This window comes from Emydura macquarii, unplaced genomic scaffold (genome assembly GCF_026122565.2).
Source record: "Emydura macquarii macquarii isolate MOO-44397 ecotype Brisbane River unplaced genomic scaffold, CSIRO-AGI_Emac_v2 contig_573, whole genome shotgun sequence".
NCBI lineage: Eukaryota > Metazoa > Chordata > Testudines > Chelidae > Emydura > Emydura macquarii.
In genome coordinates this window covers 316533-378249 of record NW_027130710.1, presented here as the reverse complement: position 1 = coordinate 378249, position 61717 = coordinate 316533, and the positions used below count along the sequence as shown (strand labels likewise).

The following is a 61717-nucleotide window of genomic DNA, read 5'->3' as shown; positions in this document are numbered from 1 at the left end:
GGATGCAAGTTTTCTGGACCTGCTGATTTAAAAATGTCTGACTTTAGTAGCTTCTGTTTAACAACTTCCAGAGATACTGGTGGAATGGAAATTGTATTATCATCACCATGTGATGAGACTGCATCATCTGTTTTCCCCTCAAATATAGAGAAATATTTATTGAACACTTCTGCCTTTTCTGCATTATTCTTAATAATTCTACCATTGCCATCATTGTCATGGATCAATACTATTATCAGGTTTCTTTTTGTTCCTTCTATTTTTTAAAAACTCCTTTTTATTGTCCTTACCTCCGCTGGCCATAGGAGTGTCCTTGTGTAGGTTGGCTTCCCTTATCCATTTTTCTACAATTCCTAATTTCCGATTTATATTCAATGCTAGCAACTCCCCCTTTCTTCCATTTGTTAGATAATTAAAAAAAAAAAATTTACAGCTGCCTTCACTTCCCCTCTAAATCAAGTTGTTTTTTTTAATCAGCAAAGCCTTCTTCCTCGATTGTGGTTTTTAGGACATCTAGTAAGACATTCTTAAATTATCATTCACATTTTTTCTGATTAAATTCTTCCTCTCCGCTGATTTGGCTCATAATTGTTTTCAGCTTTGTGAATTGGCTCTATTGACGCACCAAGTATATGTCTTACTTGTCTGGAGTTGATGATTGCACTCTATAAATGTGATCACTTGTATGTAAGGTACCATTAACTTTTAGTTTTGTGGTCCTCATCTGTTACGACAAGATCTAATCTAGGAAAGGAAGACGTATTGAGGGTGGAGTGGAGATTAAAGATAATCTAGGTATGACCCAACACCTAAACAAATACTTTGCCTCAGTTTTTAATGATGCAATGAGGCGCTTGGAGGCAGTGGCAGTGTGGTTAATGGGAACATGTCTATGGAGGTAGAAATTACCACATCCGAAGTGGAAGCGAAACTCAGACAGCTTAATGAGGCCAAGATGGAGGGCCTGGATAACCTCCAGGCAAGAATATTAAAGCAATTGGCCCATGAATTTGCAAGCCCAATAGCAAGGATTTTTAATGAATCCATAAACTCAGGGGTCATGCCCTATGACTGGAGAATATGGTACCTATATATAAGAAAAGAAAAAAATGTCATCCGAGAAAGTACAGGCTCATTAGTTTGATCTCAGTCGCATGCAAGGTCTTTGAACAAATTTTGAAAGAGGGAGTAGTTAAGGACATAGTGACAAACGGTAATTGGGATAAAATATAACAGGGTTTTACAAAACCCAGAGGCAGATCGGGATATCACACACGATTTGGACGACCTTGAAAACTGGAGTAATAGAAATGGGAAGAAATGGAATAGTGCAGGGTCATGCACTGAGGGACTAACAACTCGCCTTTTAGCTGTAAGCTGGGGCCATATCAGTTGCGAGAGGAGGAGGAAGATGTGGGTGTATTGGTCAATCGCAGGATGACTCTAAACTGCAGATGTGATGTGGTCATGAAAAAGACCAATGCATTCCTAGTGCGTCAGGCGAGGTATTTCCAGCAGAGATAGGGAGGTGTTAGCAGCGTTATACAAGGCGCTGGGGAGACCCCATCTGGAATAGTGTGTGCAGTTCTGGTCTCCCGTGTTTAAGAAAGGTGAATTCAAACTGGAAGAGGTGCAGAGAAGGGCTGCTAGGATGATCCGAGGAATGGAAAACCTGCCTTAAGAGAGGAGACTCACAGAGCTTGGCTTGTTTAGCCTAACCGAGGGACGGCTGAGGGGAGATCTGATTGCTCTGTGGAAATCCATCAGAGGGATAAATACCAGGGAGGGAGAGGAGTTATTTAAGTTAAGGGCCAATATGGCCACAAAAACTAATGGACATAAACCGGCCATCAACAAGTTTAGACTCGAAATTAGATGCAGGTTTCTAACCAACAGGGCAGTGAAGTTCTGGGACAGCCTCCCAAGGGGAGCCGTGGGGGCAAGAAACTAACTTGTTTTAAGATTGTGCTTGATAAATGTATGGAAGGAAATGCATGATGAGATTCCTACAATGGCATATGGCCCATCTGCTGCTGCTATTAGCAAACATCTCCAGCGGCCGGTGATGGGACACTAGCTGGGGCGGGCTCTGGGCTACCACAGAGAATTCTCTCCCCGGTGTCTGGCTGGTGAGTCTTGCCCACATGCTCAGGGTCTAACCGATCGCCAGATTTGGGGTCAGGAAGGAATTTTCACCCAGGGCAGATTGGCAGAGGCCCTGGGGGGTTTTCTCCTTCCTCCGCAGCGTGGGGCCCGGGTCACTTGCTGGTTTGAACTACTGTAAATGGTGGATTCTCTGTAACTTGAGGTCTTTAAATCAAGATTCGAGGACCTCAGTAACTCAGCCAGAGGTTATTGACCTATTACAGGAGTGGGTGGGTGAGGTTCTGTGGCCTGCGATGGGCAGGAAGTCGGAGGAGATGATCACGTTGATCCCTTCTGGCCTCAGAGTCTGAGTCTATGAGTGATGGAGAACCCGCCGGGTGTTGGATGCAGCTCTTTTTGAGTTAGGAAATTTGTCATCTGTCACGTTTAGAAAGGCAAAGGGTGTTTTAGTGCTGGCAGCATGAGACATCCGGCATGTCACTCAGACAGACGTCCACCAGGATAACATAACTTTTTCCCCCTCCTACACATTGTAGATAGGTGCATGAGGACACGATCTGGCGGTGGGTAGCAGACACCAACTAATAGCCCAGCTTGTGCTTCACCAGTTAGGACATTGATCCATACGCATCCAAGTTCATTTTCTTCCGGGTTAGCCGTGACTCAGAAAGAGGTCATGCCATCTGCCACGGGCCTCCTGCTGCGGGGCCTCCGCAGCTGTCTTCAGGAGCATTTGTGCGGTGCTTCGGGATCCTCGCCTGGACACGCACAGAGTTATTATTGTATTGTTAATACTTTCCGTGTCCTTGCCCCGCGCCCCTGAGTTTTAACCTTTCTCCCTCCTTCCCCCCGACACGTCCCTTCATTTGCCAAGTGCCCACAGGGTATTAATGACATTGTGACACCCCCCGCGGCAGTCTGTGAGCCTCCCACCCCCCCCCAGCAGCTGCGCCGAGCTGGAATCTGCAGGCAGCTGCAACAGCGGCGAGAGCAACCTGCTGGGAAATGCGTGTGCCCTCTGCAAAACAGGCTCCGGCCCCGCCGCGCAAAAGACGGCGCTTCCCACCGGCTGCCCTGCGGAGCCAAGATGCGAAGGGGCCCGTGGTGTTTCTGCGCACGTCCGTACGCGCACGCATGGCGCGTGCGAGGTGTGCTCCTGTATCCATGTTGGCGTGGAGGTGCACGTGTGTTTGTGGGCACAGGCGGATGTGTGTCAGTGGGCATGCTTGTGCATACGCGTGTGACCGTGGGCCCGTGTGTGCATGCCCCTGTGTGTGCAGTGGACTCCAGCTCCATGCTGGTGAAGGCTGTGCTAACCCCGCCCTCTCTGTGCGCTCTGTGAACAAGGCGCAGAGCTGGGTGCAGTCGGGGGGTGGAGAAACCTCTGTGCGTGTCTTGTGTTGAATTGTGGGCTGGGAGAAATGTTCCACTTGGATTCCAGTGCTTGCTTCCCCAGGGGACCCCTGAGCTGGGGTGTGGAACCGACGGGCGGCCAGGGGGTGCAAAACACACCAGGCTTGTCCCCTCCAGCCTGTGCCCCAGGTCTTCACCCATCCTGGCAGATGATTCCACCGTCGAGGTGATCTCGCCGGCCCTGAGCGCCGCCCCAGCGTTCCCTGTCTCACGCCCCCGCTGTCCGCCCCCTAAAAAATCCCCCCCTTGGGGAACTTGCAGGCTGTTTTCCTCCTCCTCTCGCCCGCCAACAGCAGTCACTCAGCCGAACCGAGCAGGCGGGTCCCTCCAGACCCTGCTGCTCCATGAACTGCGCCAGCTTCTCAGAGTCGCTCTGAGATCGACCCGCCTGGGGTGCCGGGCGTGGGGGGCGCTGGGCTCGGGGAGCCGGTTTTGTCGTGAGCCACAAAAGGGAAAGGAGAACGTCTGAAGCAAGACGTTTCAGGTACCGCGGGCGGGTTCCTGTGTCGCTGGCGTCCTCCAATGCTCTGGCCCTTTGGAGAATCTCGTGGAACCGCCCAGACTGTCTGAGACCAACATTTTCCTCGAACGTTGCCCGCCAGTCCCTCGCGGGCAGAGAAGGGGCGGGTGCCGGCAGTCAGGCAGCGAGATGGAAGGGCGAACGGAGCGACGGAGAGGCCAGCGGCGATATTGTGAACCTTGTTTTGTTGGGAAGGTGAACCTGTGTTTTAAGACTTGAAGAATGCAAGTGGTGCTGAATAAAGGACGTGTTTAATGAGACGCCAGAGCTATGTAGCCAACCCCCAGCCACGCAACAACAGAAAAGAACGACGGTTTCTTAGAATCATAGAATCATAGAATATTAGAGTTGGAAGGGACCTCAGGAGGTCATCTAGTCCAACCCCCTGCTAAAAGCAGGACTAACTTCAGCTATATCATCCCAGCCAAGGCTTTGTCAAGCCTCAGCTTAAAAACCTCTAAAGATGGAGATTCCACCACCTCCCTAGGTAACCCATTCCAGTGCTTCATCGCCCTCCTAGTGAAAAACTTTTTCCTAATGTCCAACCTAGACCTCCCGCCCTGCAATTTGAGACCGTTGCTCCTTGTTCTGTCATCTGCCACCACCGAGAACAGCCTAGCCCCATCCTCCCTGGAACCCCCTTTCAGGTAGTTAAAGGCTGCTATCAAATCCCCCCTCATTCTTCTCTTTTGCAGACTAAACAAGCCCAGTTCCCTTAGCCTCTCCTCATAAGTCCTTGTGCTCCAGCCCCCTCATCATTTTTGTTGCCCTCCGCTGGACTCTCTCCAACTTGTCCACATCCTTTTTGTATTGGGGGGCCCAAAACTGGACACAATATTCTAAATGCGGCCTCACCAATGCCGAATAGAGGGGAATAATTCTTCTTTTGCCAGGCTGAACGCTGAACGTTTGAGGACTTTCTAAGACTGCGGGACATTTTGCTCTCTCTGGTACCGTCTGGTGATATCCTCCACAGCTGAGTGGGTCTGGCTTTTTCAGGGGAAACCTCTAAAATCTCAGGCCTTGGCCGCTTCGCATTGGCCCGGTATTTTCTTTTGGAGGGGTTTGTCCTGGGGGTCAAATCGGCATGGCCTGAGTGTCCCGGTCCCTGGGGCTGGCGTGCCCACTGCCCACCCAGCCCACGGGAAGCTGCATTTCAAGGTGGATGCGTCTGACAACGGACGGCCACGCTACGGTTTGGCTCAGACAGCCCCGTGGTCTTCGTTCGGCGTCTGGCCTGAGCCAGGACTGTAGGAGGGGCCTGGGGGTGCTGTTTTCCAGGGGCTAGATTGCAGCATGTAGCCACAGCTGTGGGTAGTCAGCCACCAGCTCCCAGCTGCTGTCCCCTCGTCCGTCCCTGCACGCGAGACCGCCCCTGATTGGCAGCCGGTCAGCCCGCGCTCAGCTGTCCTGACACCCGACACACCACCCCTCCCTCTTCCCTCCCAGCCAGCCAAAGACCTCCAGCTGGCCCGGGACAGGGGGGTTGGGGGGGGGGGATGGGCCCAAATTGCCAGGGAGCCAAATAGCTTCTAACAAGCCACACGTGACCTCGGGGGTGAGCGGCCAGACCTGGACGGCTCGGGGAACCCGATCCCTTCGACCAATGGCTAGCGGCGCTCGCCGAGGCAGGCGGCGGGTTGATTTAGTCACCGGAGCGGGGCCGCTCGCCGGCTGTCAGAGAACTGGATCGCACCAGGCCCACGTCAGTCGTCGGCTAACCCCCTCCCACCGGCACGTCCGTTCAGCATCTGAGGCCCTCCTGGGCTGGGGGGGCTCAAGCCACTGGGCCCCCGCGATTCCCCTCCCAGGCGTCGCTGGACTTTAAGCGGCCGGGGAGCATGTCGACGCTGCTGCAGAACGCGGGAGGGCGCCGTGCCCGGCTGCCCTCGAGGGACTCCACGGAGATCCCCAGCACTGAGCGTGCAGGTGAGGAAGGGCCGGGCAAGCCCAGGGACATGCCAGTCTCTTTGCTCAGGGGTCCCGCAGCTGCTGTGGCTGGGGAAAGCTCCTGACAGCGCGAGCTAACGGGGGGGCCTGAACTCCCGGGGTGGGGGGGCAATGATAGGAACCGAGACATTGGCAGCACAGATGCCCCCCTCCCCTGTGTTGTTTCCATCGGCTGCTGGTCAGTTGGCACCCGCCCTGCGATGCTGTTAGCAGGGATCATGCTGGCTAAGTGATTCCTATCCAAGCGGGGGGCGGCCAGCACCAGACACCAGTCCAAAAGTGCCCATCCCAGGGGCTGTGCTGGGGTACCTCTAGTCACATCCCTAATGGAACAAACGCTGCGTCTACACCAGGCCCGGGGGCTTTAGGCACTTTGTAATTCAAAGGCAATTTGGCACCTCACTCCCTTTAGCTCCTTTCAAATCTCAGCCCACACTGCAAAGCGTAAGGAAGGCAGAGTGGTAAAGGCTCCTCCGGCCTTGTTAACGTCCAGGGGAGGTTTGTCTTTGATTCCAAGGCTGTGGTTTCAGCATGAATCCCCCGTCTTGGAGCTGCCGTTACAGGCTGGGAAGAGACCGGCCAGGCTGCGGGGTGTTAGCGCTGAGCAGGTCTCCAGTGTTGTAAGAAGAGGTGCAGGGATGTTTGTGTTGGTTAATGTGCGGGGAGGGCCACGGGAAAGCCATGGGTTATTGGTAGAACTGCTTGCACATTTTCCACCACCCTTTATTTTTGGATGAAACACAGGCCATTTTCTCAATGAAATTTGGCGTGGAACATTCAAGTTTCATTTGAACGTTTCCAGGTTTTTTTGAAAGCAACCCGAGAATTTAAAAAAAACGACGAACATTTTGGAAAAAACAAAAAGGGTTTTCTTTTTTTTGACTCTTTCGCAGAAAATACACAACCAGCGGCACTAGGGATTAGTAACAATTTGAATAGAGAAATGGTGGAATACACACACTTTCCCTAAGCACCCTGTTCTGCATAACCCGTGCATCTGGATGTGCAGGGCTGAGCCTTCAGGAGTTTGTCTTTTAAAAAAAAATTGGATCTGGATTTGAAAGAGAAATGCTGCTAATCCCACATGAGGAACATGAAAGAACTGGTCTGGGGTTTGCTTAATAGACAAAAATAAACGAATAAATAAATGAATAAATGCCAAGGGATTTGGATTCAGCCAAACTTCCCCCCACCCCAACCCTCTGTCCCCCTGGTCTTTTACAGAAACAATAGTGTAAACAGCCAGTGGAAAGATCCAAAGCTGGAAAATGCCCTTAAAATAAACGGCTGTTGGAAAGAGAGAGATCTCGAAGGAAGGAAGGAAGGAAGTCTCTGGCTTTATATAGAGGCCGCTAGGACCCACTATTGGAAGAAAATCTTGTATTTTTTTCTCACTTGTATTTTTTTCTCTCATCTCTGCACATATTTTACTTTTAATTTCAAAAAGATTCCTGGAGAACGCAGCCTCTTCCTTCGGAGTGCCCTCGCCAAAGGCAGGGCTTCTGCTCCCTCACCGACTTCCCTTAGCAGCTGTTGGGATGCTTTCATTCTGGTTTAACCAACGATTTTTCCCCCTCTGTAAGTCCAGCGACAACGCAAGCAGACAGCGCACAGACAACATGGGCTGCATTCCTCCCAGCCTCAGAGCTCGTGTGACGCTTCCCGGGGGGCATCCAGGGTCGTAGGGCATCTCGCCGCCCCCGGCGGGTAGTCTGCGCCTGCTGGTAGGAGTTCCTGACTCCACCAGCCCCTGGCAGCACACGCCCCGCCTCCAGGCCTCATGTTCTCTGCATGAGTAGCAGCAGCCCCATGCCCAGCCCCGTGCATCCCTCCAGAGTGCCCAGCCCCTGATCCATGCCCAGAGCTGCTGTTCCCAAAGGAAGAGCACACGCCAGCCTGCAGAGCTCAGCTCACACACAGCACTGAGAGCCAGTGACCATGAAGACACAAGTGGGCGGGAGTAAGAATGTGGGAAACAAATGGTTCCATATAACACCAAATCAAAACGCTTTCTAGGGCCGAATCGTAACTGACAAGGCGCTCGCCTGGCCCCTACAAACTAGCTGGCCCCAAGTCCTGTCCCCCAGCATTTTCAACCACTTGGGCTGAGATCAGACAAAGCCGGCAGGCAGCCCATCCTCCCCGACGGAAGGAAGGCGGGTGCACCGCCGTACCCCTTAGTTAGACCCCCCAACATCCTCGTGAACAGGGGTCTCCCCAGCTGGGTCACCTCTCCCCGTCAATCTCCTCTCTTTGCAGATTTCCCAACCCTTCCTTAGCCTGCGGCTTCGACTGTCACTGGAGGCCAGTTCTGAACCGCATCACTGTTCATTGACACGGAGACAGACAGACATAGCTCCTCACACAACCGCCGCCCGCACATCCCGCCGTGGGTATGAAGCCAGGGGTCAGGACACAGGCTTTCAGTAGAGACCTTCTTTCGGTGAACCCAGGGCATCCCTGTCCCCAGGTCCTCCTATGCCAGAGGGCATTGGGTCACAGCCCGATCCCGGCAGATCTGTCCCCAGACTGTTACACCAGCTAGGAGCGGCTCCAGCTGTGGGGGTCCTCTGTGTTCTCCTTGGGGGTCACAGCAAGCAGGGTGAAGCCCCAGAAACGGAGCTCTGAATTATCTTCCCATCCGGAGTTGTGCTGGACTATATCCAGTAGCCCCTATTGGTGTTGATCTGTAACTCAGGAACGCAAGGAATGGATTTTTATGCTGTAAGATTTTCTTGGCTGTCTATGCAGCTCTCTCAGCACCTCCGTTTGCTTGTGGATAATGTGGGCTGTTAACAATATGATCAAAATCGTATTTCATTTGGAATGACTTAGGTTCTGGAATATCAAAGTGAGCAAAGGTGAACTGCAGTTTCTTGACATGTTATGTCTTTCAAGTGCATCACTTCTATACACCTGGGAAAACAGTGCACAATGACAATGATATCCTCTGAATTCACAGGAATCTGCAGCTAGTCTCTTCCAAGGTCTCTCTGGTAGAAGAGTTTGTACACTCAAGATTCAGCATTGTCTCTTAAGTTGATTTGTTCTGGATTTACTTTCAAAAGTCCAATACCATGAAATCCTCTGTGAAGTTCTTCCTCCTTTTTCACTAGGCCCATCGTGGTGTCCACACAGTGGCAGAGAAGGGGTCCTTGATCACATGCTCTCTGAATGCAAAACTTTTGTCTTTGTAAGTTGTTTCTGTGCTGAACTGGCTTGTGCAGTTCAAATACCACCAGGGCTAGTCAGGGCCGGGTCCAGTGACTTCAGCTCTGGGAGGGAGTGAAGGTGATTGAACGTCTCTTCTGAGATGACTGTGATATCAGCTCCTGAGTCAGTTTTAAAGTCAGTCATATTCTGTTGCACTCTCCAGGCAGGCTCCGTGTCATCACCAGTGATAGTTCCCAGAAACAATGGCTCTTGATTGTCTGTAATATTAGTCAACTCCCTAACTGCTTTCATGCAGCAAGCAGCTGCAAAACGTCCATATTTTATGCATTTATTATAGTGTGCGCCTCTGGCTGGATGTGCATTATCTCCTGGGATGTGACTTTTTCCGCACCTTGTGCATGTCAGCTGGAATTTGTCCCTCTTAGGCTGGGAGATCTCTCTCCTTGCCTCAGAGGTTTTATGATAATGACTTGTAACACTCAAGTGTCTCTTTATAGCTTCTCAGCTAGTTTCAGGTTTCTCGAGTTGTTCCTGCCCTTTGTTCTGTTTGACTAATTCTGACTGTTTTGATATCTGTATAGGGTTAAATCTCTCTTTAATTGTAACTGCTGGGAAAAGTCTTTATCTGTTAACCCAGTAACCAGCCTATCTCTCATATTTTCGTGTTTCGCATTCCCAGAATCACAGTTTTCAGCCAACATAAAACATTTCATAAAACATTCAACATTTTCCTCTCATTTTTTAATTCTCTGGTGAAAACATGCTCCTTCACAAACCCAATTTATCTGAGGTATAAAATATGCATCAACCATAGCCAGAGCCCTTCCATCATCATCTTTGTGACTGTCTTCCTTAAATTCAAAGCATTTAAAGATATACTATGCCTGCTTCCCCATAGCATAATTTAAAGATGATATCTCTCTATCTCCAGTTTCTTTGTGGAGTTTAATAGCAATGCTAAATCTTGCAAAATCTTGTTTCCCATCTGTCCCCTCTGAAGGGTTGTCAGAGCTGAAGTTTTCTGGGGCATTGCGAATGAGATCCTGCAACCTTTGTTGCTTTGTTCCTTCTGTCTGCAGCCTGTGTTGCTGTTTTCCTGCTATTTTACTCCTGGCACCATGTCATCGTCCGGTACCAGATGTGGACAGGCTACAGAGCTCGCTTGTACACCCCACATGTGTTCGACATAAGATCCTTTAATGCTCTGCCCGTTGTGAGGTTCTTTTACGTGAGGTGTTTTACACACATCTCCACCTAGCGGCCGAACGTATAATACAGTTTAGCATTCCTTTTGCACCAGTGGGCATCCTGCCTGCAGGGCCCCTGGCTCACCGGCACTGCCATTCAGCCGGAGGCAGAGGCCCCGAGAAGGGCATTTAATGCTTCAAGCTGTGTTCATCCTGGAGGAAAGAACTGAGCTGTCTGCGGAGCATGTGGGGAAGCCTGGAGGTTGAGAGTCTGGGGAACCTGCAAAGCTAAATACACCCATTCTATTGACAGGGAATCTGTCTGTCTGTCTCGATTCACTCTCCACTCTCGCTGTCCTGTCCTTTCTTCCCTTCGCCCTGATGTGCTGCTTAGATTCGATGGCCCCGTGGCTGTCCCTCTTGTCACCGAGTGTATCCACAAGTGGGGCTTCCTCCGCTAGCGGCCCCCACCTGGCCATTAGACACCATTGAACTGTCTGCTGGCAGATGTTCACTCGTTCTCCGGTCATGACTCTAGGACCTCTGTGGGTGGGCGTCTCATTTGCTGGTTTCAGGATCTGTTTTCATCCCACGCAGCTTTTTGGCCGTCAGTTCTTTTTTTCAGCCGTCGTTTTTTTCGTCAACTCTATTTCCTTTCAGGTTTCCCCTGAGGCTGGTACAGCTGTTGATTTTATTTCCCTCCACGCCCCTTCTCCAGCAGTGTCTGCTCACAGACCCAGCTCTGTTTGCTCTTCTGCTTCTCCTGACGGGAAATCTTCCCTGTTTTCCTCCTTCCCAATCCCCTGCTCTTATTCTCCTGTGCATCTTTTATTTGGTCATCTCCCCGCCAGCCCAGGCTGCAGATCACCCACTAGCTCAGCAGCCAGAGACTTCTCCTTCCCTCCTTCTTCTCTGACACTTCACTTTCCAGCTGCCCCTCGGAGGGGATCCCGCTCCCCAGCCCCGGCTGCCCTCTCGCTGGCCGTCTCTCTCCCCAGGACAGCTCTCCGTGTGGCTACATCACCGCTGTGGCAGGTGCCAGGGTGAGGGGTACTACAAAGGGATCATTAAATCACCCGCTCTGACCCCCTGTCTAGCACAGGCCAGAGATCGTAGCCCCATTACCCCTGCACTAGGCTGAATGATGTGTGTTGGATGAAAGGCGGCCAGGCTTCCATCAAGAGCTCACCGCTGCCCGGGGGAGTTTGATCCAATGGTTAATCCCCCTCCCTGGTAAAAATGGGTCCCTTTTCTAATTCGAATTGGGCTGGCTTCAGCTGTTCCAGCCGCTGGCTTTTGTTCTGCCTTTCTCGGCTAGATGGAAGGACCCGTTAGTGCCTGGGATTTTCTACTTACACATTGTAATCAAGTCCCCTCTCAATCTTCGATTTGATCCGATTCTTCCCTGGCCTCCGTCCCTGCCATGCCTGAGTGCCAAACTGCTGCTTCCAAGCCCGCAAACCCCGTGTCCTCTCTGCGCTAGAGAGTTACAACTTCTTTCCAGATGGGGAGGGATCACCTGAACCCTGAGTCTGGGAGCATGGGGCTGACCCAGGTGATGGGGGGCACTCTCCTTCCAGACCATGCTAATGGAGTCCAGGAGGAGCGGGGAGGGGACTTGCTAAGGGTCCCAGGGAGTCAGTGTCCAAGCTGGGAACACAACTCTGGGGGGCTGTGATAGCATCACTGGGGCCTGGCTCCTTGGCTGGTGCTGCAGAGACTCCTGTGCTTATCTGTGGGGTCCCTGGGGCTGGCCCCGATGATGATTCTCCCACTAACCCCCCTGGCTTCCTGCAACAGAGAACGGTGAGAGCTCGCGCTGCAAGTCATCCGGCTCCAGCGGCGAAGAGGAGATGAACCTGGGCAAGAAGAAGCTGCGGAGGCAGAGGACTCACTTCACCAGCCAGCAGCTGCAGGAGCTGGAGGCCACCTTCCAGCGCAACCGCTACCCGGACATGAGCACCCGGGAGGAGATTGCAGGCTGGACCAACCTGACGGAACCCAGGATCAGGGTGAGCCAGAGCCTGCTTCCTCACACACGCCAGTAGGGGGCAGTCTCTACCGCAGGGGGGGCCGAGGCTCAGTCTGGGGTCTGCCGTCCCCTCCAATGGCGGCTCTTACAGAGCGGGGCCTTCCGATGAGTGGGATTGCAGTGACAGCCTCCAGCAGGATCCTTCCAGGAGCGCTGTAGTACAGAAGCTAGAGGAGTCTCTCCATGAGCTGGTAGCAGTAGTAGGCTATTGTCCTCTGGAAGGTCATCCACTGCAGAAGCATGCAGTGCACATTGTGCCGGTATGTTACCAATGCCGATGGCAGGGCCAGGCCAGGAACCCTCTGCTCTACACACAGCCCTGGTAACTGTCCTCGCCCGGATAGCACAGCGCCAGGCAATACCCAATTCCGATCCACGTCTCCTGCAGGCTCAAGCGAAATCCTGGGCCAGCCCTTTGATGCCTGCCATGCTGCCATCGTGCCCCAGAGCTTTGGCTTCCCCTGCCCTGCATGCAGGCACCAGCAGAGACCAGAAAAAGCTCATCACAGGGGTGGAGTCTGCGGATTCAGGCCAGACCCATGTACTGGGGCATAGGAATTAGTGACGGAGGGAGACAAAACTGGGAGAGTCATTCCCGGAGCTGGAGAGGCTGGGGCTCCCTTTGGGCCACGTTCAGTGCTGATGTGAGCAGATGCCCCCCCGCTGGGCGCGGGACGTTTGTCCCAGGTTGGATGGGGCCACCCAGGGCTGGGCAAAGATACCAGCGTGGCTTCCCTAGGTCCTTTGTCACAGAGCATGGACCACGTCCACAAGGCCCAGGCTTGTACCGGGGAAGGGTGGGAAGGGGGTTCTGCCTCCAGGGGTCATTCAGGATCCGGCCACTCTGTCAACTGCGGGGGGTGCTCTGGGAGATGGGTGCCAGCAGCTGGGCCGAGCCCCCCCAGACTTAGGGCACACAGGCCTGGCTGGCGATGCCCTGGAGTCTCTCCTGGCCGAGGCAGGGCTGGCACAAGTTGCGGGGCGTGGGAATGGCTCGAATTGCCGGGCTGGCTGGGGTGACACCGAGGTGACGTTCCCGCCCTCTCTCTCGTCAGGTCTGGTTTAAGAACCGCCGAGCCAAGTGGCGGAAGAAGGAGCGGTACCTGCAGACGGAGCTGTGCCAGGGGGGCTTCGGCCCCCCGCTGAACGAAGAGCTCTACCCCAGCTACTCCTACAACGGCTGGGCCCCCAAGGGCTTCCCTGCCAGCCCCCTCCCTGCCAAAGGCTTCCAGCTCTTCAACGCTGTGAATCTCAGTGCCTTCTCCCCACCGGCCGTCTTCCCTGGCGTTGCGGCCCCCTCCGTGCCTGGGGTCCCGGCCCTGGAGAACTTCAGCAGCCTGGCCGGCCCCCCCAGGCCTGCCGCCCCCTCCTGCGGACCCGAAGCTTCGCCTTTCGTCTACCGGAACCCCTGCAACTCAAGCCTGGCCGGGCCGCATCTCCGGCCAAAGCAGCCCCAGCCCTTTGGCCTCGAGGTCCTGCCCAGCCCAGCCGCAAACCCCGGCTCCTGCCAGTATGCCCTGGACAGGCCAGTGTGAGGGGACCCCAGAGGACTGGTCCCAGCCTCCCGCTCCAGACGGTGCAGAGGGGCAAGGGGGGGTGGTTTGCTCCCCAGGACAGTGAGGAGTGACGTGGGTTCCCCAGGCCTGGGACAATGCCCTCCACCTCCAGTCTTTGCTGTGCTGGAGCTGCCCTCCAGTCTGAGCCCAGGCTCCCCGCCCCCCTCGGCCCGTGCCTGGCTCTGGACACGGCTCAAGGAGCCCAGGGGGTGCCAAAGGCTACGATTAACCCGAGAGATCATGACTTAGCCCCAGACCCGTTCCCTGGGCTGCAGATCTGCCCATATTGCCCCGGACAAAGCTCGCTGCAGGCCAAGTGCAGCAATTTGGGTTAAATGAACATGGGGAGCACCCGCCAAGATCCCAGACAAGTGACAGGCCCTTGGGACGAGACAGAGCCCCCCTGGGAGGGGAGACGCTGGAGAGGCATGGACACAGGGCGCTGGAGCGCTGCACTCGGGGGCATTATCATCGCCACCTCTTGCCAACAAAACAAGGACTCCCGAGCTCAGACCGTGGCTAGAGCGGGGAGCTAGGATAATGCCCTGTGGGCTTCCACTTGCCATGTGGTGAGAGAGCAGCAGGGCCTGCGGGGCTGGGCTCCAGCGGGGAGACTTGGGGTCTCTTTCCAAGTCTAGCATTTCCTCCTCGTGTGACCTTGGGCAAGCGCGCGCCTCAGTTTCCTTCTCCGTAAAATGTTGGCAGTGGTGCTGACCTGCCTCGCCAGAGGAGGAATTGACGCTTGTAACGGATCCTGGGGAGGAAGGTGCAATGTATGTCAGTGCGGATGACCCCAGAATTAGGGCCGTGGTAAATAATGATGAGGCTACGGTGCGATGGGGATGGCTCGGTTAGCTGGGTGCAAGCGAACGCTATGCAGGGCCGTTCTCCGGCCTGCGTTATGCAGCGTGGAGGACTCACCAGATGCTCACAGCAGGCCCGTGTCACCCTCAAATCTCCGAGTTTAGGTGCAAAATGTTCTTTGGCCTGGGGAAGCCTGAACTGGCTGTGGGTTCTGGGTTTGGGTCTTAGCCAGAGTTGGTGCGGGATCTTGGCACGTCACCCTTACGATGTCACTGCCTCTCCAGTTCTCCTGGGGCTGGGGGACACTTTCTAATTCCAGCTTGCCCCGGAGACCTCTGGGCAGACCGGGGTGGCTGGCTCACAGTAGCTGGCTTCCTCTCATTGCAGGGCTTTCCTGGCATGGGGTTTTTGGGTGCTCTCAAATAGTTCCCCTGGATCACCCCCACCCTCAAAGCCCACCCGCTGCAGCAGTGCCCCCCTCCCCAGACCCCTGCCTTGTGACCTGACTAGCAAGGGGTGCTCCAAAGTGACGTGGGGGGCCCTCTGCAGCAGCATCTATAGGAAACGGGCTGGAATGTAGAGCACACCCCGCTCACCCAGCGAGCCAGCTCCTCTGGAAAGGAGCGAGTGGGGAAGCGTTTAAGACCAAGGGCTGGGAATTAAGAGTAGGTCTACACGGCAAAAACCCCACCAGTAGCAAGTCTCAGAGCGTGGGACTACAGATCTGGGCTTGCACTACAGGGCTCAGAATGGCTGGGTACATATTACTGCTCGAGCTCTGAATCCCGGCCGGGAGGAGGTGGGGATGGTGTCTGACCTGGGCTCCAGCCCGAGTGGGAATGTCTACACAGCTATTGTTAGCCTCTGAGCATGAGCCCCCCAATCTTAAGTCTATAGACCCGGGCTCAGCGTCTCGCTGCTGGTTTCTGCAGTGTAGACGTCTCCTAAGGCTCCTGGCTTCCATTCCCAGCTGTGCAGGAACTAGCCATGTGGATCTTGGGTGAGTCACGTCTCTCCTCACCTCAGTTTTCCCATCTGTACAATAGGCATAATACTGACCTGCCTTCAAAGGGGCATGTGAGGATCAAAGCACTGCTGCCTGCAGCTTGCTTCAGAGTCCCCTGGGGGCACTGCTTCTCCTCTCCACTAGACGAGGTTTACCTTGCTGTATCTGCATTGAGTCACTGGGTTTGCACCAGTATAAAGTACTGGGGCAGTCAAGTCCCCTCAGGTCACCTCCTTACCTGCCAGTACAGGGGCAATGAACAGTCTGGGATTCGCCTTTTGGCTGTACCCACCCTGGGCCTGTGTTCTCAGCTGTACCTGTCCTGGGTTCTCGGCTTTACCTGCCCTGGGCCTGTGTTCTCGGCTGTACCTGTCCTGGGTTCTGGGCTATACCTATGCCCACCCTGTGTCTGGGTTTTCTCTGACATTTAACCTCAAAGAAACTTCAGGTCATTTAAAAATCAGTCCCATGATCTGTCCCCATCTGGACAATAGTGGGGCTGGAGGACAAGCCCTGTGGGACCCCCCCTGGACAGGAGCTCTCTCCCTCCATTCTCTTGGTCACTCCAAGCCTGGTGCCATCACATGCTGCAGACAAAGCAACTAACTAAAGCCCACTTGGCAACCCAGGGCCACTTCGTCCTCTGAAATCCCCATGCTGGGATGCTCAGTGCTCATGGAGGCTAAGGCTGGGCTCATCACGGGAGCCTGGGGGAGTTAGGCACTCACCAGCCTTTGGCTCCAGGGAAAGCCCAGCCTGAAAACCCAGCCAACTGAAATGGATCCGTATATGGAGTTTTGCCCGCCCATTTGCATTCTGCTGTTTTGAAGGGTCCCGTTCCTGTCTGGGCAACTTCCCTGTTAATTCAGGCCACTCGTGTTGTGTTTCTCTGGACTGCTGTTCAAAGAGAGGGGCCCATCCAGGACGTGGTCCTGTCAACGGGCTCTGGGTCAGGCCTGAGGGAAAGCAGGGTAGCATGTGCTTATGCCCCTCCCCGTTCAGCACAGCATATAGGCCCCAATTCAGGAAAACGTCCCTATTCGGGACTACACTGATGCATGTGCTTAGCTTGAACTTTAAGCATGTTCTTAAGTGCTGGACTAAATAGGGATGGATTTAAGCACAAGCTTAAGTGCTTTCCTGAATCAGGGGCTAGCTGCACAAATGTCCTTTTCCTTCTGGGCACGTGAACTGGTTCATAAGCTGAACAAAACCCAGAGGAAACACTTTGTGTACCAACTAATAATAATACTAACCTGTTACTTTTTTAAATAGTAAATCAGAGTCTTTTAAAGGAGACCATTAATTCAGCCAGTGTGTCTGTGGTTTTTTTTTAAAGCGTTTAAACCATTTCGGATTCTCTTTTGTGATATGAATTTTTGTAAAAATACACCTAACAACGAATGTGAAAAATCTGCCCTGCATCTAGGAGTGACTTTCTGAAGGGGGGGTTTTGTTGTTGATCTTTCGGCATTTCAGAACCACAGTCCATTTGCAGATGTAATCTCTCATCAGGGTGGTGGTTTCCAGGCAGGTCATCCCCAGGGTCGTTTGCACAGGCTGGAATCTCTTCCGGCATGCCTTGGGGGTCAACTCAAACTTGAGCAGCAGAGCCTCCTCATAGTCCCTGGTCTCTACCCCGTCCATCTGGTTGAACACTCCTTTGGCTTTTGGCCCCAGGAGGGGTGTCAGGTACCGCAGCCGATCTGCAAGTTACAAGTCTTCTCGAAGGCAGTGAAGGCATCTATATCCCCTCCCTCCTCGAACAGGACCAGCAAGTTAGCATCTATGTGCCCTATGGAGCGGGTACCCCGGGGCCTACCCCCATTCCTCACGGGCGGGGGGGGGGGCTCTCCCTGTCCCTCTGCTCAGCCAACTCCAGTTCATGCCGCCTGTTTCTCTTTCTCCTCTCATATAGTCTTTGTTTCTCTTTCTCTTCTCTTTGCTTTTCTTGCTGCTCTAGCTCTCTGCTCAGCTCCACAATGTCCTTCTTAAGGAGACGGTGGTACTCCATCTTCCGCTGCTCCCTCTAACCCCCCTTAGTCCCACTGCTCCCGAAGCACTTACTGCCAGATGCTCTCGTCCACGGGTGCATCCGACCATCCTCTGGCTACCACGTGCCGGAGTCCCCCAGGAACCGGGCTCTGGAACCACTCGGGGCACAGTGAGGCAGGACTCTAGTGCTTCGGAGTCTGCCCCCCTGGGTCTCCACACACGTGTGCAGCCGCCTCCTGACCCTGGCCTCGGAGGGTTCAGAACACCTGCTCCGCCCAAACTCCCCCCGTGGGTCCCCCTGGATGGTCCCTGGGGAGCCCTCCATGCACCGAGTCAGAAGCGATTCCCAGCCAGCGTGGAAGTCAGGAGGGTTTGGTAGCTCTCAGGATCACAGTGCATAAAGACTTTGTTAGCAGCTTAATTAGAAGTTACAGCAGCAACCAACCGAAAAGCCCGAGCCCCATCCTTGGGCTCTGCTCCCTGTCAAGAGGGACTGGCCTCTTCCAGCCACTCACCCCCCAGACCCATCCCCTTGCCCCTCCCCAGTCCTTTGTTTCCTTCCAGCGCAACGTGGCCACTCCTCCTGGTCTCTGCCTGCCACAACCTGTTGCAGCTGGTTGAGGAAGGGCAGGGGTCCCGGGCAGGTCTGCGGGCCCGGGCAAAGGCCCATCTGCCCTCTGCAATAATCACATACCTGGGTCCCATCACCAAAATACATGAGTAACATATGGGGGAAACTGAGGCACACACACAGCACTTAGAGAAAACCCCAAGGGTATCTCCACTTTGTCATGAAACCCCAGGGCCGTTTGCAAAGGCTAGCCTGTATCCTCTCCACATCGAGAGAGGGGTGAACTGGGCAATAACTTACACTGGCCAGGCTTCTGAGCAGTGCAAGACAGTACAGTTCTGGGAGGCGGTGCTGGGGGGAATTGTCTGCAGCCTCCCTACTGATGGGTCATGAGTGCCTGGGAGATCGTTCATGTAACTTAGTTGGGTGTGTCCCGGCCTGTGGATGTCTGTGTAAATGAAGTACCTGCCAGAGGATTGTGACTTGACAGAGCAACGCAGAGTGAGCGGGATACCCCAGGTTGGACGGACAGAGGGCTCAGCGGTCCCACAACCCAGTTTGCATGCCAGCGACCCCGTCAGACCCATGCAACCTTAAGTCCACCCTCTTTTAGCAATGCCCCAATACACGTTAACAGGCAGACCTTTACTCTGCCAACTCCACAGCTGCTGAAATGTACTAGCTCGTCTCCTTTCACGGCCCAGTCACTCTCACCCCCGAGTCGATCTAGCACTACTAAAGGACAAAGACACGGGTTTTTTGGCCAATGAATAGCCACAATGCGTCACTCTCCAATGCATTGGGGAGCTGCTGAGTGGCTTACTAGCAGCAACAGCTTAGTGACTGGGACTTGTGCAGGCAACAATCCTATGAACTCCCATGCATGCCCTGAACTGCCATACACAGCTAAGTCCTCTGCCCTTAGCAGAAGAGAACCCTAAACCCTGTGTGTCCAAGGTGCGCCAGCCCAGGCCCCTCAGCAGTCCCCACTCAGTCTGTCGGGGAAGGCAGGAGGGCTGTCACAACGAGAGTTCCTTTGCCTGCAATAATCCCGCACATTGCCACCCCCACGCCCTATGTCAGGGAAGCAGCGGCAAGCCTGTTGGTCTGTGTGATACCAGGACAATGCTGGAGCCAGCAGACAGGTTGGAGTTAACTGGCTGCCCCACCAAAATTCCTGAAGCTCCCTAGGAATAAAGTCCCCTGTGAAGAGAGAGGTAACGGATGGACAGTATATGGATAAGGATACGAGGGTTTGGGATCATCCTAAGAGTTGAGACAAATCATTTAATCCAAGGAACAGGGGCAAGAAGTGAGAAAGAGCGGGGAGCGTGTGAGGAAAGGACAGCAGGACAGCGATGGATGGATAGTGCCATCTGGGCGATACTTCCACCTCTGCTAGTATGCCATGATCCTGACATTCAGCCCCACCTGCTTTTCTAGGGTTGGGCTCCCCACACACAGCTCCGCTGATGCCCTTCAAAGCTGACTCTTAGCCCACTGCTATTCCAGTGTTGGGATCTCCCTCCCCCAGCTCTGACAACGTTCTCCATCCCAACCTGCAGCCCCCCCGCTACTCCAGTCCTGGGGTCCTCACAGAGCTCTGCTGATGCAGCTCTTTGGATGAGAAACTGCCAAAACAAGGATTATTTCACCTGGGAAGGGGATAAACTGGCATTTAGGGTCACAAAGGGTGTAACGAGAACTGCCCAACTCCTTCTTTTATTGCTGTGTCAAAAAACAGGTCATCTCATCTAATTAAAGGGCAGTAAATGCCGACTCAATCCAAGGAAATACTACTATTTACAGCAAGAAGCCAGACAGTGGAGTTCACTGCAGCAAGTCAGAGAATCAGACACCCCCGTTGGAGTTTCAATAAAAAGGGCTGGATAATTTCCTAGCTGCTAATCTCATTTGTGGCTCTGCAGGTTAAGACAACTAATCAAACCTAATGATGCACAATATCAGCTGACCCCCACAGGGGTCAGAAGGAATTTATTACTCCATTTGCAGCATTGCACAAGCATATTCTGGGTCACAGCCAGTGGGGGCAGAAGATCTGATTGGCGGGGACTGAGCCTATGAATAGGTGCCTGTACCGATGACACCCTCAGTCCTTCTGCAAGGACGTTTCCCTGGGATTTCACAGCCAAGCTGGAACTGAACCAGGAGAGGCGGGGAGCAAGCAGGACATTCTATTCTTAACAGCTCAAGGTGAGCTTCTTGGAAGGGGTGACTAGCAGAGACAGAGAGAGCCACTCGGTGGGAAGACACAGCACAGGTGTCTATATTTGGTAGAGTCCTTCAGAGTGGCAAGGAACAGACAGTGAAGGGTTTTCAAGGTCAGGAGAGAGGTAGATTCTAGCCTCAGTTTGTGCTCTTTATGGGTGCAAATGAAAAGTGTTTCTGTTCCAGTCTCTCTTGGTTTCTCTCTCTCTCCTATCTCTGTAGGGCTTGAGCGTGTCAGATCTTCAATATATGGGTTCAGTTCCAATAAAAAGCTGAGTTTGGATGCTCTGGCCCGGGATCTAGGGAGAACAGAGATCTCATGGCTTGTGGGGTCTTTGCTCCCTGCTGATGCACTGCATGTGAAAAAAGTGATCACAAAATGGACCTCAGCTCTTTTAAACCTGAGTCCAGAGTCCATTCAGGTTCTGGAGGCTGCAGCTGAAATCAAGGTGTGAAAACAAGATGGGGAGGAAATGAAAAATACACTGGCCTCTTCTCTTCCATTTAAATCCCCTAATGACCAAGCCAGGTGAGCTTCCTGCCTCACTTTGGTTTCAGCTCTCCCATCCCGAGAGGGGAGGGGCTTTGTGGTGGCATTGGGGTACATGCTGATTAGCACCTGAAGGGTGTTCTTCTGAGAACCTGACTGAAACAAGCAGATTTCTACAAGGAGTGAGTAGGGGGAAATCAGACATTGGAATTTGTTTTTCAAAGCCCTCCTGTAACTGCTTTTGCAGACTCCATCCCCACCCTTCCTAGGAGGTTCCCCTATGATGCAGGAAAACCTAAGGCCATCTCAGTATGAGCTTCCAAGGCAAAGTGCCACTGATCTGTAGCAAACAGGAAAGCAGAGTTGACTTCTGGGTTCTCTTCACAGGCAAACTAGCTGCACTGGGTGACCGAGGTATAAAAGGTAAATGCCCCAAAAGTGTTACTGAACGGTCCAATTTCCCTAGGTAGCTGTGTCCTTAGAGGAGGTTGAGCCAGACCCAGACCCTGCTGCAACTGAATAAGAATTTTGGTGCAAAGGTTAGGAATAAATGGTCCGTTTTCACAGTGGAGAGTGGTAAATAGCAAGGTTCCCCAAGAAGGTGTACTGGGACCTGTGCTGGTCAACACATTCATAAATGATTTGGAAAAAGAGGTAAGCAGTGAGATGGCAAAGTTTGCAGACAATAGAAAATTACTCAAGACAGTTAAGTCCAAAGCTGACTGCAAAGAGTTCTTATATTAGATGATGACCGTTTGCCTTGGGCAGAAATAAACAGCGATAAACAGAATGTGTAGCTAGGCCTCATCAAGCAGCTGTACGCTAGCAGGATAAAGATAGGGAGCAAACCCGGGATTTCACTGGCCCAGCTGTTGCCCGGGGCTGTGATTGCGAGAAGCCAAGAAAGGAGCTGAAAGGACTTCGGCTGTTTGCCATCATCAGTCCTGTGCTGGCTAATCCTGAGCACTAGTGCAAGGTAGCCCTGCCAACAGTCAGCCTGTGCCCCTCCTGCAATCCAGGGGCTGGCTTCAGTCTGGACAACATCTATCTGCACTGGCTCTCACTTCAGCCAGTGACAAAGCTTTTCATTTCACTTTTGTGCTAACATTCCCCAACTTCCTAATATCTGAGAAGAAAACACCCCACGAAGGAGCATAAGAGCTGGTGTTCACCTACTCCGAATTCCTGCCGAAGCACCAAACCTGATAGCCAGAGGTCCTGTCTCTGCACAACTGAGGGCAATTCGCAATCCTGGACGATGCTTCAAGCCTGAAGTCACCACAAGAGAGAGAACGACCCAGCTTTGTGTAAGTGGGGGAATGGTCCCACTTTCCTGGCTTGCACACCACCCTGGTGGAACTGACTAGCAAAAGGATACGAGTCCTCGCTCCCACTCTCTTTACCCAGAGGCTTGCCTAACCTCAAGGACTCCCCTTTCACTCTTCTGTGTGACAGAGACCTCGTCACCCCGAGAAGGCTGGGCCCAGGATTCCTGGGGGGCTCGACCCCCAATCTTGTCACGGTCACTTAGGGCAGGGGCTTGGGTGTCCCCACTCCGGGGGGCTCTCTGCACCGGACGCTTCCCTGCCCCACTGATCATTGCATATGGTGCACAGCCAGTGCAATGTATTAAACAGCTAGCCCTTAAAAACAAAGACGAGCGAGGTTAAAGGGAAACACCCAACACCTCCCCCGGCATGGAGACCCCACGCAGCGCAGCTCTGGGTGTCAGGGACAGGCACACTTCACAGGCCCTGGCCAGGCCCTGACCCCGCTGCAGGGGGTCAGACACGGGCTGGGAGGTGGCCCCACTGGCTGGCGCGATGGGCCCCGGCCCGTCGCCTGGCAACGCCGCTGAGAGCCCGCGCGGGGGACGGGCCCGTGACGCGCCGCAACGTCCCCGGATCACGACATCAGACGCACGTGGGGGAGGGGGAGGGGGAGGCCGTCCAGCCGCGCGCGCTGCGCCATGTCGGGGCCGACGGCTAGACGCGAGGGGAGGGGACCGGACGCAGCGGGGGCCCGGGGCCGTACGGAGAAGAGCAGCAGCGGACCACAGCCGGGGACTTCCGGTTCCGGTGTGCCCCCGGAAGTACTTGCTGGCCGGGCCGGATGTGCGTGCTGCGCTGCGGTCCCGTTCTCTGAGTCCTGCTGAGCGCCTCGGCCTGGCCGCCAGAGCCGCTGCGGGGGGAAGCGGCGCCGGGGGCCCGGGCGAGTGAGGCGGCGCCATGGCGGATGTGACTGCGCGGAGCCTGCAGTACGAGTACAAGGCGGTGAGTGGCCCCGGGAGCGGGGGGGGAGGGGAGCAACCGCCCGCGGGGCCCCGGGAGCGTGGGAGGGGCGCCATGGGGGAAGCGCCCGCCCGCCCGCCCGCCCGCCCGCCGGGCCCCGGGGCCCCGGGGGGGGGGGAGGGGAGCAGCCGCCCGCGAGGCCCCGGGAGCGTGGAGGGGGGAGGGGAAGCGCCCGCCCGCGGGGCCCCGGGAGCGGGGGGCTGTTGGCGGTGGCAGGGCCCATCTGGCCTGTGCGCGGATGAGCGGCCCTATTCCCACCACCACAGAGCCCTGCCCCTCCCCCCCATTTTCCTCGGGGGCCGGAGAGGGTAAATGAAATCTTTGATGTAAAACCGGGCTCGGTGTCTTAACGTACCCAAGGCGGGAGATGCGGTTTTGCCCCGTACCAGAGGCGCTCCTGGCAGCGCTGAGCTGTGTGCTGACTCGGCTGGCACGGCGGGTTCTGGTGCTGGCAGTCGTCATGCTCCGCTGTGTGTGTGTGTGTGTGTGTGTGCGCGGTGTGGGGCATCCTGGTTGCTGTGGGAACCATAACTTTAAATTGCCTGACCTGTGTGTGTGTGTGTGTGCAGTATCAGCCGGGAGATGCTGGCATTGCATTTCGTTACCTGTATCTATAAAATTAACTTCCCCTTGACCCCGCCTGCCTCTCCAGCTGCTGCCCCTTTTCCCTTTCACCACTAAGCTCATTGAAAGTCTGTCTGTAATTGCTGTGTGGTGTTCCTTTCCTCCAGTTCCTTCCGTGATCCCGCATAGCATCCCTGAAACACGGCCTTTCTTTTCTATCCATCCACGCCGATACAATTCCTGTCCAGGTTCTCCTCTTACATCTTGATTACTGCAACATCCTTCTCTCTGGCCTTGTCGCGTGCAGTCTTGCCCCACTCACATCCACTCAGAATGCTGCTGCAAAGATCATTTTCCCAGTCCGGCACTTTGACCACGTCGCCCCTTTCTTTGCATCTCTTCACTTGCTCCCCCTTTTTTTATTGTAGCAGACATAAGCTACTTGTTTTCACTTACTTTCACGGTCCTTCACAGTCATTTCCCACCCTACCAATCATCTCTCATTCGCTTTTGGTCTGTTGACTCCTGCCTCCGATGGACTGCTGATATCAGCCTCCATCATCCACTTGTTAAATTTTCAGACCAGCATCTTCATGCTTTCTCCCGTACTGCCTCTCATGACACTCCCTGTAAATATCTGCAAAGATTCAGATTCTTTCTCAAAACTTCCCTTTTCTGTGAGGCCTACGAAAAGCTTGAGAGCTGTTAAGCTGTGAGCATGCTGAGACCACTGCTGATCTCCAGTATTAACTCATTGTTTCGTTATACTCTGCCATCTGTATCCATCTGTTGTCTCTTGTTTTATACTTGGATTGTAAGCTTTTGGGAGCAGAGATTCTTTTTGTTCTGTGTTTGTACAGCACCTTGCACCATGGGGTCTTGGCTCATGCCTAGAGATCCTAAACACCAGTAATAATAATCTGTGGGAATTTGTTTGGGATGGGCTACTAGCAATAATGAAATGTACTACTGACCTGGCTGGGGTTATAGAGATTGGATTCTGATTGATTGTTGCACTGGTTTCTTCACACCCCTTATCTGTTCTCTTGTGCCGTCATCCCTCCAGAACTCTAACCTTGTACTTCAAGCTGATCGCTCCTTGATCGACAGGACTCGGCGAGATGAGCCTACAGGGGAGGTGCTCTCCCTGGTTGGGAAGCTGGAGGGCACTCGAATGGGTGACAAAGCTCAAAGAACCAAACCTCAGATGCAGGAAGAGAGACGAGCGAAGTGAGTGGGTTACATGTCAATTTTTCTTTCAGAGCTTGGGGTTCAAACAGGCTAAATGGGCACAGAGCATTGAATGAGAGCATCCTGACTTTGGCATGATATTCAGGAGTCTAATGATTAAAAGCTTGTGTGAGATCTTGCCCTAGGATTTCCACACTGCCTGGATTTTGGAGATTATCATGAAGGATACGATTTAGTCATGGAGGTCAGGGATTCCGTGACTAATGAATCTCTGTGACTTCTTTGGCTTAAGTCCCTGCAATAGGGGCTGGAACTGTCAGTTCCATCGTATCATCCCATCCCGTCTCCCCCCCTTTGGGGCTTGGGCTTCAGTCCCCCTAGGCAGTAAGTCCATCCTTCCCCCTTATTAATTTTTAGTAAAAGTCACGGTCAGGTCACGAGCTTCTGTGAATTTTTGTTTATTGCCCATGAACTGTCTGTGACTTTTCTAAAAATAACTATGACAAAAACTTAACTTTAATTATCATGTAGTTATCTAGGAAAACTCTTAAAGCATGTGCTCTTAAAGTGAGGCCTATTCACAGCCTCCCTTAACATTGCTTCCTATGTAAATTCAGCTGCATACTCTTATTCTCTAAACCTTAGATATGCACAGGGTGACGGTGCACATAGTGTAACCCTATAGAGAACGATTCTGTTACACTGCACAAATGCAGGAAGGAACAGAGTTAAAGTGCTTGGGAACCTGAACTCAAAATGCCAGGACTAACTGCATCGGACGTAATGCTGAGTTAATGTTCTTGTGTTGGTTTCCATCCGGAGGCAGCAGACAATGTGCTGCTATGCAGGAGGAGAGTTTCACCTGAACTGGCCAGGCAGTGATCATTTTTACTGAACTTGAAACAAATGAAAGTAACTTCTTGTGCCATGGATAGAAAATACATTTGAAGGGGTGCTGTCAGGTTTTTTTTCTTTTTTTTTTAAAATCCCGTTGAGATACTGATCGCTTGGATTATTAAAAAATCCGTTTGCCACCATTTATAGCAAGTGCTCACTTTTTAATTTTACTCTGTTAGATAATGGCAAGAGATTGGTCAGTTTCCCTCTCTGTGTCCTTTGCACTGGCCTGGTGTTTGTGTTAGGGTTACAAATCTTGCAGATGATGGTTAAATCCAAATGAAAAATGCTTTTTAATTTTAACAAAAATGCAAGCAAACTTAGTAAACACCTATTTTTAGTTTTAAAACTTTCAACATCACTTTAACCTTTGCACCTAAACTGTACGCGATGCCTTCTGTGAAGGCTAAATGACCCCTGGTTAGAATGATGGTCCTTTTGTTGGGTAGGTGAGGGGTGATAGATAGATAGGTTGGTGACTTTTACTGCATGTTCATTAGTTTAAAGTCAAATGTGGGGACAGAGAAAGTTTCATCAAAGGGTTCCTTGTCCATTGGCTTCTCCCAGCCGAAAGACTGGCGCGATTTGGAGAAGCACGTCATCTGCTGATTGCTTTGTGTGATGTTTTCCTTTCCCTGCTTTCTAGGAGGAGGAAGCGTGATGAGGACAGACATGACATCAACAAAATGAAGGGTTATACCCTGCTTTCTGAGGGCATCGATGAGATGGTGGGAATCATCTACAAACCCAAAACCAAGGAGACGCGAGAGACCTATGAGGTGTTGCTAAGTTTCATTCAGGCAGCCCTTGGGGACCAGGTAAGGACGTGCACAGAGCCATGAGGGCATCTTTGCTCTAACTGCTTGTAAGGTGAAGGCACATCAGCTGAGTGACGTGTGTGAGGAAAATAACTGGCAGAGCTGTAGTTCAGATCAGTCAATAAGTTGGTCTCTGGATCCTTGACAGCTAACCCTTCTCTTGCAAGCTAGTGAGATGTATCACAACCTGCGTGCAGGACTTGGCTTTTTTTGGAGCTTGTGGGTGCTAAAGCTCTTCACATGAGATACTATCTCAGTAGGATCCTAGACGCACCCCAGTAGCTGACTGGAGTGATGGCACTTGCTCTAAGGTGGGATGCAGCCTCTGAGCAGGGTCATGTCCATTTCTGTTTTTCACGTGCTAGCAAAGTGCTGTGGTGTTTTAGAGGGGAATGCGTCCAGTTGTGCTGTTTTTCCATGGACACACTTCTTGTAGACAGAAAGCTGGAAGCAGTTAGTCCATAAATGTGAGCCAGTATTATAGTTCCACAGCTGGGCAGTGGCAACGCTTACCCCAGTAGGGAAATGCGCAATCAGGTATGTGGAAAATCTCCCCCAAATTAGATGTGTTACATCTGTTCCTGTTTCTTCGGCAGCCACGTGACATTCTCTGTGGAGCAGCTGACGAGGTCTTGGCTGTATTGAAGAACGAGAAGCTGCGAGACAAGGAGAGACGGAAGGAAATTGATTGTCTGTTAGGACAGACGGATGACACCCGCTACCATGTGCTGGTGAACTTGGGCAAGAAGATCACGGACTATGGTGGTGACAAGGAGATCCAGAACATGGGTAGGGATCACTCTTGGGTTTGTGCCTGGGCTGCCCCCATGTGTTGTCTCAGACTACAGTGTGCAAGCTGTCAGCATGTAAAGTTTCAATAAATGGTGCACCAACCGGGGACAATGCCTTTAGACACGGAGGCTGGAAGATGTTTTAAACTGAGCCTGTGACTTGAAAATTGTGTCTTGGGGCTTGGTGGTAAATAGTTACTGCCTTAGAGACTGGGAGCTGTCCCCTAGCCTAAGCCATGCATACAACTCCCAAAGGCAGCTGCTGAACTTTGGCAATAGCTCATGGTTAGTGCTTAGTCTCGATTCAAATCCTGATTCATTCACAAGTGAAACAAGTGGTGTTTTCTCCACTTAGCTGCTAGTGAAAAGGTATCCATCTTATGGCCCTTCCCTGTACGTGCTCTTTGAGCTTTAAATGTTGCTGGTGCTCTTGTGTTATAGTGGTGCAAAACGGATAACTGGGCTGAGCTTGAGTTGCACCCTTCTGACTCTGTGCTCCTTTGCAGATGATAACATTGATGAGACATACGGTGTGAATGTGCAGTTTGAGTCTGATGAAGAGGTAAGTGACCAGATGCTTCTAAGGCGGTGGCTGAGCCGTCACGTTCTCCCTTCACTCTTCTTTGTGCTGCTGGTTGTGACATGGGTACTTGGGGGAGCTAGAGTTTGGCTCAATCTCAGACATGTTTGCCAGCGAGACCAAGCCAGGCCGGAAGATGACTTTAGACACAGCTTCCTGGCACTGGAAGGCCTTGGAAATCACTGCACTAAGCTGTACCTCCTTTCACAGAAATGTTTGTGGATTCTATGGCTTGGCTTTGATCAGCTGTCAGACCTCCTGACCTACTCAGCAGTCCCTTTCAGACTGAAACGTGGCATCCCCATGATGTCCTGTTTCATGCAATGCCTTTTCTAAACCTGAGCCACTTGGGAATATTTTATATAATTGCTCTTCTGGGATCACTCTTGGGTAACTCTTACCTGAGTGAGGATCTGAAAACAACTGACTTAGCTATTTCCCAAGGTGGAACAATACAGGAATTTCAGAGTCATTGACATCAATTTTATTTTTAAAGATCTGGAGGTGGGAAAGGATTTAAACTACTTGTATGCACTAACGGGTTCTGAATTAACTTGAACGTCGCAAAACATGAGGCAGCGAGCCCAGTGGAAACCCGTGCACCATCTAACCCAGAACAAACCTGAGGGACAAGCTGCCCCAGGGTAGTATTGAGAAAAACAAGGTAGTGAGACTGAGCCAGGGACCTGACATGTAGCTATGATGGCATCTATACTATCCCTCTTCCTGCTCTAGGCCATAGCTGATTGTTGCCTGAGGTCAGGAAGATCTTCCCTCATCTCCATAATTTAGGGGTGCCCAATTGGCTTGGGGCTTTATTTTTTCCACTGACTTCGGATGCATCCGTTATTGGCCACAACTGAAAGCAAGATGCCGGACTGCAATAATAGTTCTCACTTCTACTGAGCTGCCTGTATGAGAAGCGTTAATGAATTAAGCCTTACAACATCCCTGCTGCCATCCTATTTTATAAATGGGGAGACTGAGGCAGAGGATGATGGGGTTTGCCGAGAGGCCTGTGCTCTGCCTTAACCGCATTATAATCCTTCTGCTGCCGGAGCAAGGACTAGCTGGCCCGGTTCTTGTTTCCAATACTCCTGCCCAAGGTGGAGGGCGGACGGGCCTAGAGAGCTTCTCTGTGAGGTTTCCTTGAGAGAGAGCCATTAACAGGAGCTGTGTGTTCCAACAGGAAGGTGATGAGGATGTGTACGGTGAAGTACGGGATGAGGCGTCTGATGATGACATGGAGGGGGACGAGGCCGTCGTCCGCTGCACCCTCTCAGCCAACGTGAGTTACCGAGGGGAAGCCAAAGGCTGCTTTCCTGTCACTGGAGGGTCAAAGCTCTTGGGGCGTCATTCCTAACTGTGGTAGCCAACACTAGTGTCACAGATCTAGCCGAGGCCCCTGCTGGACACGCGGCAGACTGCTGTAGGGGAATCCAGCTGCTGAAGGCGTGGGTGTTTTAAGCTCCCAGAGTCTGAACAGGGCTTTGAGCCTTTGGGCACACTCTTGGGATGCAGAACTTCTGTCTGGTACCCCATCCTGAGAGCTGTGACCCCGTGCCCAGCTCCTAGAACCAGCGCTGACCTCCCGCTTGCCCTGTAGCTTAAACACAGCCTGTCCCAGAGCACCAGCTAGGTCAGGGGTGTCAAACATACGGCCCGCGGGCTGCATTTGGCCCGTGAACCTTTGTTCTGTGGCCCGCGAACCTCTTTGATCCCGGCCGCCGAAAGTAAGTATTGGAGCCGCCGAAAGTGTGCATTGCCACTGTAAGAGATTTGTGGGGCCAGCGTCTTAAAGTGGCAATACCTTTCGCTCCACAACTCTGCCGCCAAAAAGGAGAACTCAGCGGCGGGTATCCCTCCTAGAAATCTCTTAAAGTGGCAATGTCAGTGTCCCCACAGCGAAAGGGCAGCGCTGAAAGCTACTGATGCTGCGCCGCCGAAAATGGGCAGAGGGCCTGAAATATTCGGCGGAGAGCATTGTATGGCCCCTTCAAAGTAGAGGTTCTGTGATTCCGGCCCGTCACTTTGAGTGAGTTTGACACCCCTGAGCTAGGTGTTGTTCTGGGTGCATAATTTACTTCGAGGGGCACATGGTAGGTGTAACTCATGAAAGACAGACTGTTTGCACCGGATTCTAAAACACAATTGTTCTTTAATAGCATGAGAAATACCCAGATCTGTACAAAAGCCATACGTGCATTTCCCTACCTCGGTTTCCTCACCACTCCAGAGTATTCTTTGGGCTGTGGTCAGGGTCCTCTAGGTGCCAGGGTCCTTCTGCGGAAATGTGTGGCTTGTGTTCTGAGCCATGAGCCCTTTGCCCCCAACTTGCCGTCTGTGAACTTGGCTGGCCTGTATTTAATCAGGGCCCCTATGCGATGAAAGCATAGCTGTCTCTTCCCCTTGTCACGCTGTCTGGAGTGGCGCACGAGCATGGGTGCCAACCTCAGGGCAGACTGTTGGGAAATAGGGCACAAACCCCAAACTGGTTGTATGTTCCTAATTAGATTTCACCAACCAAGTAACAAGTGCGAACTCCTCCAGCACTCTTAACAGCCTTAATGTGGAGTCACAGAGTCCCTTTGGGCACTCCCATCTGTCATGCCACCCAGGCAAGCCTGCCTTTGTGATGGATGGTTCCTTACACCACAAATCACAACAATATTCAGGTTATTCCCAGTCCCAAAAGACTTGTCACTTACCCCAGGTCGGTTGTACCCCAGATCTCTTACCAGTGACAATGCCTGGAGCCAATCCTGTAATTAACTAAAGATTTATTAACTAGGAAAAGGAAAGAAGAGTTATTTACAAGGTTAAAGCAGGTAACACACACGTACAAATGAGATACAGACTTAGATTCCAAAAGATAATAGCCATTTGTATCCTAAGCAAACTCCATATGCCCTTTAGGGTTAATTCAAGCAAAACAGATGGGGGGGCTTTTGTTTGTGCTCAGTGATTCTTGCCCCTTTAGAATCCAAGCAGCAAAAAGAACCAAGTGTCTCCTTGTCAGGGATGTTTATCCCCTTCTCTCCAGAGCCCAGGCTGATGGGATGAGTCCATGGGCAGGTCTCCTCTGCCTGGAGGGGGTGAGGAATGCGGTTAACAAAATCTTTGTTCTTTTGATGTCTCACAATGACTCATTTGATTTCAAAGGCCTCGTTTGCCAGGAGCTAACATCTTCTGTTGGAAGCCAACATTTGCATTAGAGAAAGCTTTTCCTTCCTGTTTGAGTTACACAGTTACAGAGGTTTACAATGCACACATTTGCTATTGGTTTAAAACATGGGACACAGATAAGTGAGAGGACTACATGCAACATCCTACAAGCTAAGGTTTAAACACCAAGCACCGTCTTACAACTCTAATAGCTATCTTGACAGTACTAACATACAAGTGAGCCAGACGGGTTTCCAGCGCTGCATTTGTCAGTGTTCAGTGAGGCCTGGGGCCGTGGCATGAGCTGGCACTGGATCTGCCAGCATCACACCCTCTGCAGCCAAAAGCTTTCTGTGTTGCTTTCCCAGTCTCCCCCTGTGAGTCTCTTTAAACCCTGTTCTGTCCCCACCTTGTGTCTTTGTCACGCTGCCGATAGCTCCTTTTTCTCCACTTCTCCCCACCCTGCAGACATATGGAAGAAGTAACTTCTCCTAGCTCCAGCAAACTTCCTTAGCAAAGCTACTCAAGAGCCCAGTTATTACAATGAAGTACTTGGTCCCTGCTGGAGTGCTAGGTCCTGTCAGCTAGTGGTGGATACCTCTAGACAAAGGGGCGTTCTGTGATACAACAGTTCTCAGAGCAACAACCTCATCATTTCATATCAGCCAGAATTCCTAAGTCGTATGTAGGCTCCCCAGAGCCTCACGACTCCTCCTGCTTTCTGACAGAGGCCAAAACGAGTGCCCCTCTGGGACTCGAAGCGCATGAGTGATTGTTGCTACCAGGGCTTTGCTCATGTGCATGACAACCCAGGCAGATGGGGGGTGGCTGATGGTGAAGGAGGGCAGTACTGGGGGGTGCTCTTGGTTACCCAACGGGTGAGTGCGCCTCTCTCTGCGTGGGTGGAGGCAGGCGGTAACAGGATGCTGACTGCCTTTCAGCTTGTGGCATCGGGTGAGCTGATGAGTTCCAAGAAGAGAGACTTGCATCCCCGAGACATCGATGCCTTTTGGCTTCAGCGGCAGCTGAGTCGCTTCTATGACGATGCCATTGTGTCCCAGAAGAAAGCAGATGAGGTGCTAGAGATCTTAAAGGTACGTGCCCAATTATCCTGCCTTGGTGTGTGAAGAAGGTTCCACTTTCAGGGCCTGCCTTCCTGGAAGACAGGAAGCTGCCTGGGCTGCTCCTGACATATTAAAATGTTAGCTTGCTACTGTGCCACTCATCCCATGAGGATACACCTAACCCGTCCCACCTCTGCTGGAATGAGCAGGTTTAATGCACGGGTAGATGTTCTCTCTGGGGACAATTGCTGCTTTTCCGAGACAGCTTCTAGGAGACCAACTGGTGTGGTCTGACCCTGACCCTGGCTGTGAATAAGCACCCATGACTCCCTTTGAATGGGGGCTCTCAGGTTTATGCCTTTCCTCCGTAGTATTTATGCAGCTCCATTGCCAGTTCTAGGGCAGACTGCGCTTGCCTAGACTCTTGCCGGTGTTGCTGAGATACTTGCTTTGAGTCCTGATTGTTACGTGGAGGGTTTGGGTAGCAAGTCTGGCGGGTAGCTTGTATTTGCCAGGCAGTTGGGTTCTACCTGCTGCCAAGGGGATTTGGTTCCCCTGCCCTCTAACGTGGCAAAAACAGGGCAGCAAAGTCAGCTTCTGTCTGTGCCTTCTTTTCCCAGACTGCCAGCGATGACAGGGAGTGTGAAAACCAGCTCGTCCTACTCCTGGGCTTCAACACCTTTGACTTCATTAAAGTGCTACGGCAGCACAGAATGATGAGTGAGTATCGGGCACCGGAGTGCTCTCCTCATGCTTCTTGCCCCGCCTCAGGGTATGTCTGCGCTAGATGCTTTGCACCGGCATCGCAGGCTCGCGCAGGCCCCCCTTGCTCCTCAGGTCCTCTGCACCCACAGATCACTCGCAGATGTCCGCTTCGTGCTCTTTATTTACAGCTTAGTACCCGCCACCATCTACCAACATACAGTCTGGCCTACCAGCCCCAGGGGCCTCACTGCTCCAGCTGTCGCTTCTCCCTTTGCTGGCTGTTTGCCCCCCCCCCCCCCACTCACCCCTGCACTTCCTTCCTGGGAGCCTTTATAGTGCCTGGCTAACGAGCCCGGTAGCTGCTCCTCCTCAACCCACCCTATGCAGGGTTTACTCAGCCTTTTCCAGTCCCCTCTGATTAATACTCTAGGACTATTTGCGCTCCAGGGTGCGCCCGCCCACAGCTGAAAGCTCCTCCCCCAGCCTGAGGGGAGGAGCCACTGAGCCTGGACTCAATTAATTACGAGGGACAACGGATGAAAAACAGGGATGGGCGTGAGGGTCAAAGGGCGAGATGGAAGGAACCTGATGGGGACATCGAGCAGAGAACCCCGTTCAGCACCCACAGCTCCTCGAAGGTAGCCAAGGAGTCAGTGGAACTCTGCTCGGAGACGTGAGCGGACGGAGGAAGGGAAGGAGGTCCCAGTCGCAGAGCACCTCCTCGGCCAACCTCTCCCTGGTGTTGTAGATGGCCGCCTTGGCCGAGGCAAGGAGGAGGTTGACGAGGAGGTCCTGTGACTTTGTAGGGCCACGGGTGGGGTGTGCAAAGATCAGAAGGTGTGGGGAGAAGTGCAGCCAGAATCTCAGCAGGAGGTTCTGGAGGAGCCGGAATAGGGGCTGCAAGCCGGCGCACTCCAGGTAGATGTGTGTCAGGATCTCCCTCACGCCACAAAAGGGACAGGCTTCAGGACGGGGCGAACCCCGCCAGGTACACACCCGTGCCCACGGCTCCGTGAAGGAGATTAGGACACCAGTGGCAGGGGGCCGAATCAGCCTGGTTTCTCCCAGCACCCTGTCACAACCAGCATGGGTACGGCAACATACTTCGTAGGTAGGCACAGCCTGCCATGATGGAAGGGGTTTTTCCATCGGTGTAGGAGCACTCACCTCCCTGAGCAATGGTATTCTGTCAGCCTAGTTACAGCTGCGCCAGGTTTTACATCTGCATAGCTACGCTCAGGGCATGGATTTTTCACCTCCTTGACTGACGTAGCCATGTTGTCCTACCTTTTAAGTGCAGACCAGGCCTCAGCCAGCTTCCATAGCTGCAACTTCCTCACCTTGCCACACATCTGCCTTCTGTGCAGTCCTTCCTCTGCCCCTTGCTTTGTAAAACTGCAGGATCCTCCTTGTTCCCTGTGACTGTTCTCCATCTTGTCCCTTTCCCTCTGACCCTGTGCATTGGAACAACTGCCTTCTCTCACCCTCTTTCTCTCTCCAGTCCTGTACTGCACGCTGCTGGCTAGCGCACAAAGTGAAGCCGAAAAGGAGAGGATAATGGGGAAGATGGAGTCTGATCCGGAGCTGTCGAAATTCCTGTATCAGCTGCATGAGACGGAGAAGGAAGATCTGATTCGGGTAAGAAGAGCGGAGAGAGCCCGTGAGGTCCTGTTGACATAGCACACTGCATGCATGTCACACACGCGTTTCACTGCACTCACTGAATAAACGGGATGGAAGGAATGGCAGGGTGCTGCGTGGATCACAGCACAGAGGTTTGATCTGATGATGCCGGTTGTAGACTGACCGTCCGTCCTGTTTTCAGAATCTGTTTTAAATGGTGCAGTTCTCCAGATCCCGCTTTGGGTGCACAACGTTACACCTACATGCGCTGTTACTAATCAGCGGCAGACAGCAGCTCCTGAGTCTCTGGTGTGGGGTCCTCTGAGATGAAACTCCCTTTGGAGCACGTTGGATCCACTCATTATTAATTGGAAGGGGTTATGGAGGCTTTGAGCGTGACATCCTCTGTCCTCCAAGGGAGCTGAGATATCTGGGCCGGGGACTGCTCCTGAGTTGTCTGCATTGCATGGCTTGTTAGCTCACTGGGTCAGCTCCGCTCACTGGTTAAAGAAAGCTCCGTGTTGTAATTGTGTTCTCCAGTGAATGTTTCCAGTGCCTTGGTCCCCCCCGTTCTTACACCCTTGCGCACTGGTTCAGTTGCGGTATGTTGCCTTGGAGGACGGGTGATGTTTCTGGCCTGGTGGTGCTGGTTGCCAGTGACCATCGGCAGGTGGCTCTGATCGAATGCATGGCTGTGCTTAGAAGGAATCTCCGGACCCCTTGGCTGAAGCTGTGGCGTCTTGCAGTGAGGCAGTAGCAGGTGCTAGTGTGTGGCGTGGGACACAGCAGCTCCTGCTCCGTGCCGAGAGGTGCCCACCCAGTGTTCACCTGCCCTCTCTCTTTGCCTGCCAGGAGGAACGCTCTCGTAGGGAACGCGTGCGCCAGTCCCGGATGGACACAGACCTGGAAACCATGGATCTGGATCAGGGTGGAGAGGTATGTTCCTTAGGCACCTGCTCCTGGGATGCTTGAGGAGCTGGTAGATGAGGGGCTGAATGAATGCAAGGGGCTGTTGTTAAAGAGGAGAAGATGGGTGCAGGAGACACCGGCTGCCTGCAGATGGGGTTTGAATGCCCCTGAGTGATCCATCCTTTCCCCCCATCCCAGCTTCTGGCAAACAGCAATCCCTGCCCATCTGGCTAACAGCCATTGATGGAGCTGTCCTCCATCAACTTATCTGAGGGTCCCAGTGGGAGGGGAGGGCCCCTCCCTTTCTTTCTCTGACTCCCCTTCTGGTGTTTCCAGGCGCTGGCCCCGCGACAGGTGCTGGACCTGGAGGATCTGGTATTTGCCCAAGGCAGCCATTTCATGGCCAACAAACGTTGCCAGCTGCCCGACGGCTCGTTCCGCAGGCAGCGCAAAGGTTACGAGGAGGTACATGTGCCTGCCCTGAAGCCAAAGCCCTTCGGCTCTGAGGAGGTAGGTGTTGGATGTGTTCCCTTTCGGTCAGCAGTGGGCCGGGTGGGATTTCCTAGCATTCCTGGTTCCTCACCTCGCACAGAAACCTGCTGGTTTTCTGGCACTTCTTGCTTGCAGCATGGGACTCATTGGCCAGTGGGACTTGGCCCTTCCGACACACGACCCTCAAGGACCCTGTGTTTTATGCTCTGCTTACCTGAGATTTCACGACTCCTGATCCGTTAGTTCTCAATGCCTGGATGTCCACCTAGCATTGGTGCTTCTGGCATTAAACTCCCCCTTAAAGATGGGCCACTGCGCTGGCTCGTGGGCACTGCTGCTGCTCCTTTCCACCATGTGTGTGGTGGGACTGAGCAAGCGAGCGTGGGCGACGCCCTGGGCTGCGTTCCACTTCTGGCTGGGCAGCGAATTCACCGGGTGATTTTGGACAGGTTGCTTTGCCTCGGTCAGGTTCCCAAGGTGTAAAATGGAGCGGATCACACCCGTGGGAGGGGACATTGCTGGCTGTACGGGGCTATGGATTGTTATTGCACATGCTGTAATCATGCTCTGCAGTTCGGGCTGCCCCACGCTGGCAACCCATGCCCCACTGTGAGTTCAGACACACAGCCTAGTTCCATGAGAGGGCTTGGGCTGGGGAATTGGCAGTGTAGGCCAAAAGTGTTAGAATCCTCTTTGCTAGTTCATTGCATCGCTGGTCCCCACTCAGAGTGATGGGTGAGACTTGCAGATCAACGGTGGGAGCCCCCAGACCAAATGCTTTGGTCTAATGGGCCCATCTGATCTCTCACTGCCCTGCTGTGTGACTGCCAGGCACGAAGCTTTATGTCCCGGCCACGCTGAGAGAGACAGACGCTCCCTGCCATTCCTCAAGGGGTCTCTTGTGGACCCCAGGGGGTCCTGCTTGCTGCACGATACAGGCCTGGCCTCTGGTGTTTAATGGGGTTTCCCTGTTTCAGCAACTGGTTCCTGTGGACAAACTGCCCAAATACGCCCAGTCCGGGTTCGAGGGGCTCAAAACTCTGAACCGGATTCAGAGCAAACTCTACCGTGCCGCACTTGAGACAGATGAGAACCTGCTGCTCTGTGCTCCTACGGTGAGGATCTGGGCAGGCTGTCTCCTGCCCCATGCGCCCAACTCATGGGCACTCTTCCTTCCTCCAGGATGAATGTGCTAAACCGGTGGGGCTGGAGGCAGACTTGGGGTTGTAGCCTAGCTCTCCTGGAGGGTGGCTGGCTCAGACCGAGAGGGGAATCTGCCTTTGGCTGTTGTGGGGAGGCTGTGGATTTGACGGGGCTGATTCCATGTATATTCCAGGGTGTGATATACCAGACCAGTGGGGGGGTGGGGTGTCACCCCTGTCCTGCACCCTTGGCTGTCTTACAAAGCCTTGCTGAAGTAGTTCCCACCTGGGCCACTCACAAACAGCCTGCAAGAGACACCCTGTGTGTGTGTGTGTGTAACTGCAGCCTGCCAGGCACACTTGGGGTACACTCTGGCTCTCACCAGCTTTGGTTATATTGCAGGGTGACCCCAACACCCCCCCAATCCCAGACATCTCCCAGAAATGTATGTCTTGTGCTGCCCAGCCGTCTCCTGGTCAGAACAGATATTTTAAGTCTGTTATTCCTTTACGGGAAGAATATGCCAGTTTATTCTGTCAAACAGTTACTCAGATACTTTAAGTTAATCACACTGGATTAGATGACAACAGGAAAACACATTTATTGAATACAAAGAGTTAAATTTTAAGTGAGGACAAATAATGAGGCATGAAAGTCAGAAGTGTTTCCAAGAAAAATAAAGAGAGTCAGTTTACTAACCCCTAACTAAACAAAATGTATTCGCTTCTCACCACGTGATCCAGCAGATTGCTGCCCAGACTCTCAGGTCAGAACTCCTCCCTAGAGTCCAACACCTACTTCCTTGTTTTCTTCAGGCGCAGTGAATGTGATAGGCTAGGGGAGGGAGGTACCTTGGGATGTTTGGCCCTCTTTTGTATAGTTTCAGTCCCCCCCTTGAAAAACATTTCCAGCTCAGAACCAGGAGACAGAGTCAATGTGGAAGGAGATTCCCTGCTGGTTTTCTCACCTGTTGGATCTTCCTTTGTCTTCCCTTCGTGCTTGATGACTCCATTTACTGCTTAAATGCAAATTAAGTGGAGCACACGTTCCTTTGTTTAGGACAGACCTGTTTGCCAGCCTCAGTTTAAGCAGGTCTGTGGGGTGTGGGACCTGTGTTAACACCATGCAGGGGAATCTTATAACTGTACGGATAACTTACCAAGATAATACCCACCAACAAAAGGAGGTTTGAAATGATCCCTCACGAGGCCCAAAGATGATTCCAGTGGCCTGTGGGATGTGAACACGGGGTTGTGTTCTGTCACACAGGGTGCAGGGAAGACCAACGTAGCTCTGATGTGCATGCTGCGCGAGATTGGAAAGCACATCAACATCGATGGAACCATCAACGTGGATGACTTCAAAATCATCTACATTGCGCCCATGCGGTCCCTGGTGCAGGAGATGGTGGGCAGCTTTGGGAAGGTAACGGAAAGCCTTGGCTCTGCTCCTGCTCGGCCTGGGGTGGGGGAGGGAGGTGAGCAAGGGCTTGGAGCTTTGCTCCTGTGAGCTCTGGACTATGACTGCTCAGAGGGGCCCCAGCTCAGATGCAGCATTAAAGGGTTTCCTTGGATCAAGCCGTGGGAGGAGAGAGGGTTGCGCCCAATACTCCCTGCTCGCTTGGAGGCTGAGTCCCTTGGGCCTGGCGGTGCGTGTTGAACCTCCGTTCCACGCATTGTGGTTCCACACCAGAGAGGAAGAGTCCGTGGTGCGCTCAATGCCCTGGTGCAGAAAACCCCATTTGCAGTCTGGGGAGAGGTGTGGAATTGTACGGACGATTTGCTGCTCGGGACCTTCCCTTTCCAAGTCTCCTCACCTGCCCTGTGCTGTCATCCAGCTTAAGCGTACTTGGTCTTTCCTAGCGCTTGGCCACGTACGGCATCAACGTGGCCGAACTGACTGGAGACCACCAGTTGTGTAAGGAGGAGATCAATGCTACGCAGATCATCGTCTGCACCCCGGAGAAATGGGACATCATCACCCGCAAGGGAGGGGAGCGCACCTATACCCAGCTGGTGCGCCTCGTTATCTTGGTGAGTCGCACTGGTGTCCTGCAAAGTCCATTGGGAGGTGATGAAACTGGGTGTGACGGCACTTAGAGACGTGCCTCTTGGTACCTCAGCAGCAGGGTTACCTCTGGGTCTTCACTGTTTCTGAGGAGACCATCATTGATGTGAGACTTCATCTGGGAGTGGTGGACAAGTGTGTGTTTAAACCTGTGCAAGCCCAGCTACGCTGTTCCACCAGGGAATACGAAGGAAACAGGCCTGCAGCAAACAAGTCAGTCGAGCCTGTCCCCTTTGAAGTCAATCTCCTCCCACTCCTTTTCTCCTCTAGGATGAGATCCACCTGCTGCATGATGACCGGGGGCCTGTCCTGGAGTCCTTGGTGGCCAGAGCCATCCGCAATATTGAGATGACCCAGGAGGACGTGAGGCTTGTTGGTCTGAGTGCCACTCTCCCGAACTATGAGGATGTGGCTACGTTCCTGAGAGTGGACCCTGTCAAAGGCTTGTTCTACTTCGATAACAGGTACGGGAAAGGTTGGGAAGGGCCTTTTACAGTCCAGTTGGGGAAGCAGCCAAGGCCTCTGGTGAGATCTTTCCCTGGAGGTGGTGTAGAACGTAATTGTCAATAGGCTGATGGTGCCAGGGTTTCACTGGGAATCCAGCCGGGTTGCTTGTGGCTTTCAGTGAGATCCGTTTGAATTTGCAGGTCTAGGATCTCAACTCTTCAGTGTACCCTTGGGGTGTTTGCCAGAGGTTGTGCAATGATTAGTTGTACTCCTGCCTGGGCTCAGGACATATCCTGGGAGGGGAAGAAAAGGGATTCTCCACCCCAGGCTGCTGCAGAAGCTCTTGGGGGAAGCTTGGAATGGGCATGAGGTAGCGTGCAAAGGATCGTTCATATCTGAGGCTGTGCAGCCAGCGACTGGACTCCAGGGACCATCGAATATCGCTGCTGTTGAACTGAAAAAAGGGGACAGTGCTTGGGCAGAACATGAATCATGAGTCGGGGTCGAACAGGAGGGCATTTGGCATGGAGTCTCTGTGTGGGGATGGATTGCAGCTTGGGAAGGGATCTGCACAGTGATCCTTGGGTAGAATCCGTCCGACCTCTGGCACAAATCCGTAACCCGGGGGTGCCACGACTGCCAGTTCACGCTGCCTGCGTCTCGCTGCAGTTTTCGCCCGGTGCCGCTGGAGCAGACCTACGTGGGAATCACAGAGAAGAAAGCAATCAAGCGCTTCCAGATCATGAATGAGATCGTCTACGAGAAGATTATGGAGCATGCCGGGAAGAACCAGGTAGGCCTGGTGGCATTTTCGTTGCTGGTGCGTTTAATCCTCTTGGTTGTGGTCCACGGCTGACAAGCTTTTCCATTTGTCCTGTGGGCTCTGCTCCCAGCTCCCCATCTGCTGCACCCTCTGTAGATCTGTGCTGGCTGCACATAGCTAAAGCAGGGACATGCGTCCAAAGCCGCTGTTTCTCCGTCCAGCATGAGCACGTCCGTTCTTCCCACCTGGGTGTGCCTCCCCCAACCGCCTGGAACTCCCTCCTTGAGCCAGCTCACTGAGCCTCCGGTCCCTTCCAGAACCAAGCGTTCCAGGATTGAACCGTTCCCTTTGTGATGCTCCCATTACCAGGTCAGGCGCTCCAGCCCAGACCTGCTGCATCAGCACGCTGCCCCCGTGTGTCTCCTACGCCCCTCGCTTTCCTGAGCACAGAGAAGGGACTGGCACAGGAATCTCTGCAGCTGCTGTGGCCTTTTCCCCGTTAACAGTGCTCTGTGGTATGTTGGATAGGTGCTGGTGTTCGTTCACTCCAGGAAGGAGACGGGGAAGACGGCTCGAGCCATCAGGGACATGTGCCTGGAGAAAGATACACTGGGCCTCTTCCTTCGGGAGGGCTCAGCTTCTACAGAGGTCCTGAGGACAGAAGCCGAGCAGTGCAAGGTAACTGGCAGGCAGAGCACTGAGCTCATTGCCTCAGGCTGTGTGGTCTGGCTTGTGTGTTATAACAATCGAACAGACTCGGGTGTACAAAAATATTGCGGGTCACGGGCTGTACGCTTGCCGTGTTGCTCTGGAATCTGAGCTTTCTCTCCCTTTTGTTGCTACGCTCTTTCACAGCGTTCAACCAAAATCTCAGTGTCCCCATTCCCCCGGGCGTTGCTGGTTTCAAGGCAGTATGAGAAACCGGAGCTTGTTAATGAGTGCCGGAGCCCTCCAGGATTTCCCCTGGCCTGCAGTGTGTCCTGTGGATTCACTCTCTAAAGAGCCCGACTCAGTCAGTTGTCTCTTTGCTACAGAATCTAGAGCTGAAGGACCTGTTGCCGTATGGCTTTGCTATCCACCACGCTGGGATGACCAGAGTCGATCGAACGCTGGTGGAGGATCTGTTTGCTGACAAGCACATTCAGGTGAGTTCTGGCTCCCCCAGTGTCATTACCGCTCCAAGTGTGCTGGGACGGTCCCTGTGAGACCCTTGAGCGGTACGTGACGGTGATCGCTGCTTCGGCGTGTGTTGGGATGCTCGGTCGATAGACTAAAATTGCAAGTCTGTTGATTGTCGTGTCTTAATGAAGCTAGGGCTCACCGTGACACCCGAGGCGCACAAACTGGGTTGTCTCTGGTGGCAGGCCAAGGCTCCAGCACAGCGAGTGAATGGGTCATGGAACAGGGTGTAGCTAGGAGAGGGCAGGTAAGCCTTTCCTTCACGCCTAGATGGGCATCGATGCTCTCGAATATCTCTTTAGCTGGCTGGCTCAACAGCAGGCGGCGGGCTTCCACCTTGGTGACTGTCATGGAGGATCATCTAAGGTTCGGTCATGACTAAGACGACGATTTAGTCACTGGTGACTTTTTCTGCTTCAGTGGCTGTGGTGGGGGCTGGAGCTGTCAATCCCACCTGGCGGTCACCCTCCCGCCCCCATGGACAGGTCATGGACTTCCGTGACTCTTACTAAAATAACCGTGACGAAATCTGAACCGTGTTCATGACCTGTGACTCAGTTGCTGCTTGTGGCATGATGCATCAGTGATGCCGCTCTGGTAGTTACCCTCGCGGGCAGCACAGAGGGCTAAGGGAAGAGATGTTCTACGGCGGGATCAGCAGTTTTCTGTTTAGCACAGGATAACATTGTCCCCCTTACTGCTAAGCCCTTTACAAAGTGGGGATCATGACACTGGTGTCCTGTTTTACAGATGGAGAAACTAAAGTCTGGAAAGGCTAGATTGCCCTTAGATGTGTGAGCTCTTTGGGGCAGGGACTGTCTCTTTGTTCTGTGTTTGTACAATGCCCAGCACATGGGTCCTGATCCATGACCCGGGCGCCTGGGTGCTGCTGCTGTGTAAATGAGAGGGGCCGTTGTGACAGATTGACAACAAATGTCTTCCAACATCCTGCATGAACTTTACTGAGGGCTCGTCTACGTTTGAAACACTCCAGTGGCACAGCTGCCCCGCTGCAGCGCTTCAGTGTAGACGCTGCCTACGCCGATGAGGGGTTCTCCTGTCGCTGTAGTTAAGCCGCCTCCCCAAAGGCTGTATTTAGGTCGACAGAAGAATTTTGCCATCGACCTAGCGCGGTCTACACCGGGCATTAGCTCGACGTAGCTGAATCTTGCAGGGGTGTGGATTTTTCACACCCCCGGGAGATGTAGCTGTGCTGATGTAAATTTCCAGTGTAGACTAGCCCTGACTAATGCGATCTCTGGAAGGTATTAAGAACTTCAAAGGCTCTTTGGAACAATATATAAGAAATGGATTTCCTAGAAAATGAATACAAATGAAAAGGAATACAAATGACTCACTTTTAGAAACTATGCCCCAGGGAAGAAAACCCATTGTCTGCTAGTTACCTGCTCCTGGAAACTCCACATCAAAGACCCCGGAGCTGTGTAAAGGGGGGGGGACGGGACTAAACCTGTTTGGGTGTGTTTGTTCTGAGTTGAAGCTGTGGTGAACTGGAATCCCTTGGGTTGGGGTTTGAAGGGCTGCTTCTGCCAGAATCCATGTCAAGGTTGAGATGAAGCTCACTAGCACATGTGCAGCATGCTTGTTGTGCTTTTGACTTTAAGAATCAAGCAGGCTTGCATAGGAAGTGCTGTGTGGTACCTTGTAACTATAGCAATTACACCTGCTAGCCGTCTCTGAAGAGAAAACAAGCCGGTGTCCTTGAGCAGCATCTCTGCTGGGAATAACACACTGAGGTAGGAAACTGTGCAGCCTGGAAATGCTCTGGTCAGAAGGGGGCGAGAAAGGCAGTGTCAGGGATCCAGAAGCCGGAGAGTGGTGCCCTTGGCTGGACCACGGCAGGGGAATGCAGGTGCAGTTGCTCAGAACTGGGCAGGCGTGACTTACCCAAGGGCATGCAGTCCGTGGCAGATCTGAGAATAGGTCCCAGGGCTCTCTCCCCTGAGCTGTGTGTGAACGGAAGGAGACTTTCAGGCACACTTGTCCTGTTAAAACAAGGGCCGGTATCTCTGCTGGAGTTTCCTGTGGGAATGGGCTAACCAACTACTGTGTTTCTGCTACAGGTTCTGGTCTCCACGGCGACGCTGGCCTGGGGTGTTAACCTTCCCGCTCACACTGTCATCATCAAAGGGACGCAGGTGTACAGCCCGGAGAAAGGCCGCTGGACGGAGCTGGGTGCTCTGGACATCCTGCAGGTAAAATGCTGGTGGTAAAACGGCTCTGACTCTCTGTGGCAGGGCTCTCTCCTACTGGAATCTGCCTCACAAATCCTCCATGTGATCAGCTTGGTGCATTTTGACACCACGGCTGCCACCTCTGCCCGCTGTCCCACTCTGGACAGCGGTAGGAATGAGGGCAGGAATGACCCAGAGTGCCATGTGCACCGCCTGCTCTGTAACCATTAGCCAAGCACTGAGATTGGGTTGTGGTAAATCCCCGGGGCACAAGCAGCAAGGGACGTGTTTGGCTTTTGGCTCTGCTGAAAGCTTCTTCTCTGCATCTGACGAAGCCCTTTGTTTGTCTTAGATGCTTGGCCGTGCTGGGAGACCCCAGTATGACACGAAGGGTGAGGGGATCCTCATCACGTCCCATGGAGAGCTGCAGTATTACCTCTCCCTGCTCAACCAGCAGCTCCCCATTGAGAGTCAGATGGTATCAAAACTGCCCGACATGCTGAATGCCGAGATTGTGCTGGGGAACGTCCAGAATGCAAAGGTGAGAGCGTGGGTTTGTCAGCCTCCTCCACGCGCCAGTTGCAACTTCACATAGGTGTAAAAATCTGAACCCACCTGATCTCTGGGCCTGGTTGGCTTGCGAGGATAAGGGTTTCCTGTCTTCGGTGATCAGGGGGCCATTCTTGGACACAACCCGGCCACTGAAAAGGGAGTGGTATTGATATCGACATGTGCAGACTGTAGAGGTGATGAAGCACACATTAAATCCAGTGTAAGGATGAAGGTTTTATTTGTAAATCGATATTGTCTGTAAGTGAAGCATTTTGGCTGTTTCATGACCTTTGGCTTCCTCTTGTTGCCTGAGCTGGGAGGAGAATAGTGTTCTCAGGCAGAGACTGAAATTATTTTTGCTCCCTCGTCCAGGGTTGGTGCTTAGAGAAATGTATTTGTCCTGAACGCGTTTATATCAATCTGTCAGTTTCTGGATCTCCGCTAGGTCTTGGGATATGAGATCTTTACAAACATCTCCTCCTTCTGCCTAGCTTTCTTGGTTGGAATCTCTTGAAATTCCAGCCTGGCCAGTATGTCTGAGATGAACGCTCTCTAGCGCTTGGATGGGGGCTCCCAAGCTGCGAGGATAGAGAGCATTTATTTTGCACTTCAGTAGTTCTGAAGATAATGGCTTCTGAACCTAGGACAGAACTAGTGCAAGAAAGCAGCTGGTATTCAGAGTGGTGCAGGGTAAGGTCAGTTACTCACCAGGGGTAGACTTCTCTCCTCGGCTTTCAGGGCTATACACCATATATTTCTGGTTCTGATGGATCGTGAGGCATCAGACTTCACAACTGCCCCTAGTTACTTGATCTCGCTGAGATCACAGCATGGGAAGCTCTGGGCCTTGAACCAATGTCCCCTTAACTTCCTGCTTCAGGGGCAGCGGTTTGACAGCTCAGCTGAGATCTCGCTGACATTGACGGTGTTCTGGTGTCTATCTTTAGGATGCGGTGAACTGGCTGGGCTATGCCTACCTGTATATCCGAATGCTGCGCTCCCCGACTCTTTATGGGATATCGCATGATGACCTGAAGGGAGACCCGTTGCTGGACCAGCGCCGGCTGGATTTGGTTCACACCGCAGCACTGATGCTGGACAAGAACAATCTTGTGAAGTACGACAAGAAGACGGGGAACTTCCAGGTGAGGCAGGGAAATGGGGTGTGACTAACTGAAGCCACATGGAGGTTTCCTCTGACTGGGGGGAAGGATGGAAGCTGCATCCTAGAGGTGGATACAGGTGCACCCAGCGAGGGTGCTTGGTGTAACAGGATCCCCTGGGTGCAACCTGGAACTGTGTGACCACTGTGCCCCCTTAACTCTCCAGCCTGGGCTGTCCCTCACAAAACCTTGCTAGTGACAAGCAGCAGCCCCCTCCGGGCACTGTTATCACCTAGCCCAGAAGCCTGTGGAGCCCTACACCCAGCTAGATCACAGGAATGTTTGCCTGGCTTGCCTCTCTCACTGTGATGCTGTTGTTAGGTTTGTAGGTTAGAGGTACTGTATTTACACAGGCATCCACAGGCAGGGACACACCCAACTGAATTACATGAATGATCTTCCTAGCTACTCATGAACCAACAACAGCCAATTCCCCCCGGCACCGCACCCCAGAACTGTACCGTCTTGCGCTGGTCAGAAGCCTGGCCAGTGTAAATTTACTATTCAGTTTGCCACTTCAAAGGACAGTGGATATGCACCAGCCTTTGTAATCTGAGGAGATTTCCCAGTCACTTCAACCGAAACACACTGTTTTAGGTAAAATATAAAACGGATTTATTAATAACAGAAAGGTTTTAAGTGATTATAAGTGGTAGGCATAAAAGGTCAGAGTTGGTTACTTAAGAAACAAAAGTAAATCCGCAGTCTCAGATGTACAAAACTAAACAAAATTTGAATCAAGCAGTGTCTCACCCTGCCATGGTATGAACAGAAACCTGTTGTACCCTCAATACAGAGGCTGGAACTCTCCTCCAGCCCGGGACCCCTTGCCCAGTTCAGGAGTCTTTTTCCTGGAGACATGGGGTTGATTGTGGGGGGGGAGTGAAGCCCAGTGATGTCACTTCCCCTCTTTTATAGCTTCTTCCAGCTTGCTGGAAATATCTATGCCTAGTGATGGGAGGGTCGCCCCTGTTGGTCAAGCAGCGTCCGTTGTCTACGTGCTCTCTCTGTGAAGTCTTCATTGTAAACAGTTCCAGAGATGATAGATTCTGTCCTTGTTAGGTGTTGGTGAGCCATTAACACTGCCTGGCTACCCAAGTGTAGTACCTGAAAGGCTGCTTGTGGGTATTTTAGTACCACACACAAACACACGGCATTACTTCATACCTTCCCATTCAATCCCACAGGATATTACTGCTTAGCAGATCAAGACTTTTAAAATGATCCCTCACAAGGCCTACTTTGTGCAACACGTCCCAGTTATGACAGTGGTGAATACGGGGTTCCAGGCTCTGCTTGGAGGCGCAGAGCCACACTTGGGGAGCATAGTCGCTGTTGCTTTGCCTGCTTGGTGCTCTAGTGAGTCACTGGTCTAAACAGACAGAGAAGGGGCGAGTTGGAGTAGCTCCAGATGTAGGTATCTAGCACCACAGTGTGCACTGCTGCTCCTTGCGGAGCAAATTCCCCTTGCAGTCTGGCTTTCCTTTGCTTTGGAAATGGAAGTAGAGAGCCTGGAGTTGGGGGAGGGATCTTCTTGGGCGATTCCTGGCCTCTGAGTGACTCTGCTCCACATATAAGAAGTTGCAGAGCCGCCTCGGCTGGCTGGCTGGCTGGCTCTCATTCAGCGTCTTCCTCTGGACGCCAGGCAGCTCCTTTCTGCCTTGCCCAGACCCCTGGCTAGTGGTGGCTGTGCTCTGCCATGTCCACCTTGTGTTGTTCCTTTCTCCCTCCCCCTAGGTGACTGAGCTGGGCCGCATTGCCAGCCACTACTACATCACCAACGAGACGGTGCAAACCTACAACCAGCTCCTGAAGCCCACCTTGAGTGAAATTGAGCTTTTCCGGGTCTTCTCCCTGTCCTCGGAGTTCAAGAACATCACCGTGAGGGAGGTATGCATCTGGGGTGGTGGGTGGGAGTGGTGCTACCAACGTCTTCTCTCCCGGACCTTGGTGGGAGAGCAGGCTGTTGCTCCCCTGGTTCAGAGGTAGCTGGGTGATGATGCAGTTCGTCCCATCCCGAGCTGTCTTCACCATCCGCCCCTTGTCTTACTGCAGGAAGAGAAGCTGGAGCTGCAGAAGCTGCTGGAGCGGGTCCCAATTCCCGTAAAGGAGAGCATAGAGGAACCCAGTGCCAAGGTGGGCCTCCCCTCTGCCCACCCTACTGGGGAGCTCGGCTCCTTGTGAGAGGAAAGCGCTACGATGCCGAACGGCAAGGGGCACTCCCTGGGTCTGGCCCTGGGGTTCAGGGAATGCTGGATCCTGTTGCCCTGGTGCACTGTCCTGGACAGGAGAATGAGTTGCTTGAAATCTGTGAGCCACGCACAGACTGACGCTTCTCATTTCAGGCTAGGCTGCCTGTCTGCCCTGGGGGTGTCGGAGGGAACTGCAGGGCCTCCCCCAGTACTGCTGCACCCGTCCTGACCAGCTAGGAGCTGGTCTCTCCCACCCGTCTTCCCCTCAGTTGATATCCCATGAAGGCTTGGATCGAACTCATGTTTTTGCTCTCCATAGATCAATGTGCTCCTGCAGGCGTTTATCTCCCAGCTGAAGCTGGAAGGATTTGCTCTGATGGCAGACATGGTATATGTCACCCAGGTGAGTGGGGAATTCACATGGGTGGGAAATCTGCCACTGTCTTGGAATGACTGTGGGCAAATCCCTTCCCCTCTCTCTGCCTCGGTTCCCCTATTTGTGAGGTGGGGCTTACCCCCTCCCTCCCCCAACCCCTGAGGAGCAGGCATTAGGGTTGTAAATTGCTTTGATGACTAATAGGACTGTGAATTGGTACCGGAGCTAATTTCTGGCAGTGTGGCGGGGCCCATGGTTTGTGCTCGACGTGCTCTGCTCACTAATAGATCAACACAAAAACAATTGCAGACGAAGGCTAATTTCTTTTAGAGAGAGACGACGAAATGGTCTTAGCTCTGCAGCAGATCTCGAATCCGAAATCCTGGCAGGTTGAGTCACCTTAACACACGTGAAGCTGCTGGCTGTAGCTGACCCAAGGATCGCTGGTCCCATGTCTGGATGGTAGAGTAGCTGGACGGGAGGAGTAATTTCTTCAATTGGGGCAGGATCAGGGCAGTTAGTTGTCAATTAGAAATCCCCATAACCTAGTCTCCCCGGGGCTGTTGAAGCACAGATCATCATCATCATCGTCATCCCCCCCCCGCCAGCTCTGACAGCTCTCTTGTGTCCCTTCCAGTCTGCTGGGCGGCTGATGCGTGCTATCTTTGAGATCGTCCTGAACCGTGGCTGGGCGCAGCTCACTGACAAGACTCTGAACCTCTGCAAGATGATCGACAAGCGGATGTAAGTGGTGGCTCCGCGGTGCTCTGATTTCTCACGTGTTGTAGGCTTACCGCCTGTAACCAAGCCAGGTGTCTGATGGGCCCTGAATGAAGGCTGTGCTCTATGCCGTTGGCACGGATGGACCTGCAGAGCTTGGTCTTAGCCAGAGAAAGTGTTGCCTCGCGTGTCCTATCCCATGGCTCTTGGGGCCTGAATTCCATGGCCCAGGGATGTGGTAGCGCGGTCAGAGGGCTCTGATTTTAGGGAATGGGTGAGCACCGTCTCTGGACTCCTGGCCTGGGAGTGACTGAGAGGCAGAGACTCTTACCTGAGCAGGGGGGAAATGTGAGCTGTAATGCGGATGTTGTTGCTTGCTGAGGCCCAGTTGAAAGGCTATGCCATGTTCAGATCTGGCTGCTCTCTGGGAGGGGGACGCGCTGTGGACGGCCCTGCATGTTCCCTTGCTTACACCTGCGTTCCTCTCCTCCCCATAGGTGGCAGTCCATGTGCCCCCTGCGCCAGTTCAGGAAACTGCCCGAGGAGGTGGTGAAGAAAATCGAGAAGAAGAACTTCCCGTTTGAACGTCTCTATGACCTGAACCACAATGAAATAGGTGGGGGAAGGGGGTGTCTGTGCCCAGCTGTCCCTGCCTTCGGGCCATTCACGACTTGCACCGCTCTCCCTTCGTTGCTTGGCATGGCAGCTCTGGGGAGAAGGCGGCGGGAGGGGGTTAGAGGGCAGTGCATCCTGGCTTGCCAGCTCCATATCCTGGAAGAGGCGCAGATTTTCCCTGCCATCCTTCTCTAGGCTTCCGCCTCCATTGCAAACACAAGCTGTTGGGTCGCTGCCAGGCTTCTGTGTCCTTAGCCTTTCCCTGGGGCCTGCGTAGTAACGTGTTGCTGTATCTTCAGGGCATGGATCATCCTTTGCTTGTCTGGCACCTCGCACGGTGATGAGGGCATGCTGGCGCTGCCGTGATGCAGATAACATCCGGGGAATGGGTTTGTCCTGAGGGAGCGCTGGGAACAGGGATGCCCTCGGATGATGATGCTCCAGATGTGCTACAGCTGCTTCTTTGGAATGCCACTGAATTCGGGAAGCACTGAGGCTGTGGCCCCGTTCGCTTACCTGTTCCCTTCCCCCCAGTGCTGACCGGGACGTTTGCATTACAGGGGAGCTCATTCGGATGCCCAAGATGGGCAAGACGATCCACAAGTACGTTCATCTCTTCCCAAAGCTGGAGCTGTCTGTTCATCTGCAGCCCATCACCAGGTCCACCCTGAAAGTAGAGCTGACCATCACTCCTGACTTCCAGTGGGATGAGAAGGTGAGAGGTGGCCAGGGAGACATGCTGTCCTGGCAGACCAGCTCCTGGGGGAGGGGGCCGCTTGATGGCCAGACCATCAAACAGACTGGAAAACCTGCCTTCTAGCAGCTGCTGGAATCTGCCAGTCTGCCTAGCTTAAGAAAAGCTTCATTGCAGTCTATTGGTAGCCACATGGGGAACAAACACGTGATACGAATGGCTCTGGGAATTGTTACGGGGCAGGTCTCTGGCCTGCGCTATGCAGGAGGTCAGACTAGATGATCACAATGGCCTGGGAATCTCTGACCATCCAGCCGTGCAGTGGGAAGGGTCTGGAGAGCGGGAGTGCCGTGGAAGAGCTCTAGCCGTGTGGCTTGTGTGGCCAAAGCGCCCAGGCGGCGAGGGTCAGGCTGGGTGAGATCTGGGCACTGGGCTACAAAACCAGGTGCTGTCTCCCCGCCCAGGTGCACGGCTCGTCTGAAGCCTTCTGGATCCTGGTGGAGGACGTGGACAGCGAAGTGATCCTGCACCACGAGTACTTCCTGTTGAAAGCCAAGTACGCCCAGGACGAGCACCTCATCACCTTCTTCGTGCCCGTGTTCGAGCCGCTGCCACCGCAGTACTTCATCCGGGTGGTCTCCGACCGCTGGCTCTGTGAGTCTCCCCCTGCCAGCTGGGCCAGGAGCCCTCCGGGGCAGGAACGTCTTTGCGCTGCATTGCAGGGGGTCTGAGATGCTAGAGCAGAGAGCCTCGCCCAGGCTCTCATGGGGGAAATGCTTTACCAGCCAAGCAGAGGGGTTGGGGACAGGCAGCCTCTGAAAGGGGAATTTGTAGCCCCTGTTTTAGTGGTGGCCCACCGAACTGAACGTGGAACGGGTGGGACAGCGCTGGCTCCCTGCCTGGCTCCCTGGTGCTGCGCACTGGGGGAGGAGAGTGTCAGGCCGGGAGGGTGGCTGGCTGGTGGGGAGCGGCAGAGATCGGTTGGTGGCAAAGGATGGCTTGGCTCAGGGGTGGGGTGGGGAGATGATGGGCAGGTGACCCCCACCCCCAGTAGGAAGGGGAAGAGTTTGCTTTGTGGGAGAAGGAACGGATACAGTTCAGTGCTGGGAACTGGTATTTTCCCCTTGCTAGTGTGGCGTTGCAGCACCCTTGGGCTCCCCCGTTGCTGCAGAGACCTCAGTCCCACGCCCGGCTCCTGGGTGCTCAGTCACTCCAGCGTGTCTAGCTGTGGCTGATTCTCTGTACAAGCTGTTCTCACTCTGCCTTTGGTTCCCAGCCTGTGAGACGCAGCTGCCCGTGTCCTTCAGGCACCTGATCCTCCCCGAGAAATACCCCCCGCCCACGGAGCTGCTGGACCTGCAGCCACTGCCTGTGTCCGCTCTGCGCAACAGCGCCTTTGAGAGCCTCTACCAGGACAAGTTCCCCTTCTTCAACCCCATCCAGACTCAAGGTGGGTCCTGGCACAGCTCCCAGCCCCGAGCTGGGCCCTGCTGCGGCCTCTGATGTGCGTGTAAGGGGAGATCCTCTGCTAAAAGGCACCTTCGGCACGAAAGTCCCTGGCTTCCCTCCCTGCCCTGCACCTTGGGGAAGAGCAGGCGCTCGGTCGAAACAGTGGCCCAGCTTTCTGGGCAAGGGGGAGGCCGCGCTGGGGTGATCAGAAGCCAAGACTTGTCCCTTTTGAAATGCCGTGCCTGGCTAACGGAGGGTCATGCTTCCTGCAGGAGTGGAGGGCTTCCCCAGCCTCTTTCTGCTGGGGGGGGCCCAGATCACCTCCTCCCCCCCGGCCGCCTCCTTGCACCTTCCTCTAAAGCGGCTGGTGTTGGCCTGTGTTGAAGACGGGTTGCTGACCTTGATGGGTCTCTGTTCTGATCCACTCTGGCTGGGTTCTGATCTTAAGCTGCTTCCCAGGGCCCTGACGAACCCACAGTGCTGTCCTGGAGGGGCCTCCTCTGGGCTGAGAGTGCCAGTCGGCCTGGGGGGGGGCTTTGGCCTGCCAGCTCGGAGGCCGGGGTACCAGGAACGTTTTCCTAGTGGGCTCTGGGCAGAAACCCCGACCCGCTGTCGGGCGTGGCGTTGGATCAGTGGTGTTGCCAGCCCAGGAGCTGCCGGCAGTGCAGGTATCCGGAGGTAACCAGGCGTTCTGTCTGTCCCCAGTGTTTAACACCGTCTATAACAGCGACGACAACGTGTTTGTGGGCGCCCCCACGGGGAGCGGAAAGACCATCTGCGCCGAGTTCGCCATCCTGAGGATGCTGCTGCAGAACTCGGAGGGGCGCTGTGTCTACATCACCCCCATGGAGGCCCTCGCTGAGCAGGTGAGACCCCCAGCCCTGTCTCCCGGGCGTGGGTGGGATTCCTTCTCCAGCCCTTTGCCTGTCAACCCGGTTCCCCAGGAGGTGTGGGGGCCCCTGTCTCCCGGCTCGTACTTGGCTGCCTTGCCCCTCAGGATTCCCTGGTCCTCCTGCCCCGTCTTTCCCCCAGAATCTCCCTGTGACCCTGAGGGAGCCCCGCCGAGCGCGCTGGCCCAGGGCTAACAGCATTGCCTGTTGTGCCCCGGCAGGTCTTCCTCGACTGGTACGAGAAGTTCCAGGAGCGGCTCAGTAAGAAGGTGGTCTTGCTGACGGGGGAGACTAGCACGGATCTCAAGCTGCTGGGCAAGGGCAACATCATCATCAGCACCCCCGAGAAGTGGGACATCCTGTCCCGCCGCTGGAAGCAGCGCAAGAACGTCCAGAACGTCAACCTCTTCATCGTGGACGAAGTGCACCTCATTGGGGGCGAGAACGGGGTACGGCTACTCTGCCTTGGTGCCCGGTGGGAGGGGCTGTCCCCTCGCCTCCTTTCTCTGCGCTGCCGTCCCTTAGTGGAGCTAGACCGGAGGGGTGGCTAGTACGTGTAATGTACACGGGGCAGGACTGCGCGGCATGGCACTGCCAGGAAGGCCAGCAGTGCCAGGGTTAAGCCGGGGGCGAGAATGGGACTGCAGGCCTGCATTGGAGGTGCGGAGGAAGGGCTAATTCGGGGGCACACGGCCCTGCGCCGGATGGGAGGCGGGGAGCGGCGGGATCTCTGTAGAGGCTGTGAAGGTGCCGGTGTGGGAGCCCATGGCTGAGGGGTTGGCGTGATACCCCTCAGCTGCTCTGATGCTCCTTGCTGAGCGGCTCAGGGGCTGGGTGGGGCCTCGAGGCCTCTCGCGAGTCAGAGTCAGGGGCTCCCCCCTGTTGTAACCGTCCTGTGTGTCCCACCCACAGCCCGTGCTGGAGGTGATCTGCTCCCGGATGCGCTACATCTCCTCCCAGATCGAGCGGCCCATCCGCATCGTGGCCCTGAGCTCCTCGCTCTCCAACGCCAAGGATGTAGCCCACTGGCTGGGCTGCAGCGCCACGTCGACCTTCAACTTCCACCCCAATGTGCGCCCGGTGCCCCTGGAGCTGCACATTCAGGTAGGGACGCGGGAGGAGCCCCCCCCGCCGCGGCGCTTCGGGCAGTGGCTTCCCCATTCACTGTTCTGGTTTCTCTCTTCGCAGGGCTTCAATATCAGCCACACGCAGACCCGCCTGCTGTCCATGGCCAAGCCCGTCTATCATGCCATCATGAAGCACTCGCCCAAAAAGCCGGTCATTGTCTTTGTCCCGTCACGGAAGCAGACACGCCTCACGGCCATAGACATCCTCACCACCTGTGCCTCCGACGTCCAGAGGCAGCGGTATGAGCTGGGGGTGGGGGACAGGGCGGGGGGCTTTCTCTGAAGACTGGGCAGGCGTTCAGGGGGTTTTTCCTCGTCCCTTCTCTGACCCTTCCCAGCGGAGAGGCTTACAGACTCCCGGGGTGAGGGGAACAGTGGCTTGGATGAGACAAAACAAAGCTGCTGATCGTGTCTGATCACTGAACGTGCTGTGATCCATCCCGCTGGCCTGAGTGTTCAAGCTTCTGTCCGTCTCCCCGGCCTCCACCTGCAGGTTCAGCCACAGAAGAGATTCACCTTCCCTCTCCAGGCCAGGCTCAGGTGGTGTTGCTGTGAGCTGTTAAAAAGCCACTGTGTTCCACCCCAGAGCGGCTGCATTTCAGGCCGGGTTAAGTGACCCATGTATGTGTCCCATTTAACTCCCCTAATGGCCAGGCACTGAGACCCTGTGATGAGGGCGCTATAAAACAAGGGTGCTTTAAGTTATGCCCCCTGTATCAACAGGGAAATTGAGGCATTGAGCTGCAATGATTTAATGCAGGTCAGTAGTCAATAGCTGAGCCAGCCTGACCCCGGGAGTCCTGGCTCTTGGTCCCCTGGTCTGAATGCTGCTCCTAGAGCTGGGCATGGGACCAGGGGTCCCGGCTCTGCTTCCTGCTCCGGCCGTGGGGTCCCACTGAAGGGGTGTGCGGATCCGTCCTGTCCTCTACCCCTGCGTGTGAGGGTGGTTCTGGGGCGGGCGGGGATCTTTGCTGTGCCCTCATGGCCAGCTCTGCTCTGCTCCTCCCCGGCAGGTTCCTGCACTGCACAGAGAAGGACTTGGTGCCGTATCTGGACAAGCTGAGTGACGGCACCCTCAAGGAGACGCTGGTCAACGGCGTGGGCTACCTGCACGAAGGGCTGACGGCCCTGGAGCGGCGCGTCGTGGAGCAGCTCTTTGGCTCTGGTAAAGGGACGCAGCGAGGGCGTGTTTGGGTGCCCTTCCTCTCGCTCGGTCGGCCCCGGTCACACATTGCTGTCATCCCCTCCTGCAGAGGGGGAAACTGAGGCACGGAGGGGGTGACTTGCCAAAGCCACCGGGGCAGAGCTGTGGGGAGACCCTGGGAGTCTGGACTCCGGCCCTGTGCTCTGCTCACTGGATCCCACCGGCGCCTCTGTGTAAGCCATTCCCCGTGACTGCGTCGCGCCCCGTGGAGCTGGCCAGCCAGGCGTGGGCAGTGCTCCATAGGCAGCAGGAGGGTTCGAGCCCCTTGCAGGGGTGGCGAGTGGCTGCTGCTTGGCGCACGCGTTCCCGAGCAGCTGGCTGCCTCTGAGCCGTAGAGAGACGGGTCCGTGTCCAGTCCCCGGCCGTTCCCAAGGGGGTGTGGCGCCTGCACGAATTGACACGGCTTCAGCTCGCTCCCCCCGTGCCCGGGGTTTGCTTGGAAACCGTCCTGCAGCTCCGTGCGGGGCTTGCCCTCGTGGCTGACGGCTCCTTGCTCCCTCAGGCGCTGTCCAGGTGGTGGTGGCCTCGCGCAGCCTGTGCTGGGGCATGAACGTAGCTGCTCACCTGGTGATCATCATGGACACGCAGTACTACAACGGCAAGATTCACGCGTGAGTATCCCGGATGGCTGGGGGAGCGGGGCAGCGCCCGTGCCTGCGGGTGGCTAGCGAACGGGGCTATGGTCCCGAAGGCGCCTTTCCCCTCGCTGGTGGTCGGGGTGGCCCAGCACGCCGGGTGAGTGGGCTCACGGCAGACGGACTCTTTCTCCTCTGTCTCAGGTACGTGGATTACCCCATCTATGACGTGCTGCAGATGGTGGGCCATGCCAATCGGCCCCTGCAGGACGATGAGGGGCGCTGCGTCATTATGTGCCAGGGATCCAAGAAGGTGAGTGAGGAAGGAAGATTTCTCTCTTCTGCTCACCGCCCGGCTAGGGCCTGGATTTCCCGTCCCAGCTTTCGTCAGATTGGCCCAAGCCTCCATCTTGGGAACAGGCTGACTTGGTTCGAATGCTGCCCTGGACTAAACGCCATGCCCCGCTCCAGGCGTTTTACAAACCCGACCTACGAAGATCACCTCCACTGCCCCAGAAATGCAGCCACCTCTGGGTGATGCTGCTGGCCCGTGCACGGCAGCGCCGCAGCACGGCTTAGGGCAGGCACGCTGGATGTGCTGGATTCCCACTGGAGAGGGCAGTTAATTCGCCAGCTTTGGAACAGCCGAAACACTGGCACCGAGCTCCCCCCGCCCCCACCACCTCCACGCCCATCTGACTCGTCTCCTGTGGCTCCCCCTGGCTTTGTTGCTGGATGTGGCCCATGGCTGTAGAGCTGCAGCCCCAGGGTTGGTGTTTTGTCATCAGCTTTGAGAGCTCTCGGGGTCCCGGTGGCCCGTGCTGCTCCTTTGTGCCGCTCTGTGGCGGGGCTGGCATCCCAGTGAGGCTGTTTCTCCAGCCGATGGCGAGGCGGCTGAATCTGTCCCACGGGGCAGGTTTCGCTTTCCCCTGAGTTTGACCCCTGGCCTGTCTGGCTCCGTTCTCCCTGCTGCAGGATTTCTTCAAGAAGTTCCTGTACGAGCCCCTCCCGGTGGAGTCTCACCTAGACCACTGCATGCACGACCACTTCAACGCCGAGATTGTCACCAAGACCATCGAGAACAAGCAGGATGCTGTGGACTACCTCACCTGGACCTTCCTGTACCGCAGGATGACTCAGAACCCCAACTACTACAACCTGCAGGGTGAGCCGCCGGGCGGCAGGAAGCTCGCTGCCTTGCGTGGGGATGTGATGCGCCCTGGGCAGCCGGCACTTCCAGCGCTAATCCGTCCCCTGCCGCGGCCGCGCACGGGCAGGGCGGCCTGGCTGTTCGACCTCTGCTGGGATGCCTTGTCCGCCTGACCCCAGCCTCTTGTGTTCGCAGGGGTGTCTCACAGACACCTGTCGGACCACCTCTCGGAGCTGGTGGAGCAGACCCTCAGTGACCTGGAGCAGTCCAAGTGCATCAGCATCGAGGACGAGATGGATGTGGCGCCCCTCAACCTGGGGATGATCGCAGCCTATTACTACATTAACTACACCACCATCGGTAAGGCTGCACCCGGCAGGGGTGGGCAGGCGGCTGCTCCCAGCGCGCCGCTGCCGTGAGTGGGACCTGCCCTGACCTCCTGGGGGCAGGGGTGGAGCAGCGTGTTGGCCCGTCAGCCCTGCAATGGGCTGGCGTGTCAGAGCTGCGGGGACGTGCTCTCGCCGCTCCTTGGACGCGTGTAGGGCCGCCCGGCAGCAGCGGGTGGTGTGATGCGGCACGGCTCCCCTGACCCCTCTCCCTGCGTTGCCCCCTTAGAACTCTTCAGCATGTCTCTGAATGCCAAGACCAAGGTGCGAGGGCTGATTGAAATCATTTCCAACGCCGCCGAGTACGAGAACATCCCCATCCGGCACCACGAGGATAACCTCCTGCGGCAGGTGAGGGCCGGGCCTGCGGCCGGGATCCAGGCCCTTGGACCGAGCTTCGGGGAGCAGCCCGGATTCTGGGGTCTCAGCTAGATCTGCCGGTAGCTGCTCGCTCTGACGCTTGGCGGACCAGGTTGCCCCAGACGGTGCTGTCTGCACCCAGCTCACCCTCTTCCCTGAGGGCTGTGTTGCTTTCAGTGTCGGCGCCGAGGTGGGATCCGTCCCGGAGCAGTGCTCCGGAGAGATCCCCTGCCGGTGTGGTGCAGCCTCGGGGATTTATTCACCCGGGGAGCGTGCAGGGGGTTGCAGCCTTCTCGGGGGTCACCTGCCACCCAGCAAAGGCACCTGGGGGCAGGCCGGGGGTGACCGTTGGCTCTCGTTTTGGGTGCGAGGCTGCGGCAAGCTACAGCGCCGGGTGATGGCCCCGGCCCGTGCCAGGCTCTGCTTCCAACCGACTCCACTTCTCTTCCTCCTCAGCTGGCCCAGAAAGTTCCTCACAAACTGAATAACCCCAAGTTCAACGACCCCCACGTCAAGACCAACCTCTTGCTGCAGGCTCACCTGTCCCGCATGCAGCTGAGCGCGGAGCTGCAGTCCGACACGGAGGAGATCCTCAGTAAGGTACGGCGGGGGGGGGGCTGGTCGAGTGGCCAGGCATTCATCACGGGGGGGCATCGGGAACTTCCTCTGCTGGGGGCGCGGCTGGCACAGGGGCAGGGGCTCTGCGGGTGTCCGTGCCGCCCTCCCTGCCATTCTGCCGCCTGCTGGCTCTCTCCCATCCAGGCCATCCGCCTGATCCAGGCCTGCGTGGATGTCCTGTCCAGCAACGGCTGGCTCAGCCCGGCCCTGGCCGCCATGGAGCTGGCCCAGATGGTCACCCAGGCCATGTGGTCGAAGGACTCGTACCTGAAGCAGCTGCCGCACTTCACCTCGGAGCACATCAAGCGCTGCATGGACAAGGTGAGAGCTGGGGACGGGGACGGGGGTGCTGAGTGCCGGCTGGGGGCGCCCGCAGCCTAGGCTTAGGTGCCCGCTCTGGTTGTTCGAGATGGGTCGAACGTTGGCTACGTCTCAGCCGGTGCTTGGGTAACCCCTTGCCCCGCTGCCCAAGCCGTGGCCTGGTCTGTTAGGGTGGGGCGCACTGGCTCTTGAAGCCAGGGGATGGCTTGGCCCTGGCTCCCTGCCCGGCGCGGGCCGTGTTCCTGGCACTGCCGACGGCGCAGGGGGTGCTCCTAGCCCTGAGGCTGTGCTCGGTGCCTGCACTGTCCCCTCCGTTGCAGGGCGTGGAGAGCGTCTTCGACATCATGGAGATGGAGGACGAGGACCGCAGTGGCCTGCTGCAGCTCTCCGACGCCCAGATCGCCGACGTGGCCCGCTTCTGCAACCGCTACCCCAACATCGAGCTCTCCTATGAGGTGGTGGAGAAGGAGAGCATCCGCAGGTGAGCTGGGAGAGCGCTGAGGAGTGTGCAGACCGCTGAATCCTGGCTCCAGGCGCTGGGGTGGGGTGGGCTGGGCTGGGCCCAGTGGCTCCAGGCGCTGGAGTGGGGTGGGGTGGGCCGGGCCCGGTGGACCCAGCTAACCCTTGTTTCCGTCCGCAGTGGAGGACCGGTGGTGGTGCTGGTGCAGCTGGAGCGAGAGGAAGAGGTCACGGGCCCCGTCATTGCTCCCCTCTTCCCCCAGGTACGTTGGAGCCCTGGCGGGGGAACGGCTGCCTTCGTGGCCATGTGGAATGGGCTTGGGCCAGACGAGGTCCCCACATAGACCCCCCGGAACAGAGCTGGCCGGGGTCACTGAGCCGGCTGTGGGAACCGCTCTCTCTGGCTGACGTGCTGGGAGAGCTGTCGTACCCTAGGGAGATGAGCCGGGCACTGGCCCCCAAGCCTGGTGGCTGTGGGCTCCTCGCTGGCCGGCCTGGCTGGAATTGCACTGTGGGGGGGGTCCTTCCGCCGTCTCAGGCCGGGCCTGGCGACCACTGGCCCCTGACTCTCGTTTTGTCTGCAGAAACGTGAGGAGGGCTGGTGGGTGGTGATCGGAGACTCCAAGTCCAACAGCCTCATCTCCATCAAGAGGCTGACTCTGCAGCAGAAGGCCAAGGTGAGCCGTGGGGCGGAAGGAGGGGACATTGGCGCGTCTGTGCTGCCTCCCAGTGGGGCCCCGGCTGTGGGCTTGGGTTAGATCAAACCAGCCTGTGCGGCCCAGGGCACCCGGGGCCAGCGCTCTGGTACGCCCGTGTGTTTCCGAAGGGAGCATGGCTTAGCGCCTGGGCCCCTGGCTCGCGCACATACAGGCTAGCTGGAGCACAAATCACAGTGGAGCCGTGCCAGCCATGAGTACAGACCTGCCCCGATCCTTCAGGTAACTGGGCCTGGCTCAGCCGGTCCGTTGCTGCCGCTGCGTGTGCTACCGTTCATACCCTGCCGGCTCGTGTCGACTGCGTACGTGAGCTGGGAATCAGCCCTTGCTCGTGGCGCAGACAGCCCGAGAATGGGGGCGAGGCTTGGTTCTGCCCCTGCCTCAGTGTGACCGTGGGCAAGTCACAACCCCGCTCTGCCTCAGTTTCCCCATCTCACCTGGGGCTAATGCCCAGAGCACGCAGGGCCACGTCGCCCTGCACGCTAGAGAGACGACCACTGGGGAAGCCCCTTCCCTGCCCAGGGGCGCTGACACCAGCTCACAGCCGCCTTTGTTCATTTAGGTGAAACTGGATTTTGTGGCTCCAGCCACGGGCGCCCACAACTACACCCTGTACTTCATGAGCGACGCCTACATGGGCTGTGACCAGGAGTATAAATTCAGCGTGGACGTGAAGGAGGCAGAGAGCGACAGCGACTCAGACTAAGCCCGGTCTCGCCCCAGATGCCGTTGGAGCACGGCTGGCCTGGGCACCACGGAGCCGTGCCGTCGTGCGGAGGGAACAATGGGCGCAGCTCTGGCTTTCGTTTTAATGTGTCCGTCCTTTAGGACGGTGGCCGCGTTGGCCCCTTCCCACTAGCGGGAGCGGGGCCTGCCTGCTTGTGTGGGGCAGCCTGGCCCAGTTAAATCTTAGCCTCCCCTGGCAGTTGGGAGCGGGCGTGGTGTCTGCCCCCTCCTCACCGCTGCCGGCTTATCTCCCGGAGCCTGTTTTAGGGGCCGGTGCCGACGCGGCAGGCTTTGTACAGTGGTTTTAGACAGGAGCTGGCCCTCAATAAAGCTGGTTAGAAACAAGCTCCCATCTCTGGCGTGCTGCGGGATAAACTTGGGCAGGTTTCAGCCTGGATTGTTCCTCCGTTGGCCGGAGCCTGCCGGGCCTGGCACTCGCTGGTGGGAGGAATTTTGGCTGGTGAACGTAGCGTGTGAGCAGCGATCCCACCCTCAGAGCCGTCCCGCTGCCGGGCAGGACTTGCTCAGGCCTGATCCTTCCTCAATGCTGCAGTCCCTGTATCCCTGCCTCTGCCGCGGCTGCTTTTCCAGCTGGGGAACAGAGCTGGCCTCCCCTTCATTTCCTAGATGCGGGGCAGCCGCCCAGCCCTATTCCCTGCCACCAGTGGTTGCGGGGCAGTTTCTGGGTAGCTGGGGCTCCGGTGAGAGACCTGGGCTCCGTTCTAGCTGCTCTGCCTCACGTTCCCCAGCTCGAAAACGGAGAACTTGCCTTTGCAAAGCACCAGGGACCGGGGCCAGCTTGTGCGCGCTGTTCACCTCCGCCTGCCGCGGTGGGGTTCCCGCTAGGAGCCGAGTTTAGCCCCTCGCAGGGTCTCGAACTCGCTGGCAGGAACCAGCCTGCCCCGCTGACAGCGTCTCCCCCCGGCTCCTCGCTGCAGGGCCGAGACTGAGCTGTCCACCGCGGCCTGTTCCCTGTTGGGAAGTCAGCACTGGGGCAAGGCAGGTCTAAGATGGATTGTCTGGGCTCCTGGTAATGGCCCCAGCTGATACAAGCAGGGCTGTGTGTGCTGCGCCGTGTCTGAGCCTGCCTGCGCTGGCCACCTCAGGGCTCTGTTCCTCCATCACCCCCCAAGCTCCCAGGTTCCACCCTCCCCCCGTGTCTTTGGCTGCCAGGTCAGTCATTGATGGGGTCAGTGCTAAATGCTATGGGGCAGAGTGGCGGTGGCAGGGCGTTAACAGCTGCCTTCAGCTGGTTCTTTGACCTCGAGCCAGCTGGGCGGGTGCTGAACAGGATGGGTGGCTCTATCTCCCGCTGCCTCCCCTGCACGTGCTGCTCCCGGGCCAGCCGTGCCTGCAGCTCTGCCCGTCTGGTGTGGCCCCGAGGGCAGGCCCTGGCTGCCGAGATTGCCAGCAGGCTGTGGTCACGCAGTGGCCAATCCTAGCTGCCCCTGGCTGAGCCAGCGTGACCCTGCGGGGCCTTTGCCGGCCAGGCCAAGGAAGGGGAACC

The 61717-nt window shown here is 55.0% G+C and overlaps 2 protein-coding genes across 2 annotated transcripts; both read left to right on the top strand.

Annotated features, from left to right (window-relative positions):
- The first annotated feature begins 5880 nt into the window (after window positions 1-5880).
- LOC137147925 (pituitary homeobox 2-like) lies at window positions 5881-13917 on the top strand. The gene is made up of 3 exons (XM_067540348.1): window positions 5881-5968; window positions 12151-12362; window positions 13438-13917. The coding sequence occupies exons 1-3, from the start codon at window positions 5881-5883 to the stop codon at window positions 13915-13917; spliced, it is 780 nt and encodes a 259-aa protein (XP_067396449.1).
- A 9206-nt stretch (window positions 13918-23123) lies between these two features.
- Window positions 23124-61282, top strand: SNRNP200 (small nuclear ribonucleoprotein U5 subunit 200). Its single transcript, XM_067540277.1, has 45 exons — window positions 23124-23306; window positions 24955-25118; window positions 26623-26794; window positions 27391-27583; window positions 28092-28147; window positions 29355-29453; window positions 32272-32424; window positions 33015-33114; window positions 34601-34737; window positions 35575-35658; window positions 35968-36141; window positions 37101-37238; window positions 38536-38691; window positions 39129-39299; window positions 39604-39797; window positions 40450-40573; window positions 41072-41221; window positions 41578-41688; window positions 43807-43938; window positions 44270-44458; window positions 45417-45614; window positions 47370-47522; window positions 47688-47768; window positions 48144-48227; window positions 48838-48944; window positions 49418-49536; window positions 50096-50250; window positions 50694-50883; window positions 51506-51679; window positions 52384-52544; window positions 52790-53017; window positions 53481-53672; window positions 53757-53935; window positions 54709-54860; window positions 55402-55510; window positions 55679-55787; window positions 56450-56639; window positions 56820-56984; window positions 57240-57361; window positions 57827-57970; window positions 58133-58309; window positions 58630-58790; window positions 58950-59031; window positions 59353-59445; window positions 60047-61282. The coding sequence occupies exons 1-45, from the start codon at window positions 23262-23264 to the stop codon at window positions 60188-60190; spliced, it is 6411 nt and encodes a 2136-aa protein (XP_067396378.1). The 5' UTR covers window positions 23124-23261; the 3' UTR covers window positions 60191-61282.
- The last annotated feature ends 435 nt before the right edge of the window (window positions 61283-61717 follow it).

Bases quoted from the DNA above. Each gene is read 5' to 3' on its own strand.
- LOC137147925 (XM_067540348.1), top strand. From the start codon at position 5,881: ATGTCGACGCTGCTGCAGAACGCGGGAGGGCGCCGTGCCCGGCTGCCC. The intron at 5,969-12,150 runs GTGAGGAAGGGC...TTCCTGCAACAG, and splicing joins CCCCAGCACTGAGCGTGCAG to AGAACGGTGAGAGCTCGCGC. The intron at 12,363-13,437 runs GTGAGCCAGAGC...CTCTCTCGTCAG, and splicing joins TGACGGAACCCAGGATCAGG to GTCTGGTTTAAGAACCGCCG.
- SNRNP200 (XM_067540277.1), top strand. From the start codon at position 23,262: ATGGCGGATGTGACTGCGCGGAGCCTGCAGTACGAGTACAAGGCG. The intron at 38,692-39,128 runs GTAACGGAAAGC...GGTCTTTCCTAG, and splicing joins TGGTGGGCAGCTTTGGGAAG to CGCTTGGCCACGTACGGCAT. The intron at 47,523-47,687 runs GTATGCATCTGG...GTCTTACTGCAG, and splicing joins AGAACATCACCGTGAGGGAG to GAAGAGAAGCTGGAGCTGCA.